Source organism: Cyprinus carpio, chromosome A5 (genome assembly GCF_018340385.1).
Source record: "Cyprinus carpio isolate SPL01 chromosome A5, ASM1834038v1, whole genome shotgun sequence".
Taxonomy (NCBI): Eukaryota; Metazoa; Chordata; class Actinopteri; order Cypriniformes; family Cyprinidae; genus Cyprinus; species Cyprinus carpio.
The window spans coordinates 7,772,573-7,844,661 of NC_056576.1; the positions used below are offsets into that span (position 1 = coordinate 7,772,573).

General features: G+C 34.7%; 4 protein-coding genes across 6 annotated transcripts in view; all 4 read right to left on the reverse strand.

The window, feature by feature from the left end:
• Window positions 1-11,058, reverse strand: part of LOC109103150 (SH2B adapter protein 3-like) — a 41,482-nt gene extending 30,424 nt beyond the window's left edge. Inside the window, exons 1-2 of the mRNA XM_042752653.1 lie at window positions 10,872-11,058; window positions 1-482 (exon numbers count right to left, since the gene is read on the reverse strand). The exon at window positions 1-482 is cut by the window's left edge and continues 508 nt beyond it. Of these exons, the coding sequence (XP_042608587.1) occupies window positions 1-455 (455 nt within the window). The 5' untranslated portion in view covers window positions 456-482; window positions 10,872-11,058. The remainder of the gene's footprint in view (window positions 483-10,871) is intronic.
• A 1,110-nt stretch (window positions 11,059-12,168) lies between these two features.
• On the reverse strand, window positions 12,169-17,239 carry LOC109103151 (sesquipedalian-1-like). Of its 3 annotated transcripts, none has more exons than XM_042752669.1 (3): window positions 17,105-17,239; window positions 16,129-16,224; window positions 12,169-15,653 (listed from the first exon to the last, which is right to left on the reverse strand). In XM_042752669.1, the coding sequence occupies exon 3, from the start codon at window positions 15,631-15,633 to the stop codon at window positions 14,854-14,856; it is 780 nt and encodes a 259-aa protein (XP_042608603.1). In that variant the 5' UTR covers window positions 15,634-15,653; window positions 16,129-16,224; window positions 17,105-17,239; the 3' UTR covers window positions 12,169-14,853. The 3 variants fall into 3 exon arrangements, with proteins under 3 accessions (XP_042608603.1, XP_042608595.1, XP_042608608.1); XM_042752661.1 differs by having other exon boundaries at window positions 16,129-16,229; window positions 17,105-17,237; XM_042752674.1 differs by lacking the exon at window positions 17,105-17,239 and adding an exon at window positions 16,948-17,079 and having other exon boundaries at window positions 16,129-16,229.
• Window positions 17,240-19,126: 1,887 nt separating this feature from the next.
• LOC109103154 (discoidin domain-containing receptor 2-like) lies at window positions 19,127-54,024 on the reverse strand. The gene is made up of 17 exons (XM_042752686.1): window positions 53,843-54,024; window positions 41,177-41,284; window positions 40,978-41,080; window positions 39,651-39,879; window positions 38,734-38,881; window positions 37,911-38,016; window positions 35,841-36,027; window positions 32,199-32,445; window positions 31,299-31,391; window positions 30,824-30,978; window positions 29,583-29,787; window positions 26,337-26,581; window positions 25,241-25,368; window positions 24,462-24,659; window positions 23,254-23,488; window positions 22,669-22,818; window positions 19,127-21,814 (listed from the first exon to the last, which is right to left on the reverse strand). The coding sequence occupies exons 2-17, from the start codon at window positions 41,235-41,237 to the stop codon at window positions 21,677-21,679; spliced, it is 2,628 nt and encodes an 875-aa protein (XP_042608620.1). The 5' UTR covers window positions 41,238-41,284; window positions 53,843-54,024; the 3' UTR covers window positions 19,127-21,676.
• Window positions 54,025-63,236: 9,212 nt separating this feature from the next.
• LOC109061400 lies at window positions 63,237-64,747 on the reverse strand. The gene has a single exon (XM_042752695.1). It carries the CDS (start codon window positions 64,668-64,670, stop codon window positions 64,050-64,052), a length of 621 nt encoding a protein of 206 aa, XP_042608629.1. The 5' UTR covers window positions 64,671-64,747; the 3' UTR covers window positions 63,237-64,049.
• Window positions 64,748-72,089: the final 7,342 nt, after the last annotated feature.

The window sequence follows — 72,089 nt, forward strand, 5'->3', positions numbered from 1 at the left end:
GTTCTGTGTGTAGTGTCTGCAGGAGAGCAGCGCAGCAACTGCTCCTGTTCCCTAGGGATGCCGGCGGCATCTGGTTTGGGTGCCAACACGGCAACTAGTGGAGTCACTCCCGGACGTACGGTCTCCCGGTAGTCCAGCACCCCCGAGAAGGAAGTGATGCGTAAGCGGGCAGTCATGGGCAGTAAGGGAGGTGGTGGCGGTAGCCATGGGGCAGGTTCTGCATCTTTAGCCACCTCGCAGCTAAAGTGGTGCTGGAAGAGGGTGCTGAATTGCTTCGAGAAACTTTCCGGAGGGACCACATCCTGCACCGGCCGCTCTCTGACGAAGCACCGGTAGTGCTGGGCAAGTTCTCGGGCCGTGGTGCTGGCATGCAACTCGCAGAACTCCCTCCATCCACAAGGAGGTGCTACGGAGGGTGCAGTGCTTGTGGTCTGCTGGACAGTGTTACCATTCATTGCAGTAACCAGCACAGCAGGGAATCACTGCGAACAACAAATGAACATCATCAAAAATTGCATCAATAAGCAATAAATTATGAAACTGTGCTATATTGCATCTAGGGTTGCAAAGAGGCAGAAAATTTCTAGTAAGTTCCTGGAAACGTTCCAGGATTTTTTGGAAGTTTTTGAAACATTAGAAAAGTTTCCGGAAATTTAACGCCCCTTTGCAACCCGTTAAGTGTGTCAGCTAAAGTATACTGTGTATTGCTGTGTTCACAATATAGCACTGCCTCAAGTTAATAATAAAATTATCAAGTTCACACTTCATTTAAGCCTTATTTTGAAACTAATTCAGCATGTTCAAGCAAAGATGTCCCTCTAGAAAATGCGCTGAATATGAGTTCTGTGTGAACGGCTTGGTTTCAGTTTTGATGTAAACAAGATCTTCTCCATGTTGATGTTCTCTTTTCCCACAGTATTTGTAATTAACAACGCAGCAGCGCTGCATCTAGTGGCTTAAACTAGATAGGCTAACAAACACATTATAATGCAACAACACTTACATCGTCATCGCATCTTGTGTGCCACCGATAAGGCTGCCTCCTTAACGCACACCTAAAATTCGAATGCAACGTTTTTGCATTTAAATGTGGATTTCTTTTTTTAAATTCGATGAATATACAAAAATTAGTTTTTTTTTTTATTGACAGCCCTATGCAGTAGCAAAACAACCATACGTTATTCATAAATGTTATTCATTGCTTCTATGGAAACTAATAATATGTTTATAATTGGATTGACGGCTAAATAAGATTGAAAAGTCTTCATGCAAACACCACATTCAATTCAATTGAGCTTGATTCGAATGAAATTTTAGCCAAGTTGAGGGGCGTTGAAGAACTTAGGGCCAGATGCTCGCGCCAGCACAAACCCTCTTTTGACGTTAAAAAACTAGCTACTGTCAAGATTTATTAAAAACGTGCAATGAAAAGTTAATTTATGGGAGGAGAGTATTTAAATGAATCACACAGCATAATTTAGTAAGGTTTGCAGTGAACTATTATCATTGGCTCTGCTTGCTTATTTATTGTGAGCATCCTATCCTGTTTTTAATTAGAATAAATTCAATATATTGTGTTACAGAGATTGGTTTTCATATCATATAAAGTTTCATTATTCTAGCGAGTGTGAACAATCTATTTCTTTGTTTACACTGTGCATCTACTGGTGTAGGAATCTGTGTACCGAAACTGTTCAATGAATCCAACTTTCTATGAACGCTAACAAAGCGTATCAGTTTTGCTCATCACACATATTGCTGACGGCATCTCTTGAACCCAAAAGGTACGATACAGATTCTTCACTTTTACTCACTCACTCATTCAGCTCTCCAGTACAGGAAGAGAGTGACTAATATCGCTCATGCTGCTTTATAACACGCCACAGGTCAGAGGCAGAAATATCTGTGAGGACATCTTTGATGTGAAGAGGAAGACTGAGGAAGTTGAAAGTGTCAAAAGCATCTGATACGAGTCACCAATGGGTGGTGCAAACCACCTTCAGAATCAGATCACATACGCCATTTGCAGCCAGGGGAAATTTTTGTTTGAAGCTCAAAAAAAAAAAAAAAAAAATCAGCACATGGGTGCCACGCTTGACAAGAGGTATTGCGACACAACTGGAACCAATCTCCTCATTCTCGTTCCCCACATTCTCATTTACCAGCGCGTGGCCATCTTGGATGCCTGTGAACGTTTAACTCTGCGTGAGAAGTAAATGCATTCTTAAAGTTCTGTTGGAAGCCCTGAAGCATGACAAAATGAAGGTTTAGTACATGAAAAAAGCAACAGATCAGAAAAACCACAACACTTGCATATTCAGAGAGAAAAAAAGAGGAGGGGGCCATTCTATAGACGGCACCACATGCTCTTTGCTCTCTTATTGGGTGACAGGAAGCATTAACCTACACAAAGAGAGGAACACCCATCACACATATAGCTGTTTTCTTTGGTGTGCAACATTCTTTCTTGACAAGACAAGCAAAACTGATCGCAAACATCTTTGAGATGTGTTGCTGGTGTGGTGGTTTGCACACAAGGCTTCCTAACTTGCTTAAAGGAATGGTTTTCTCAAAAATGCAAATTATGGCATCATTTACAACATTATAACACACTACATTATTTTTGATGGAAATCAACCTGAAATGATTTTATATATCAAATCATGTGGTAAAGCCAATTTTGGGGTAATTCATTAAATGAAATACTTCACAAATGAAAATTACAGGTTATTTTCCATTTGAATGCATGAAATTTATGGGCACAAACCGAAAATCAAGATTATTCAGAGCAAATGTGGAGAGTCATTCACACAAAATGTATTTTTTGTATTTAAAAATGCAAGATATAGGGCAGTGTAACGGACAGAAAAAATTCTTAGTAAGATTTCGACATTGTTTATATCCCCTCTTATCATCGCAAAACCAGTTTGGTTTTGGTTTGAGGCATGAAATCAAAATCAAACAAAACCTAAATCAAATGTTTTGAGAAAAAAAACTTCTTTCTTTGGAAGATTTTGGCATAATTTACATATCCTCTTGTCAGTGCAAACCCACTTGGTTTTCTTTGATTTTCGCTTGAGGCGTGAAATCGAAATCAAACAAAACCCTAAATCAATTGGGTTTTTTTTTTGTTTTTTTGAGGAAAAAACACTTTTCTTTGGAAGGTAGTAATCATTTATATACCCTCTTGTCATTGCAATGTGTTTGGAAAATCATGCAATCATGTTCTATTTCATCAACCAGCAAGACTTTCTTGGTCAACCAGCATCAGACTAGCACCTAACCAGCCTCCACCTAACCAAAGTTATATGCTGATGTTTTCAGCAGAATTCATGACATACATGGTGTTTACAGCACGGGACGTCCTGCGGGGCGCACACTCTCACCACGCGCACTCATGCTGTTGTTCAGAGCACATGCCGTGTGAAGCTGTCCCGCCCCCTGCGCTGGCCCCTGGGTGTTCGTTCTATCAGTGATCATCCGGCCCACTAATGACTCAGCAACCTCCAAACAGACTAACATCACTTCCTCTCCGACCGTCTCTCTCCCCCTTCCTCATCCCTCACATGCACGCATGTCAAATTCCCTTTCTTGCAATACTTCCATCATGCTGCTTTCATTTCATCCTCACTGCACTATTTCGCCCATCTTTAAACCTCTACATACTCATGCAGCCACATCATTGTTCTCATATTTTTAACCCATTTCCTGTTTCATGCCATTAGCTTATTCATTTCACTCACTTATCTTTTCCTCTCTCTTAATACTCTGCATTTGTAGTCTTAACTACCCAGGTAATGCTCTTTCTGGGCTTAAATAGACTTAGATAGGATTTAGGCCTAAATTATTTTACATAAATCAACCTCGAATTGTTTTACATATTAAATAATCATGTGATAACGCTAATGTTTTTGACAATCCATTGAATTAAATATTTTTCAAATGAAAATTACAATTCATTTGCCAATTTTCTATTTGTACTTGGAAAAAACGCATGAGTTTTACCTTTTAACTTGAGCAGCGTACTTTTTAGACCGCTTTATCATGCGAAAGACACTGCAAATGGTGCAAGATGTGAGTGCAGCGGTCAAAGACGTCCATGTAGCATGTTTACATAGAAAACAATGGAAAAGCAGTGCAGTGGAATGCAAAAACATATTCTGTATGAACAGTGACTAAGTCTGGCATCAGTACAAATGCATCTTCATGTTATACAAAACTTGCTGTAAAATCATATGACTAAAAACTGCATTAAAAACATTGTAAATAACTAATATTTGCAATTCTCTAACACTTGAATGTGAGTCATCACTGTGATTGGCTGCTGTGGTTGGTTACCATGCCATTGCTATGTGGTTGCTAAGGTGTCCTGATTGTTTTAGTCATTGTTATACATATAGATGTATTAGGGATGCAACAATAAAGGTAGCCCATGGTTAAACACACACACACACACACACAAACATTTTTTTTTTATCACGGTTTTTGGTTCAGTTTGGATGTCTTGGCACATCACAGTGTTTTTTTGTGATTTACAATGCGATTTTTAAAACACACACACACACACACACACACACACACACACACACACACACACACACACACACAAAACCTCTGTACACTGGAGAGAGACACATAGATTATGATATGTCTACTTGAAATTTCTTTTGAGAGAAGTATTCATTTTTTACATTTTTTCCCAAAATAGGATGCATTGGCCATTACTGAGCACTATAAACACAAGTAATGTCATTCATACTGGAAGCCAGAGGGCGCCCTCTCATAGAAACTCCACATATGCATCATAGAAGTAACAGAACTCATGACGCTCCGGGAAATCTGTAATATGGACAAAAGCATCCAGCTATCACTGTAACTGAATAAAAAAATTTGAATTACTAACGACTCATTTAGGTTGTAGAGTTGATACTTTACTTTGGGAGACAATAACTTTATTTATCGTGCACTTTAAGCTTCACAACTTTGCTGATCGTTTAGGCCTACATTCACATACAGCTACATTACACACTGCATGAAAGGCAATATTGGAAATGGCATAATAGGGACACTTTAAATAAAAAATCAATCAGTTTTTTAATCCACTGATTTGTATCGTAAAAAGCGCTATACAAATATAGTTGAATTGAAGTGTATTAATTTAACACACAATGGACAGAAGAAACTGCTACAAATCCACTGTTCTATTAACAGTCTCAAACACACACACACACACACACAGCCCGTTCAGAATCATCATTCAAGCCAAACACTTCTTCAACGTGTACTGGTGTAATTTCCGTACTTTGTATTACAATTCAACTTGGACAATTCCAAGTCCATTACATTTGCAACATCTAATTCCCCGGCTGGGGTCTTTGGAAGCTCGATTCACACAGCGAGTTTCCTGTACTGTAGGGTCGTGATAATACAAGCAGTGCCCAGATGATACAGAGTCTCAGAAACTGATTTCATACACGTAATTTTGCTGAATCAGAGAAAATGCAAACCTCATGCCTGCTTCCTCCTTATGACTTGACACGGAACAACACGGAATGAACACTTCGAACAAGCATGGGAACTTCTTTATAACGTGACACAAAAATAAAGAGTGTGGGAAGCAGACAGGCAGTGGGCTTATTCACAGAAACAGGAAACCCTGCCCTGCCTTAGTGACCACTTTCTTATATACACACACACCATTCACATGCAGATATGAAATTTGACTTCAAGGATTTAGGTGTGACAGGTCTGGTAGTTAAAGCAAAACTTAAATAAGACGTTGAGGTGGGGTCGGTAACACAGGAGCATATCTTTCTTTACATTTAAATTTGAGCTTGAATTGAGTTTCGTGCAATTAATTATTACAAAAAAATAACATTTTTTTTTTTACACAATTAATAGTTCATCCTGATTTCCTCCTGTAGGTAACACCATAATAAACTATATCCCTTACTAATCTCACCATCAGAGCAATTCATGTTTGAAGTTCCGACAACTTTTTAAGAGTGCGCATGGCGCATGCAACTAACCATGCCAAACTTATCAAGCGCAACCATGTTATTGCATATGAAATCAGCTGAATCAAACTGAATGCAACAGAGTGAGACATGTATTTCAAAGTTCACTACTTTTAACCTAACATAACAACTTAAAAAAAGGTGTTCATGGCGTGAGATGCTGAAAAACAGTGAGGCGCAACTCAAAGATGCGCAAACGTGTTAGAGGTCTACTTTGTCCAGACCAACAAACTTGGATAACTGGGGACTGAAAGCCAGTGTTAAAGGTGCTGTATATAATTTTTTGAAAGTACTAAGCATAAAAAATACAATAATACATTTGCAGCCAGTAATTCTACTTTGAAATGTGTGTTCCGTGTCAGAATGTCTGTTTTTGTTTTGGTCTGGGTGATTCCGCCCAATGCCAATTTACCCAAAAGGATTTTTTGGACACACTGGGTCGCCAGTTGGTGGGAAACACAGCGTATCACATCCATGGAAGCCAGCAAACAAACTGTTTCTACCTCACCTAAAACGCCTCAGAATCCATATGACCAGAGGCATATTAAAATGCAGATAAATCAACTTACAGTGTAAAGCTTGTCAACTTCCATTGTCAGTTATGATAGTTCCTGTTGAGTGTCCTCAATCTGGCAACCCCTGTGAGCATCGAGTCTGAGGAGGAGGGAGCAGGAAAAACAACTCTCTCCAATGTTCTGAATTTGGACTGCAGTACCCATTTCAACCACTGGTTGTTAATATTAAATACTCTACCTTTAAGCTCATGTTCAATGATTTGAAATAAAAAATAATACAATGTCCTTAAGACACTTTTTTAAATATCTCTTCAGTGATTTAGTCTTCTTTGCCACAATAATATCCAACTGGAGCTTTTCACATCACAATACTGACATGCAATTAATTGTGATAAATTTGATTAATTCATTAGCATATCATTCAAATAATTCTATTAGTTTAAAAAAATAAATCAAAGCAATCAACATGGGAGGAATGGATTGTAAACAGCCAGAGCAGCAGGATACGAAAAAGAAGGGGCCCTTGGGATTGTTTTTCCCTTTGCCTTCATTGCGTTTGTGTGCGTTCACGTCACATTTCCGGAGACCTAGCTGGCCACACTGTCCAGACATTGTTTATGCCCACCATGTCACCAGCGTGCATTCTCACACACATCACGCTCAGAAACACAGAAAAATATGAATATTTCTTAATTTTTCTTTTTCTTTTTTTAGGGTAGTTTAAAAAGATAAACAAACGTTTTATTTGTAATTATTTATTTATAATTATTTTTAAAGTTTAATTAAATTAAATGTATTTTTAAAAAAATAACACATTTTCAATAAAATACAAGTGACATTTGCCTGTGAGAAAGTCACAGACGCAATGCTAGGTTCTTGCCGTGCAGTTGCTAGGGTGTTCTAAATGTTACTAGGTTGTTCTGAGTGGTTGCTTTCTGCCCTGAATCCAAACAGCCCTAAGTCTCTATGATATTCTGGGGCTGGATTCCTTAAGAATATTACCAAATACTGGATTCAATCTCTTTTTTTTTTTTTTTTTACATTTGTGGTGTTCCCGGGTAAAAATTACCAGCCTACAAAAAATTGCTTATAGATTTCTTGTAATGCTGTATTATTACCAAATACTGGATTCAATCTTTTTTGTTTTATTTCAATAAACACAGGTCTTGTATTTCTTTATGGATCTGACTGATTGTAGGCCTCACTGATCCAAGTTGAAGCAGCTCAGTTTTTAGTGAAAATTGTGAAAATTATCTACAAATTATGCCTTTTTCACTCCAAAACTAAGCTCGGTCAATGATAATATAGAAAAATGAGAGATTCACAAGCAATTTTTAAAAGACTGGTCATTTTTGACCAGAAACACCAAATTACGTAAAGGATTTTCAGCACAATCACAAGGGTTAAGAAGATTTGCGTAAATCCGGCCCCTGGACCCTAAATATGGCTTGGCTTGCATGTAATTTTATCATCCACCACATGAAAATCGCAATTCTGATTCTTAGAATTGATTTAGGGTCTGTAGCACAAACTATCACAGTTTTTGAACACACCCTAATTCTAAATGTGAGCAATAGTACTAGTGATCCTCGCTTTAGCACAGATAACTTATTATACACACTTAGTGGGAGGCATTCAAGTGTGCCTTCAAATGAGCAAAAGCACATTACACCTCTATGGCACTCAACGATGTCTGTGCATCTGCTAGACAAACTTTCAGCGTCTCCAAACACACAATGACAGCATTCTTGACTCGACCGCAAACATGATACAAAGCGACCTTGTAATTTTCTCTCCTGCTGGGACAAGTCCATTCAATATGCGCTCTCTCTCCCTGACACCAGCATGCACGAAAAAAACCCAAACAAAAGGGCAGAAAACGTGCATAAACTGAGGCTTTGCACCCTTTTATGAGGCTGCACAGCCCGAGGAGGTTGATCAAAAGGAAGTGCATGTACACACATGCGTGCACACACACACACACACAAAAGAAACATGCTACCCTGAGCATTTAAGGTTCCTTCGACCATATCACACAGTCACATCGCGACACACTGTTCCCCTATGTAAGGGTGGAAGTTGAGGGGCCAGCGAGTGTGGGAACGGGGGATTCTTACAGCCTGAGACGAACACATGATGCAACAGATTCCCCTGTTCTATAAATGAATATGCACATTTTGGCAACAGCGTTTCTCTGTACTCGGCCGTACATTCAAAAGATGTAAGAAGGTGAAGATCATATCCACACAGTATAGAGACACACACAAAAGTGAAACTGTATCGATGCATGTTATAAATATCCCACACAGGGTCCAAATTTTACACTCGGCAAATGAGTCCAAATGAGAGTATATTTAAATAATAACCATTAGAAAATACAACGCATGGTTTATTTTTTGTTTATCTGCTGCTTGATCTTTTTAAGGAAGCTAAATGGCTCCATTGTCAAAAGGACACAAATAAATGCAAAAGTCAGTTTTGTACATTTTGGACCCTGATCAGACCAATAAAATGTACCAAATATTAAAAAAAGAACACATAAACAGACATTTACATTTTGCACCAAAATTAGTCTGAAAGACCTCGGTCGCACTTTCTCGGCCTATTTTACACAACTTCCGGTGGTAACAGCACACTGGATTTGTTGTCAGGTTTACAAGGTAAAACTAATCAATGTATTTGCCAAATTTTGTTTTGTTTTAATTATTGTGGTATAGTCTAATGCTTCAATAACTCAGATGAACCCACCTCAAACAAAAAGTAGTAGGCCACTTTATACACACTTCCTGTCTAAACAGGCAGTTGCAGATTAAGCTGCAATATGGACCAGACTTACACAGTTTAGTCAAAGCTAATGGTTTGGTTAAGTGAGATTTATTTGTTTATTTAGAGGTGGATTATCTGGTCACGAGTGATAAATACTAGTGATATGAGATTTTTTTGCATTGTTTCCTTGACTGGAACAGTTAATAGAAGTGATAATTCCCGAAATTCTACTAACCTTGTTATCTATCTATCTATCTATCTATATATATATATCTATATATCTATATATATATATATATATATCTATATCTATATCTATATCTATATATACACACACACGCATAGGGCTTTTGAATAAATACAGTGTAAAATAAATGTCCAACAAATTATTATCTTATTTATTATTCAAAAAAACCTCTTTGATACCATTTAACCACTGCAAGAACCTTCATATTTCCTAACAAAAGAAGTCAAATTTAGATTCCCAAGTCAAAGAACATTAACTAAGAAGAGCTAACACTCAATAGATGTTACCTTAGTACTTAACAGTTTACGATATGCATTCCAGCTGTGAGGCTATAACATCTGCCTGAAAGCATGTCTGGTGTGAGCTCATTTGCATACACATGTTCACGAGCCCATTTCACATGTGCATGCAAATAGGCGCATCTCATATCATAAGTAGTAGTAGTAGTAAAATACATTATAAACCAAAGTAAAAGCAGATGCTTGATCCAGACAATAAAAAGCACATCTGACATAAACTTATTTGCATAAACATGTACACAAGCCCATTTCATGTGCATGCAAATAAGCAAAAATAAAATGAAAAATAAGCTCACAATTTTATTATTACTATTAAAAATATTATAAACTTGACAACAAGCAGTGCTTTCAGTCGCCTAATAAATACAGTGAAAAGCATTATTACAATTAATAATAATGATAATGATAGTAATAATAATTATTATGTTATTATGTAACAAAAAAAATTATGTAACCACCGGCCTTAAATCGATCCCAATAAGAAACATCTAAGCGGGCCTGAACGCATGAGCACGTGCAGTTTATTTAAATTTTTTTTTTTATTTTTTTTTTTACATTCTTATAATAATTTTGCCGTGCTTTCTTTAATTGTCCATTTGAAGTGACGCAAATTCTAAGAATACATACGTAATTCACGTATCTTTCGGACCGACCCTGAACGCGCCGCGCGCGCTGTGAAACTGCGTGATCCCTTTAAACCTTCTTCTGCCCCTCGCGAGCGAGAGTCAAGTTCATTTTAACTTGGCAATAAACTTTGGGAGGGAAGATAGCAGCGCATAATAACCTCAACACTCAATATATACGAAACTGTGAATGCACAAGCCAAACTTTCATAATAATTATAGCGGTGTCCGACCCCGCTCTCGACTCAAACTCTCACGTTCCGCGTTATCTGCACTGACCAAGAGACTTCTGGCCCAAAAGAGTCGGGATTATAAGTCACTCACAGTTCATCTTTTGCTGAATCGTTCTTAACACATTCACATGTTGTCAGAGAGAGCTATGATAAATATTAAACATGACTTGCCTGCCAGCCGCGACGTCCGTTACTTTCTCTGTCATGTTGGATGCGCGCAACAACAGCCCTGCGTAAACTTTCAGGAAGGAAAAAAAACACACACAAACTTTCCATGGACACAGCGACAACAAGCGACGAACAATCCTTGATGTGGCGAGACATCTGAGCTTCCGGCAAAATAAAAGCCCTGTTTTGTGTTCGAAGCCATCCATGTAGTTTCTGTAACCTTCTTAATTATTATATCTCTGTATGTTATATACGTAATAATTCAAAACAGAAAAGCTCTGTACTGAGAAATATTCAAGAGGTTCTTTACGTATATATATAATATATATATATATATATATATATAATATATATATATATATATATATAATCATTTGAACTTCTTTATTTTTTTGCATTTATACAACTTTCATTGTACCCACCAACAACATTTCCTATGCAAACTCCACACGAAATGCAATTAAAAATAAATTAATAAAAAAGTATATATACATATATAGAGAGAGAGAGAGCGAGAGAAAGTATATATATATAGTTAGAAAAGCAGTGTGTGTGTGTATTTTAAAGCAGTAAGTGTGTGTAATTGTGTGTGTGTGTATTTTAAAGCAGTAAGTGTGTAAATATTCTTTGAAATATTCAAGAAGTTATAGCAAATTAAGTACAAAATTCTTATCTAGTCTGTCAGTTGATATTTGGTCATACAAATTGCATGCATAATAATTGGAAATTGTAAACAATAAATGTTTAAAATAGTTGAAAGTATAGTAACATCAGGACTATTTGACATGTCAACTCTATTTAATGCGTCGCTTTGGGACTTTTATTTTAAAAACAGCTTCAAGTTCAGCGCTTCTTGTCTTCACGTGATAGATTTTGTAGTTTCCGTTGTCAAATGTGTGATGTCCATTAAAAGCGTGTTACTAACAGTGAGATTATGAAACTGTCAGGTTGTGTTATGATAAATTAATGAAATGTTAAGTGCAGAAAAAATCCTCCACAGTAGTACAATTCACTCAAAACGTAGTATTTACTTTCATTTCCTTGAAAAAGGTCACGAAGGGCATATTTAACTGTGAAAGTATATGTACATTACAACTTAGTAGAGAAATTTGACTACAGTGAATTTTAGAAACCATCCATCAAATAAAAAAATCAATGCATCTCCATGCAATAACAGGATCAGTGAATGAAACCTTCAGTCTTTATGGAAATAAAACCAATACACAGTGATGCTGAGCCATCTTGTGGCCAAATACTGAGTCCACATTTTGATTAAAAACAAACAAACAAACAAACATAGTTTATGAGGATGCTCATCTTTATTTGATTCATTTGAAAACATTAAACTTACATTTTTGTTTTCTTCAAATTAAATGTTAGACCCAATGTAATGATCTGGTTATTGCAATACAACTTTATTCAGCAAAAAGGTAACTTTATTGCAGTTGTTGTAATTTTAATATATTAGTACCTGGTTAATACACAAGCAGTCAATCCACATTCATCTCTTAGCTGCTGGTGTTTTCCTGTTTTTATTCTGAAATCTAACACAGTGTTTTAGATGAAATCTAAAGGCACTGTGGTTGGCCTCCCAAGGATCCCATACAGTGTCTGTCACTGTCGGTTAAATCTCCCCAAGTATGATTATATGATTGCACACCGTTTGTACCATTAAAATGCATTTACAAATAGGCATAAATAAGCTGTATGTATATATTCTATAATGTATTAAATGTTGGTCACAGATGACTAGAATTGGTCAGTTTTAAAAGGCAAGGCAAAGCATTGGCATGATTATTGGCAAGAACGCAAACATATGTTTAAGCAAAGCAAATCTTAGCCTAAAAATGAATAGCATTGTGTATTAAAGCTGCTTAGAAAAAAGATCCATCAACAGAAGATTACATGTTAGCTGGCTAGTTAGGTCCATTGTCTAAGATACTGTTACATACTTTAATATTAGAAATCATTTTGGCAATTATGTTTTTGGCAGGATAGATTGTAGATCACCCAAAATACAGCATAAAATTCACTGTCAAGACAATTGCAGTGAAATCAGGTTAACTCTATTAATCTTGGCATACATCTAACTTTTTGTGCTGTTATGCAATATTTTTCTTTCAACATTATACTGTAAAATGATTACAAATTGCCATAGACCAGCTTTGGCACTGTAATGCTTAAGTTTCAAGAAGTTCAACATGGACCTTGTACCGCAAGACAAACATTGTGAAAAAAAAAAAAGTCTACGTTGTTATGAAAGACCTAAATTAAAAAAAAAAAAAAAAAAATACACATGAGAAGGAAATGGCAAGTCGCTTCTACATGAGGTTCTTGGAAAATCCCAACATGAATTTAAGTGCAAAAAAAAGAAAAAAAGAAACAGCATCATCATTTACTAATTCTCATGTTGTTCCAACCCTGTATCACTTTCTTGCTTCCATGAACACAAAAGTAGTAGTTTGGCTGAACATCCAGAATGCTCTCTCTCTCTCTTTTTTATTTTATTTTTTTTTTACAATGGGGACTGGGAAAGTTAAGCTCTAAACAATGACTTAAAAGCACCATAAATGTAGTCCATGCAACAAACAAGTATTCTGAAGTAATAAATCTCTGTGTGACAAATTTAATTAAAATCTCTAAAATCTTTCATCAAGGTGTATCAAGACACATCATCAAGACACATTAATGGTGCTTTTTTGTCAGTTTTTAAACCTGGACAGACCATGGTCCATTTATTTTTGCATTGAAATGGAAAAGAGCACTGTACACTTAGCAAAATATCTCTTATTTAATTCAACAATGCAACATTATTAACATTGAGATTATTGAAGATTTAATGCAATCTTTCCTTGCCACACAACCTATAAGTATGGAAATGTTAAAATGATTTTAATAGTATCTCTGTATTAAATTTAGTAGCAAATATCGCATAAAGATTTTAACATTCATTTCTGTGCATTAGGTCACACTGTGTGTTCTAATAAATCGATTCAAAACTGATTCAATGATTCATTTAGGTCAACCAACAAGATTCAAGGAAGTGCAACGTTTTTCATCGTATTAAGGGAGCAGTTTGTCTAAACACTGAAAATGTGCCTAAAAACTACTTACCCTCAGGCTATCCAAGATGTAGATGTTTGTTCATGGAAACAGATTTACATCACTTGCTCACCAGTGGATCCTCTGCAGTGAATGGGTGCCGTCAGAATGAGAGTCCAAACAGCTGATAAAAACATCACAATAATCCACAAGTAAAAGTCGTCTTGTCTGAATCAGGAGAGAAATATGCACAGATCAAGCAAAAGCAGTCCAAAACAAATATGTTGGTGGATTTTGATGAGGACAACAATATGACATCCTCATATTTTGTTTCACACAAGCACACATAAGATGTTAACTGATGTACTAGAGTGGTGTGGATTACTTGTAGATTATTGTGATGTTTTTATCAGCTGTTTGGACTCTCATTCTGACGGCACCCATTCACTGCAGAGGATCCATTGGTGAGCAATGCTACATTTCTCCAAAACTTTTCAGATAAGCAACCAAACCCATGTACACCTTAGATGGCCTGAGGATGAGCAGATTTTCAGGAACTTTTCATTTCTGGGTGAACTATTCCTTTAAAATGCTTTAGTAAACATATGTAGGAAAAAACGGCTGTTTATTTTGTCATATTGTAGCATATAATTAAAAAGTCTTTCCCCCTTATATTTCCTTACTGTATTTAAAAACTTCCTTTGATTAAATTTTAACTTGAATTATTAAAGAGGTTTGCAATGACACGAGGGCGAGTAAATGACGACAGAATGTTTCTTTAAAAAATGTCTTGGTCCTGTTTAAGGAAAAAAATAAATCAGTAACAGTGGACAAGCAATTGTCATTCTAATGCTCTCTCTGTTTTTGACCCTTTATGTCTTCAAATGAGATTGCACTAAGCATGTTATGTGTGCGGATGTATATTTGGAGTCTCCACATTCATTCACTGGCTCTGCAGCCATTCTATTCTCAGCTCAGCCACCTCTTTGCCGTACCAGTCGTGTAGCTTGGAGAAGCAGCCTGTGCCGGGTGAGACGGGGCTCTCGAGTGATCCACCGTTGGTCTTCCTTCGCGGAGGTACCGGAGGAGGTCTGACTCCATCCCCTCTCTCACTACAGTCCTCCTGTGTGTCGCTGACACCGTTTGACACACTGAGGGGTTTACTCCAAGACACCCCGTTTTCTCTGCTAGACACCCCTTCCTGCAAAGGCCCCGTGATGGTGGCGTTCTGTAGTGAAATGGTTGCAGGTTGGAAACTTGCTGCTCCTTGCGGTTGCAGCTGGTGCTTCTTCGGCTTGCTTTTCGCTTGTGACGATCTGGCTTCTTCCTGCACCTCCTCCAGCTGCCTCTCCAGCTCCTTCACGACCAGCCGCATGTAGTCGAAACTCGCCCGTGACAGAGCTTTGACCCACGATTCCATAGCGGCCTGGTTCTCCGCGGCCATCTTGTAGACCTTCGCTTTGGCACAGTCGAATTTAACGGCGAAGGCGAACTCCTCGGATTCAGACTCGCAGAGCTCCACCGTACAGCCTTCCAGGACGATGACGCCAATCGGCTCTCGACTTTCCCTCTCCTCGAAATAAAACAGCATGTTGCCCTTCAGAATAAACCAGCGGCGGTGGTACGCCGTGTTCCGTTCCCCTTTCTTAAAGAGGAAGCCCGTCTTGTCTGGAGGAGAGTTGCATGTGGCATAATGCGCCACGCTCCTCTCATTCAACTTCATGATGGCGAGGACACCTGACTCTGAAAGCGAAGTAAAAAATGAGTTTACAGTACATACATTTAAAGTAAATATCAGAGATAGACTGATAATATTCAACTCAAGGTGGTTTAATAATATTGATTCTATCCTAATTTACACATTTCTACAAGCACCTCTAAACCTCCAAATCTTTTATGATGACTAATAGTAAAAATAATACAATAAAAAAATGTGTTGTGCATATCAGTTATTTATAAGCTTATTTATAATAGATATGAATTTAAATATATTTTAAGAATGTAATTTATTCCTGTAATGGCAAAGCTGAATTCCCAGCAACCACAGAGTGCTGCGGCATTTATTTGAAACAGAAATTTTTTGTAATATTGTAACTATGTCGCTTTTGCTCAATTTAATGCATCCTTTTTAAATAAATGTATTAATTTCTTTAAAAAAATTTAAATAAAAATTGAACCAACCCCAAACTCTTGAACAGTAGTGTAGATGTAAATTCACCTTTCTTTCAATGCTTTTCTGTGAACCCTTCACGAGTGGCCTGCTTCCAACTGTCAATCAAAACACCAGCACTTGCTGAACATCTCCATCCCATTTCTGATCTAAAAAATAAAATAGCCACACATGGCTGAGGTGTCATATATACTGGAACATCCTACTTCACACATCTGATCTGGTTTAAAACATGCAAATTCCTCTTTCTGTGGAAGAAACAAGTGTCATAAAAAAGTCTGTGGAAGTGACTAAACTATACAGGAATCAGGCATAGCGTCAAAACATTGTGACAAAAATATTTCATGAAAAGATGCATCACTTTTCCGCGGTATTTTCAGAAGTGCATTGGACATTTACTATGCTACTACCACAATACTCCAGGAAATAATTATCTTTGCATCTAAATGTCATGATACACTAGTAGCATGTCAAAGAACCAGTGTATTATCCTTTGATATCTGATCACTTTTTTTTAAACATCTTTAATATGTACAAAAAAAGGAACCAACAAGCACCATGGAAGTATCAAGTTTTATACATGGTTTGTGGTATTACCAATGGTGTTCTTGGAAAAAGCTTAAGGTTTTATGTATGCAACATGAAACAAAAATTTCAATATTATGGTATACGTCAAAATACCATGATACTGTTACAGTAAAACACAAGTATGGCTTAACAACAACAACGGTGTTAAAAGCTAATTAAACATCATCAAACTCATTTAAACCCGTAAAGTAAGCAAATCATGCACAATAAGCATAACGTGCATGAAAAAGCCAACGTGTCTTAATAATAATAATACAGTCTTTGTCATTCTCGACTCACGGCTCGAGCAGTTGCTTGATTTTAAACCATCAAATGCAGCCCCGTAACTAGCGTAAAACTGTTACAAAGCCCCGTTACAAACATTGAGAAACTCATAAAGGGAAAGGTTTAAGAAATCTAGTACGTCGTTTCGAGATTATATCGATGTTTAACCTGCCTTTTGAGCGTGTTATTGGTCGCCAGCAGACCAAATTTTTTCCTCCCCTTCAGTCTTCCTTTCTTGACGATCACGTGACGCTGCAGGACTCTCTCGCTCGTGTGTGCGTGCTCTCCTCTGTGGTGTTCTCACACAATGGGTTATTATAAAGATCACACGCTCTTCTTACATACTGAAACTTAAGTTTGAGAGTGAGTGCATGATTATATACATTTGTATTTAGATTATATGAATTCCGTTTGGTTATAATTGACAGAATAATGCGGGTACAGTGATGTTATCTCCAGAGCTGTCAGATTAGGCCTACTTGAGATGTAATCCGTTACTGATTCCAAGTTACATTATAAAAATGTAGTTAGTAACGTAATCCGTTACATTCCACAATTTAGGTAATGTAATCAGACTACTTTTTGATTGCTTTTGACCTAACTAGTTTATCATATTGATTTAAATAGGATACCATGTAATCTCGTACCATATACTGATATCAAAATGCAAAAAAATAGAAAAATATTACATTTATTTGTATTAATATAATGAAGCGCATTACGTTGAGGATACTAGGGTTCGTGACTGAACTGCAGGGGATTCACGAGTTTAATGAAAAGTTAATAATTAAATCATAAAAATGTCAAATTGAAATAAATCATAAAATAAAAAAAAGCAATCAACATAAAACACTTACTAAATAAATATATAATTTGTTTACCAGCATGTCATGTGACCATTGTGAGCATGCAAATGCATTGCTTAATTATTAACTTATTACCTTAAAGTTTTAGATGGACTTTTATTATAAATAAATATATTAGGTGAAGAGATTTGTCTGCCAAAAAAAAAAAAAAAAAAAAAAAAAAAAACCTTCCAAAGAAACAACAAACTAATAAATCAAAAAAAAACCAACTAATTCATCACTATTACATGGTTAAATAACCTACTAAGTGATAATTCAAATACAAATGAATGTGTTCATCAGTAGTTGATGCAATGTTGAAAAAACACTTGGTCAATCCCAGTGGTCAAATGCTGTGTGGCCTCTCAATTGACTTTCTGAATGTATAAAATGGTAGGCTATTTAAGAAAAGAACATTTAAAGGCTGAAAAACAGGGATTAGAGAGAACCATTAAATTATGAATAATTTATTGCTATTGTGCAAGTAATATGTAATCATGTAATCAATAAAAAAGTACCTCTGATTACGAGTATTTTAAAATGTAATTTAATCTAATTACAAGTACTTAATTTTTGGAATCTGATTACATAATCCAGATTACATTTAATCAGTTACTATACCCAGCCCTGGGTATCACATGGTAATATTATTTTATGGTATTTATATGGTACTCCATGGTACATATCCAAAGCTACATGTATGAAAACTTTTTTAAGTAGTTTTATAAATTATATTTTATGAAATATAGCCTGCCATGGCATTTACAACAATATTTCACAATACCATGACTGTAGCATAGTACATGTTTAAAGAACCATGAGAGTACCATGGTACATTTTTGCTAGTGGGTATGTGCAATCCTACAAGTCTTGGGGCTCAAATATATATTCAGTTTGGCTTGACATAAGCATAAATTGGGTCATTCTACATTTGCAGTGGGCTGGTGGCAAGTGACATTCCCTAATTTGCAACATTTAAAATAAACTTTAAATATCATTAAATCATAAAGCATGTTGGGATAAATCTATATGCGTAGAAATATAAAAGGTGTTATGAAATATCAAATGTCCTTGCCCAGATTATTGTAGTCCAGGTAACACTGCTCTGCCAAGGTTGTTTAGGGTTTTACATGTACCCTACATACTTTGTAAAAGTTTTTCCTAGACATTTGTAGGGTGTTTAGGCCAAACACATACATTAATACATCAGCTATTCCTTTGGATTTAGTGACTGAGTCCACAGTCAAACCAAAGTCAAACATTCAATGTCATATTAATATTTAATAAAAAATAATATATACTACTCAGATATTTAGAAATATAAAATAAGTAAAGCATTAACACTGCGGTTACAGCAAAATCTGTATTTATTCTGGAAAATAAGAAAGAAGATGAAAGAAAACAAGTCTTTCTTAGTCCCCAATATATTACTATACATACAGTATCTACTCTGTTTATGTGATGTACATGAAGGACACATACAGAGAGTTAAAATGTTTGAACGAAAGACTGTTACTGAATACTAAATGATAAAATAAGGTACATTTAATTTCACTTAAAAAAAACACTCACAGTATCACGCATTCACACAGACATGCACTCTTGGTCTCTAAATATGTAGTGAAAAGCAAACTCTGATCAGTAATAACAGAAATTGCCTCAGGCTCACTTCAGCAAAGGCTTCTGGGAGATTGAGTTTTAGTGGTTGCCCTTCTCCTAAGCTTTCCTACCACCAACATTCAATTGAAATCCCAGTGCTATCGGAGGACTCTCGAAAACGTCCTGCATAGCCGAACCTTTCAGCAGCCAAACAATAAAACTTCTCCTGTACATTTGAAGACAATTTCTGAAATACAGTAAACACAAACTACAGAAAAGGAATGTAGAAACAAGTACAAACTAGTACACACTGATGATAAAAGATGGAAATATCAGATTGGTTACATCGTAGTGCACCAAATGTTATTTTTTTTTTTTTTTTTTTTGGTGCAACACTCATTCATTTGACAAACATTTGCTAAAAACATTAAATGACATTTATAAAACATTAAAGTGGATTAAAAGAAAGAAAAAAATGTGCTTTGAATAATTTTAAACTTACATACGGTACATATTCCCCCATAATCATGTGCCTTCTACAGAGATCGAAGATAAAATGGATCTCTACAATATTGATATTATTAGTCCTGTATGTCCTCAGCCAGACTTAGCTCATTTAGATACAACAACAATGCAGTTGTAGAACTGTATGCCAATAACAAGGAAGTATAGTGTTTTCCTTTGCAACAGAGTTGAAATTCAATTTGTTTGGCTAGGGGTGAAACATTGCAGGTTTTTGCTGGACTTTAAAAGAATAGTTCACACAAAAATGAAAATTTGCTGAAAATGTAGTCACTCTCAAACCATCCAAGATGCATATGAATTTGTTTCTGTATAAGAACAGATTTAGATAAATGTAGCACTACATCACTTGCTCACAAATGGATCCTCTGCAGTGAATGGGTGCCGTAAGAATAGTCCAAACAGCTGATAAAAACATCACAATAATCCAGTCCATCAGTTAATGTCTGAAGTGAAGGAAAAAGCTGTGTATCTGTAACAAACAAATCCATCATTAAGGTGTTTTTAGCTTAAACTGCTGATTCAGGCTAAAATACGAGTCACCTGTCCATAATATTGCTTTCTTTGTTTCTGTGGATTATTGTGATATTTTTATCAGCTGTTTGGACTCTCATTCTGACGGCACCCATTCACTGCAGAGGATCCATTGGTGAGCAAGTGATGTAATGCTACATTTCACCAAATCTGTTCTGATGAAGCGATACACTCATCTACATTTTGGATTCCCTGAGTGTGACTACATGCTCGGCAAATGTTCATTTTTGGGTGAACTATTCCTTTAAAGCCAACATGAAATGGCATTAACAACCCATTTTACTTCTATAATTGGACATCTGCATGTGGAGCCTAAGGGGCCAAATTCATCCCGAGAACATCTTGACATATCACAATGGAAATTCTTCTTGTTTTTTAACATTTATCAAGAACCAAGTTATTATATTTTGATGAAATACTACAAAAACAAACACTGTCTTCATTGGAAACCTGCAGGGATGAATCATTCAAAATAAGACCCGAAACATGGTCTTATTTGGTCCACTGGTCTGTTCTGATTTCATGTTGACTTTAAAATGGCCTGCTGGGGGAAGAAACAGTGCATTTAATTGCACGTCAGTCCATTGTTGGCTCTATAACCCTCTCCTTTCTCCTCTGAAAGGGTTTTTAATCTAACTATTACAGTAGTTCTGCTAGATCCAGGCAGAGCAAGTCTCTGACCCGGCTATATCCAAAGAACCTGTAAAAACATTCATATTTAGAGAGCAAAACAGCAAATGATATCCTAAGACACGGTAACTCCAGTGTGGGGGTAAATAAGGAACAAAAATAGACAAAAATGAAATAAAAACCCAAGACAGCAGTGCTTAACGATACACAACCACAGTTTTGACAAACACAACATTTGTCCAGTTGGTTCTTTCTGCCTAAAATATACAGTAGGCTCAAGAGTCACTGTTCTTCTGGGAAAAAGACACAGAAATAACATGTATGATAAAGAAAAAGGGAAAGAACAACAACAAGTCTAAAAAAAATCTCAAGTGTCTACGGATTGGAAAAAAGCTCTTTGAGTCCCAATGGAGATGAATATGTGAGTGGATGAATGAATGAATGCCTTTTGTGAAATCTCATCATCTCTAGATCTCTCCTCCATTGGATTTCTACCACTCTAATGGCGCTACATTGTGGCTATAAAGTTCCTGCTCTACTTCAGTGACTGGTGAGCAGTCAGAAGACTTGTGTAACGGTTTTCCTCCAGGTTATTTCAGTAGAGCAGGTTTCGGTCATGAGTGGGGCGCAAAAGTTCGCAGGGCCTGATACAATCTGTGAAAAGTGGGCCGGTCTGCGATGTCGCGACTCCAGCAACGCATCATCAGCTCGAACAGAGAGGATGGACAGAGTGGTGGAGCGGAGAGAAAGATCTAAGGAGAAAGAGAGAGAAAAAAACTTAGTTAAGAAATCTTTTTGATGTAACATCCATGTAAATAATATAACCGTTCATGCGAAGGTTTGCATCCCGTGACTGTGGATTCATTCAGTCTCATCAAAATTTGCCAGAAAAAAATAAAATTAACCACTTTATTTTGGATAATTTCTTTTTTAGACCTCACTTTAGTCCAATTCACATTCTTTCAGACTAATTCACTTCTCAAATTAATACCATATGTCCATATAGAACAAATCCATTTACTTAATAATTATATATAGTGATGTCAAACGATTAATCGCATCCAAAATAAAGGTTTTTGTTTACATAATGTATCTATGTGTACTGTGTTTATTTATTATGTATATATAAATACACACACACAGTATATATTTAGAAAATATTTACATGTATTAACATTTAGATGATTATATTTTATATTATATACAAATAATAATGTTTAAAGAAAAAAATCTACAGATTATTGTGCCGATACTAGTAAAATTAGTACACTGAATGTGATAAATAATAGTAGTTGTCTTTTCTTCCTGTGATGGAGCGGCCCAGAGAGAAGCTTCAAGAGTTTACAATTAATTAAATGCAAATATAGTTTATTCTGTATTGCGTAAAAAACTAATACAATCCTGGAAAAACAGAAAAAGAAAAAATATTTAATGCATAATGCGGGACTTTTAATTGTAAACTGTACTAAAATGCTCAGAACGATTCATTTAACTTCAGATTAGTTTACTTTACCAAAGGATTAACGTCACCAAATGAAAAGTCAAATTCACTCACTTCAAATCAAAAGCGAAACCAAAATCAAAGTGAAGTTTTCCAAGTGTGTACCTGTCTCCCCTGGTTTCTGAAGAATTCGCCGGTGTTCTCGATGACCTGTTCATCAGACAGCAGGCTGTAGGGCTGCTCCTTACATAAAGTGAAGATCTCCCACAGAGTTACTCCAAATGCCCACACGTCACTAGCTGTTGTGAACTTTCCCTAAAAACACACACACACACTGCACTGATACAAAGAAAGAAAGTCACTGCAAACAAATGTCTCCAGCTAACAGTTAAATGTCTTTTTTTTTTTTAAAGATGTCTCTTATGCTCACCAAGGCTCCATTTATTTGATTAAAAATACAGTAAAAACTGTTATATTGTGAAACATTTGAATACATTTTAAATGTTATTTATTCCTGTGATGCAAAGCTGTATTTTCAGCATCATTACTCCAGTCTTCAGTGTCATGATCTTCAGAAATCATTCTAATATGCTGATTTGCTGCTCAAGAAACATTTATTATTATTATCAATGCTGAAAACAGTTTTGCTGCTAAATATTTCTGTGGAAACCAAGATACATTTCTTATAAAGGAATCTTAGATGAATAGAAAGTCCAAAAGAACAGCATTTACAGCCTCTTTTTCCCTCACCAGTAAGATGCTCTCCCAGGCCATCCAGCGTATAGGCAGCACTGCGCGCCCCTGTATACGATAGTAATCACTACTGTACAAGTTTCTGCTCATGCCGAAATCAGAGATCTTTATGGTGAGATGACGGTCCAGGAGGCAGTTCCGTGTGGCCAGATCACGATGCACAAAATTCAGAGAAGCCAAGTACTTCATCCCAGAAGAGATTTGCACCGACATGTGCAACATGTCAGCAATGCTGCAGAGACAGAAATAAAAGAGTCTGAGTTCATGAGAATAAAACGGCAAATCCACACAAAAAATATGACCTGGCTTCAAACCTGTATCAAATTCAACTGGCACCACGTCTGAATGTGTGAAAGCACAAAAGACACTCGAAAGCTATAACGGAGATGGAAATCTAAATTTTGATATTTTTTCTCGTATAAAACTATATTTTGGCTTCAGAAGATTTGCGCAAAAGTCATATGGACAATGTTTCCGATACATTTTGGAGCCCCAGAACATTACATTTCAAAGCATGCATAAGAATGGCACAGATATTCAGTCAAAAGTCTTCTGCGTGTATATATATATATGGAAGAAAAAGAAAAAAAATCACACGAAAACCTTAAAAAAAGGAAGTAAGTATAAAGTGCTAAAATTACTAAAACTGAAATAAAAATAAATTAAAGCTAAATAGAAATATTTTTAAAAAAAGTATAACAATGACAGAAACACATGACAAAACTACTAAAACAAACTAAAATAATAATAAATAAGTACATGCAAAATATTAATAAATACTATATTAGTATAAATAATACCAAAATAACACTGTTGTGTAAGGAAGAAAGAAAATTGTACAGGTTTGAAACAACTTGAGGGTGCGTAAATATTTTTTTGTTTTTTTTTTATTTTGTGTTCAGCAATGGAGTGTAACAAATCTGATTGTTGGTACTTCTTTAAAAATGCAGGTTTTTAATTCAGGTTTTCAAAAAAGGACAGACTGAAATTATTTATTGACATTATTATTATTATGATTTGAAGACTTGGCTTCATTTTTACCCTGTAATCTGAAACATTTCCATCATAAATTGAGAGCTGACTTGAAACTGGAAGGTTAAGTTGAAGAATTCAGAGGTTAAGAATGTTAAGCTCGACTCTGACTTGTAGAACAGGGATATTGATGTGTCTGCAGATGTCAGTCTTCTTCATAATGATGGACACACCTGACAGACGGAATGTTGTTGGCATGCGTGAGTGTGCTCTCTATCTCTCTCTGGGACAGGAACATGTTGAGGTCTCCGTTCTCCATGTACTCCGTCACCATGCAGAGCGGGTCGGAGCTCACACACACACACAGCAGCTGAATGATGTTTGGGTTATTCAGACGTGACATGATCTTTATCTCCTTCAGGAAGTCATTTCTAAACAGACACAAAATCCGAAAGGTTATCAAGGGATCAGGAGAAAGGTTAAAGTTCAGCATCCATCAGTAAATACTGACTGACGATAATAAATAAAAAATAAAATCCAGCTGTAAACAGATTAGCACTTTCTGACAGAGAAATTCCAATGATAACTGTGCATTCTAAAACAATTTTAGATATTTTATGAAGGCTTAGGAGTTTATTAGGAGTCAATTTTTCTTCACATAGAAAAAAAAATACTGTATATAAATCACTTTAAAAATCAATGAATATTTTGACATTTTAAATAATTTATTCATAATTTATTTATAAAAATATGAATGATGTATACAACGTCAAAGTGATATATAAAATGAAATTAAACTTAACACATATTTAATAATTTTATATAAAACAAAAATGTTAAACTTGCCAAACTTCTCATTTGCCTATTGTTTGTCTTAATCCATGTGCCAACCAAATAAAACACAACATAATTACATAACCATTTACAAACTTTTAAGCAAGAGCTTCCCAGAAGCCTCACTTTATGATGCAACTTTCCAATCAATTGTTTTTTGTGTGTTCCCGCCCCAAACCTGGCATTGCTGGTGGCATCCGCTCGGAGTTGTTTAACTGCTACCAGCACCGGCCTGCCGTCCTGCTCCGGTAACGGTGCACCCTCTCCCAGAAACTCAGCCAAACCCTCAGCCTCACATAAATGTACCTGGTAACAGCAACAACAGTATGAACATGTGCGAACAAACATACTTAAACAGCGTGGGAACGGAAACACATTTGCATGCAAAAATACCACAACTTACTTAATGTCATGCTCATTTTATTTGGTGTACATACCACAATATTGTGAATAATACCATAGTATCAGCATATATGTTCAGTTTACAGCATATACATTTTTTTTTTTTTAAAGAAATGAACACTTTTATTCAGCAAGGTTGAATTAAATTGATAAAAAGTGATGTTCACATTGTTACAAAAGATTTCTATTGATTATACTTCTATACTGAACTTTCTATTAATCAAATAATCCCCAATGTTTCTTGAGTAGTAAATCAGCATATTAGAATGATTTCTGAAGGATCACGTGACACTGAAGACTGGAGTAATGATGCTGAAAATTCAGCTTTACATCACAGGAATAAATTATATTTTAAAATATGTTAAAGTAGAAAACAGTTACTTTAAATTGTAATAATATCTCACAAAATTACTGTTTTTATGGTATTTTTTATTAAATAAATTAAGCCTGGGTGAGCATTAGAGACTCATACCGTACCAAAAGCTTTGTATATCATAAAGTACTAGTACTATGGCATTACTATCTGGCACCAGGGTGTCGCCATAGTAACAAAATCAGGGTCAACTGAGATAATGAAAAAGAATTAGTAACACTATTGCATAAAATGCTTGGCTCTCACACAAGATTTCCAGTGTTTTCTTTAATAAAGCCATGCATAACGGTCATGTGTGGGCACTAATAACAGGGTTTTCTGGGAAACACCGTAATTTCACTGAACAAATATCAGGCATTACAGGAAAGTTTGTATAAATCAGTGTAAACAGCGTGCAAAAAGATAAATTCAAAAAGACAGTTCAGGTGCGTCCAGAAATGAGCCTAAGGAACAACAGCAGTGGTAAGAAAACCTCCTGCTGTGCTTCATCACGACTCACCTCACCAAACTGGCCTTCTCCCAGTTTCTCCCTGAACAGCAGTCTCTCTCGAGGGAACTCGGCCACCGAGATGTCCTTTCGTGTCAGGGAATCAACGGTGAGGGCTGGAACGGCGTACATGTTGCTGCCGGTGACGCCCTGCAGACTAATGATGTCTGTTTCAGCGTAGTGCGGCACGCTGCTCTGAAAACACTGGTGTGGGGTGCACAGGGTCACGTCAGGTTCGGCGTATCCTCCGCTACATGCTGCACAGGGAAAGAGATGTCAACATGTCAGTAAGCATGACCAATTCTAATTTATATTACTAATTATTTTATATGCAAATTCTTTCCCATTGCATTCTATTTTATTTTCCCCTTCATTTCATGCATCTCTTTATTTGACACCCCATTTATTTTCTATACAGTTCATCCAAAAATACAAATTCTGTCATCATTTATTCACCCTTTTGTTTTTCCAAACCTGTATGACTTTTCTGTGGAACTCAAAAAGACATTTTGAAGAATGCTGGTAATCAAACAGTTTTGGGTCCCACAGTATTTCCATACAAGTCAATGGGACCCAAAATAGTTTGGTTACATTCTTAAATCTTAATTTGTGTTCCACAAAAAACATTATGGAAGTCAAACGGACCCCAAAACTGTTTGGTTAACAACAATCTTAAAATATTTTTTTCATTGACTTCCATAGTATTTTTTTATCCATACTATGGAAGCCAATGGGACCCGAAACAATTTGGTACCAACATTCTTCAAAATATCTTCTTTTGGGTTCCACAAAAATACAATGGAAGTCAATGGGACCACAAAACTGTTCTGTTCCTAATATCTTTGAAATTTCTCCTTTTGTGTTCCACAAAAAATGTTACAGAAATCAATTCACCCTTTGCCAGAAGTTTGATTGACAGGCAATCTGACCAATCATAATGACGAATCTGCCATTTTGCCCAACAGCAACAGTAACTAAGGGAGGTGGGTTTTTGCGAAGGGTCAATTGGACACAAAACCATTTGTTTACCAACAATCTTTAAAATATCTTCTTTTGTGTTTCACAGAAAAAGAGAAACATACAGGTTTGGAACGATATGAGGGTGAGTAAATAAATGTTGACTGAATTTTCATTTTCGGGTGGATTATCCATTTAAAGTACTATACATGCTTTTGAAAAATTTGAAATGCTGACAATCATGTCACTAAATCTTTGCTGATGAAGAGTGAGAGAAAGAGGAAGAAAAAGAGACAGAAAAAGCAGAAGATGACAATAGAGGAACAGGCCAACTTCATTTTATTAACCAAAACCCTGAGGTGTCTGGGTGCAAGATACTGCAGGATGCCAAAAAAGGACCAAAGGAAACTCTTGCATCAAGTCTTACCCTTGCAAAGTCCTTCAGTCTGGTAACAAGGTCAGATGGAGTTCATAGACTGCAAGCAAAGAATAAAGAACGCAAGACTAGAGGAGGAAGAAAGGAAAAAGTGCACTGGCAAGCGGCATGCAAACTGTTGAGGAAACAAATGTCAATGAAATCAAGTTCAATAGGATGAAAAATAGAACTCAAAGAGAATATTTCTTAAAAGACAGTACAAGAGGTTAGTTTCAGAAAGGACATCATGTTCAGATATTCAGTAATGCACTGAAAGTCTTCAGCAGCTCTGGTCCAGAACCTAGTAGGCTATCTAGGCAACAGTAGCCGCGTTTCCATTAACCTTCAAATTGTGCAAATTGAAATTGCGAACTGAAATTACGTCTAATGGAATGCGTCAATTTTGCAAAAAACGTCCATATATTGCAAAAAACATATATAGTAAGTTTTTACACTCGCATGAGGTGGTTTTTCAGGCAATGTGAAAAAGGAATAATTTGCAAAACTGCAATGGAAATGTTTTTTTTTTTTTCCACATTTACAAGTCACATGGCGAATATGATCATTCTTCAGTATACTATAACCTCCAAGAAATACTTCATAAGTGGCTGCGCTCCAGTATAAAGGTGCTTTCCCTACCATTATTGATTAGACAAATTACAATGCACATGTTTGTGGTGCAGTGTGGCTCTGATACGGCCACTGAAGCTGATTGCGGCCACTCAATGCTTGTGTTTATGTTATATGGCTTATTCCAGCCGCACCACACATGTTTCTGAAGCGGCTCTCTTTGCTGCTTCTGTAAAGATACACACATGCGCCTCCTTTGAATAAATATAGCCAAAATCCTTCAAATCCCACCAAAATCTGTTGCCATGACTTATCACGAGAGGCAAATGATTACGTTTTAGTCGCATAACATCGGTTAATGGAAACGCCATCATATCGCAATACTTTTTCATCGACATTTACAAAATATCGCCAAAGTTTTGCGCAAATCTGTAAGGGAAATGTGCCTATTGTTAGGTTCATCAGGTTCATGCACTTACACTAAATTCCCATATGGATTCAAAAAAATAATATCTTAAAAAAACAAAAAAACAAATACATCAACAAAAAAATAAATAAATAAAAAACTTACAAACATTCCAAACATTACAAATAAATAAATACTGTTCTTTTGAACTTCCCATTCATCAAAAAAAAAAAAAAAAAAAATCACAAAAATATTAAGACGTATAAACTAAAATATATTCAAATATAAAAACATTATTTTAAATTAAAATAATATTTTACAATATTACTGTATTTATTGTACTTTCAATTAAATAAATGCAGCCTTGGTGAACATAAGAAAAGTTTCTTTTTTAATCTTTAAAAAAGATCTTACTATATATGTTTGTATTTATTTGATTATAAAAAAATAAATAAAAGAATGCTGGTTTTATACTTATATGCTATGACTTAAAGGGACAGTTCACCCAAAAATGTAAATTCTGTTATCATTTATACACCCTCATGTTGTTTCAAAACCGTATGCTTTTTTTCTGGTGAACATAAAATCAGATATTTTGAAGAATGTTGCAGTTGCTGGTATTTTTATTCTATACTATGGAAGTCAAAGGTCACCAGTTTTTGGTTTTGTTTCCAACATTCTTCAAATGATCTTCTTTAACATTCAACAGAACAAAACAACTCATACAGGTCTGGACCAACTTGAGGGTGAGTAAATGACAGAATTTTCAGTTTTGTGTGAACTATCCTTTAAGGCAATAGTTTTATATTGTGGCATTTTTAATTCATAAGGATTCATGGGATCAGTAGTTCATTCAGCTCACCAGGGTTTGACGCAAAGCTAGTGTGTGTTTGTGTATAATGGATGGTACCAGAAGCCTCTGCGCTTCGTGACAGCTCGGGAAGTTTGTTCCTGAGTGCAGCGGGATCCTGATACTGGGGGTCCAGCAGGAAGATCCTCTCGTAGGGTGGGTCGAGGGAGACGCGCGGGGGCACCGGAGGAGTCTGCAGAATTATAGTGTCACTGCTAGAGGACAAACGTACTGTCACCTTCTCCTCCAAAATACGCCTCGGAGCCTGAGACATAGAGAGAGACTATTTGTATTACTGTTTGCTTTTTTTTTTTTTTAGAAAATAAGATAAATTAAAAAAAAAAAAAACAGATAAATTGCATCTATGTATAAATGTATTGTATGTATAAACAAATGTATAAACAAATTTATTTAGAGCAAAACTGTACGATTTGTGCATGTTTTGCATGCTTAATAATTGCATTATTAAGTTGCTTAAGAATATAAGTTACAGCATGTTTGTTAGCACATAAAAATAAAAAAGTATTTTTCCTGCATTATTTATGCCTTGCAATGCACATAATAATTCAATGTAATAAATCATTATAAATTTTAACCAAATTAATAATGAAAAGATATAATTGTCAATCCACTCCCACACTTTTATAAAGTATAATGCATTATAACACATGACAGACAAACCTTCAAATGTTATAATGCATTTTAACTTTGGTTACAACTATTAATGAAGAGATTTAGTGCATTACGACACACATTATGAATATCTTTCTAATGCATTATACATAAAGGCCTTAAGTAAAGTGTTACTGATTTGTTAGCTTTTTAACTTCCGGTGTCCTGCTTTGATTTATTTATCAGGACAAATCTGCAACTCGAACAAGCTGCTTGATATTGCAAACTGGTATTTCTTATCATATTAATGCCTTGTCATAATCATAAAAAAAAAGTTTTACAGTTTATTGCACTTCTATATTTTTTTTATAGTTATTTACCTATAGTGGCTAATGAAATGGAAATCTCGCTCATTCACTAAAAATAGCTTACTTCTGCACTGCAAATAAAGTGGATATTCCAGAATATTTTTTATTATTTTTTTAGAAGCGGTGCTTTCTTGGGGGATACATTTAGAGACACAACTTCTGAAAGATGTCACATGTCTGTGAAGTCACATCTTTAAATAAAACTATGCTCATCCTTTCAGTAGACCAAGGCACTTTATGCTTTTCAAATATTTCATGTATTGTTGAGAAGCATTATAATTTGTTTCATTAATAACAACATTACAGTACACACATACACACCTTCTCCAGGACTTTGCACGCATATTGGCACCACAGAATCAGAAAGATGATCACCACTAGTAGAAGAATAATAGTCACCAGACAGCCAATCAGAATTGATGTACTGCCCTCTTCAGGAGAGCCTGTTTTTGATGGTTTTGCTGTCGTCTGGTCCTCTGTCAAACACAGACGGGTTATTAAACTTCAATCAAAGTGTGTAGAATGCAAGTTAGTACAGTACTCAGGCATACTCATTTAAAGCCAACAGGAAATGATGTTCACAACCCATTTTACTTCCATAATGTGACACATTTCCTTCATTTGTATTCATCAGAAACAGACTGGATCAGGAAAAGCGTTCTCTATAAGATTTTGGTTAGACAAACATTTAATTTTCTTTGAAATAACATGCATTGCATTAAGAAAGTAAACAGTATCAAATGATTTCATTTTGATTATAAAAATGCTGTGATTTATCAGCACAGTGACTCTTTACCTGTTTTTTGTGTAGTTTTTGGTACTTTGCTGTTAAGCTCATATGAAGGAGGGGTCAAGACTGGGGGCCTCTGGGTAGGAAGCACATTAGTTGCTGCAATGGAAAATAATTAAAAACACTGGAGGTTACTAAACCTTAAATTACACCCACTTAAATATCCATTCATAAATCAAGTTAGTACATTACTACATGCATTTCCAAATGCAAAAAGAAATTAATACTTCTATTCAGTAAGGATGCATTAAACTGATCGGAAGTGACAGAAAATACTTTCAAATAAATGTTGTTTCTGAGCAGCAAATCAGCATATAAAAATTATTTCTGAAGGATCTTGTGACACTGAAGACTGGAGTAATGATGCTGCAAATTCAGCTTTACATCACAGGAATAAATTACATTTTAAAATATATTCAAATTGAAAACAATTCTTTTGAATAGGTTGCTTGCAATCAAGTGATTCTGATTATGTGCGAAATTCAGATGGAGGGCAGGAAGTGAAAAGCAGAATGGATGAGATGGAGGAAAGTCCATACTGTACTGGTTTAGACACTATTACAAGAGAAAGTTATAAACAGAAAATCACAACATATGTTGGACGTGATCCTAATGTTATGAAGAGGAGCGATTTTTCAACTAAACTGAAATACTTGCCTGCCATCGAGGCGCTGGATATAGGCTAAGCAACTAATCCTGATTGCAAACAAGCTATTTCATTTATATGAAGGATATATGAGATACTTCTTTCAAAAACATTTTTTAAATTTCTTCCCTAACCCAAAGTTGAAATTAATAAATTGGGAATAATGATATGAAAAGCATTTCACAGTTCTGGCTGTATTTTAATGAGGGAATACTGAGAATACCAGTGGGAGGGAGAGGCGAGTTGTTCTAATTTCATACCAGACTGAAATGAGATCTCGCTGAACATCATCCAAGTGTCAGCAAAGTAGAAGCGGCAGCGCAGCGCTGTAGCCGATCTGTGCTTTAACGGGACAGTCACATACCGAGCACTTGGGTTCCGGTCGTCTAAAACAGTGTGAAACTCAACTGGTTCTGCTTCCCACTCAGAAATGAGGTGCAACTTAAACACGCAGGACACGGACGCGAAGATCTTCACACCCCGAGAGAACATGTTATTACTGTGAACCTGTTCAAAAGAAGAAAAATAAGCATCATTAACATTTAAAGGCTCATTAAAGGCGCATCTGAGGCCTTTCTGTGTTCAGTATAAATTAAGCCTCATTTTACTATAATCTGCACTAATGAAGTCAACATGAACAACATTTTTAACTATTTTTTTTAAATAAAGTGATCTTTTTTCAAGTGAAACGATATATTAGATAGATTGTCCAATTAGAAAAAAAAGGAGGAACTGTATTCATTGGGAAATGACTGGATTGAATTGTGAAAAGTGGGAATTATGTAGAGTAGTTCAAGGATGCATACATAATGCATTATAATGTTACAAAAGATTTCCATAAAAAAAATGTTTGTTATTTTGAACTTTCTGTTCATCAAAGTGTCTTGAAAAATGTATAACATATAAAAACTGACATATTAATGCAGCATACTTTCAAAAACATACAGAACATTTTTACTGACCCCAAATTTTTAAACAATGCATACAAGTAAATTGTAAGAAATAATATCAACTCTGATTTAATGCTGACTTATAAATAAAGAAAACTAAGTAGGTAAAAGCAACTAAAAGAAAGTGGCCCAACTTCAAGAAACATGTTATTTTCTAATATATGAAATCATTACTTCAGAATTAAGCACCTAATCCACCCACTCCACAGACATGGGCATGATTATATACAGACACAATAAGCATCGTTATTATGAAAAGAAATCCTGCTCCAACATGTAATTATGTGTTATGTGTGAAATATGGTGTATAATTAGTGCTACATTAAAACTGTCACTCGTTCAACACTTCAAAGCACATCAAGTTTAAATTACAAACTACAGATGTAAACCAGAACACATACTGTACACATGGTAAATGAATGCTTTGGGTTCAGTACAAGTTGAGTTCTATTAACAGAGTTAGTGGATGAAATGTCAATTTCACAGAAAACAAATTAATATGGTCATAAAATAATTACAATGTCCCTCAGTTTGAAAAATGAAGTTACCATAAGGTAGTTAAAATTATAGTCCTTCTTAGAGAAAAATGCTATCTGTGAGGATTTCCAGTCAGGAATTAGACCGTATCATAGTACTGAGACTGCTCTCATTAGAGTTACAAATTACCTGCTCTTATCATCTGATCTTGATTGTTTCTCTATAGTAGTGCTACTGGATCTTAGTGCTGCGTTCTACACTATCGATCACAACATTCTTTTAAATAGACTAGAAAACTTTGTTGGCATTAGTGGAACTGCATTAGCATGGTTCAAATTGTACTTATCTGACCGCCATCAATTCATAGCAGTAAATGAAGAGGTATCATATCGATCACAAGTGCAGTATGGAGTACCTCAAGGCTCAGTACTACCTCCGTTACTTTTCACGCTTTACATGTTACCGTTGGGAGACATCATCAGGAAACACGGTGTTAGCTTTTACTTTTATGCTGATGACACTCAGCACTATATTTCTTCACGGCAATTGGAAAAACTAACAGAATGCATAGAAGATATAAAAAACTGGATGACAAGTAATTTCTTACTGCTAAATTTTAAAAAAACAGAGGTGTTAATTATCAGACCTCCGCATGTAATAATCTAGAACACTGTATAAAAATTGATAGCTGCTCTGTCAATTCTTCGTCATCAGTTAGGAACCTAGGTGTGCTATGTGATAGCATTCTTTATTTAGAAAGCCACTTTTCTAGCATTTGTAAAACTGCATTTTTCCATCTCAAAAATATATCTAAATTCATAGTAAACAAACTCCACATGATCAATAAACAAGCACAAATCTATCAAAAAAGCACCAGATCTGCAGGCTTAGTAAACAAACTCCAGTTGATCCAAAATGCAGCAGATAGAGTTCTTACTAGAAACAGGAAGTATGACTATATTAGCCCAGTTCTGACAACACAGCACTGGCTCCCTATTAACCATTGTATATATTTTAAAATCCTGCTAATTACTTATAAATGGAATAATCTACCTGACACTGTTCGGGAGGCAGACACACTCTGTCAGTTTAAAGGGATACTCCACCCCAAAATGAAAATTTTGTCATTAATCACTTAACCTCTATGTTATTCCAAACCCATCTTGGGAACACAATTTAAGATATTTTGGATGAAAACTGGGAGGCTTGTGACTATCCCATTGACTGCCAAGTAACTTACACTGTCAAGGTCCAGAAAAATATGTAAGACATCGTCAGAATAGTCCATCTGCCATCAGTGGTTCAACCGTAATGTTATGAAGCGACAGGAACACTTTTTGTGTTCCGAAGAGGAACGAAGCTTTTATGGGTTTGGAACGACATGGGGATAAGTGATTCATGACAAAATTTTCAGTTTTGGGTGGAGTAACCCTTTAAGTCTAAAGACCCATCTCTTTAACGTGGCTTACACATGACACATTTACACATTTCTATTACTCAAATCCGTTAAAGTTGATAGGCTGCCTTAATCAACCGGAACTGGTAACACTTCCAATAACACACAATGTACTGGTTACATCGTAAAAAGAATGGCATCTACACTAATACTAGTCTGTTTCTTTCTTATTCCAAGGTCACCGTAGCTACCAGATCCAGTGGATCAGCACCTAGAGGTGACCTCTACAGCCCAGAATTTCAGCAGAAATCAGGACAACTAGATGAGCCCCAGAGACAGATCCCCAGTGAAGACCTTGTCTCCTAGACAGCCATCGGGACAAGACCACGGAACCATTTGAGTCCTTTGCACAAACTAACTTTGCTGCAGCATGGATCAACCTGCTGGTTCGTCTGGCTGGAGGAGAACTAGCCCCACCGACTGAGCCTGGTTTCTCCCAAGGTTTTTTCTCTATTCTGTCACTGATGGAGTTTTGGTTTCTTGCCGCCTCTGGCTTGCTTAGTTGGGGACACTTATTTTCCAGCGATATCGTCAACTTGATTGCACAGATACTATAAGAACTGAACTGAGCCGGACAATGACATCACTGAATTCAATGATGAACTGCCTTTAACTGAAAACTGAGACTATACTACTTTCCCATTGAAACAACACACTATTTTCCTATTTTAATACTGTAAAGCCGCTTTATAAATAAAGGTGACTTGACTTGACTTACAATTAAATAAACATTAAAATACACAGTGAATCACCACAATATTTAAATATTCTACTGTTCAAAAGTATGGGGTCAGTATAATAAAAAAGAAAAAGAAAAAAGAAATTAACACTTTTATTCAGCAGGGACATAAATGACATTTTAAAATATATTCAAATAGAAAACAGTTATTTTAAATGGTAAAAATATTTCATTATATTTGTGCTCTTTATCAAAAATACAAGCTTTACATTCTGCTTTCAAATGCTGGTCCTGTTTACTTCCATACCTGCCTCACACACAGCTTGTGCTTCACTCTCACCTTCATAGAAGTGAAGTTTCGTTGACTGTCAAACTGGAACTCCATCTCTACATATCCAGGGCCCAAGCTGTTGTTTCTCCAGCCCACGTAGTCATATCCGGGCCACAACCGGTCCTGTCTTCTCTGTACAAAGTCATCCTGACCGATCACACCATCTGTCAGCTGACCCAGACCCGCAGACAGCTTCCTGTGGGAGCAGAGAGAGACAGGAAGCACTTAGCTTTGGGCAATGAGTGATTAGCATTCATTCTAGAACTTAAATACAATCTTGATTGTTCTGCTATAGAATGACCCTGAAAAGTCCACAATTCCAAAGCTGGCTCGTCCAATATCGGCAAGTCAGGAAAAAGTGGATGATGAATTAATTTGAAGAAAAAGACAGCTAGCAAAGTGATGTGTAAAGGGATATTTATCCAAAATATTATTATTTAATTGCCATTGACTGATATTAGATATCTCATTGTACACACAAAAGTTTAGACTCGATAAGATTTTAAATGTTTTTGAAAGAAGTCTCTTCTGCTCACCAAGGCTGCATTTATTTGATCAAAAATACAGTAAAAACAATAATATTGTGAAATATTATTACAATTTAAAATTCCTGTTTTCTATTTGAACATACATTAAAATGTAATTTATTTCTGTGATGCAAAGCTGAATTTTCCGCATAATTACTCCAGTCTTCAGTGTCACATGATCCTTCAGAAATCATTCTGATATACTGATTTGCTGCTCAGGAAACATTTATTATTATCATTAACAGTTGTAATGCTTACTATTTTTGTGGAAACGGGAATGTTTTTTTTTCAGGATGAATATTTTTTTTTTTGATGAAATAGAAATCGTCTGAATTATTGTAAAAGTCTTTACTGTCATTTTTGATCAATTTGAAAACATCCTTGTTGAATTAAATATAATTTCTTTAAAAAAAACTAAATCTTTAAAAACACTAAAAGTTAAATAACAATGTTAAATGTAATCTTTAGTATATTTCAAAATGAATGTTCATTTTTCATTCTAAATATTATAATGTGATGCTTAAATGTACTTAACAGTCATTTAAAATTATTTTTTTTCAAGTTTTATTTTTAATTATTTAATTAAGCCTGTCCTCCAACAAAAAACGACCATATAGGTCGTTTGTGCAAGCACTTCCTTATTACGACCTATTTTTACGTTTTAACGTTAAGCGGCCTCTAGCGGGCGTAAAATAATGACAGTATCGCGTTGCGTCTGTCGTCATGAAATGACGTATAACGTCATTACCAATCAAAACGCACGTTTATTTAAATGCAATGTGTGGACTTTTTACACCGATCTCACAGTAATTCGTACATATTTTACTAGGAGGCTTATTCATTCGAATGACCACACCTAAACCCCACCCCCTAAACCTAACCCTCACAGAAATCATGCTAAATTATGATTTTTTGAGCATATACATTTTACGTGCACGTCCATTCTCGGGGATCGAACCCATGATAGCATGATTGCATTTCAAGGTATAACGCAATAATCTACCAACTGAGCTACACGAAACGCAATCACGGTGCAAATAAAAGAGTACAAAACATTAATATGAACACGACCTTTTGCCGATAGGGGCGCATTGTAGTATACGCTGGTTACATGCATTCTTCAAAATAGATAGATAGATAGATAGATAGATAGATAAGTTGGAGGACAGGTTGATTTAATTAGACAAAATTATACAGAATTACAACATCAGCTAATTAAAAATGTTTATTTATCAATTAAGTATTTTGCCACCATATTCACAGGAGCAAATTACTTTTAGCACTTTTGAACTTATGTGAATGCATTTCTTATTTAGATCAAATTCTTCATTTTGGTATACAAAGTTTGAAACTAAATATATTTTCAATTTCAAAAATATATTTCATTGAGCTTCACTGTTTACAACATATATTTAAAATACACTTTGGACAGATTTTTAGTTTTTTTTTGGCTATATGCAAAACCATCATCCATAACATGATATCAGTAACTAATAAACAAAGGACAGAATTGTAGCTAAACATATCATTGCGCATTAGATTAGACCTTCACCTGCGCTCCAGGACCCCATCGTACGTGGAGTCGTTGAGAGGTGTAATGGGATAGCCAGGAGCCATCATGGTCTGGCCCTCTGGAGAGCTGTACGCCGTCAGGCCATCTGCACAGCAGGAGAAAGAGAAAACAGAGAGGTCCCAAACCTTAATATTGCGTTAGCTCTAGAATGTAATTACTCATTTCTCTTGGCTCACGTTTAAGGCACTAGAGTAATTGAGGTCAAATGAAACTAAGCAGCAAATCAGTCACTAGGGGGCAAATCTACACAGGTCACAGCTGCTCGGGTGTGAGACGCCAAAACGATCTGTTTCAGTCTGTAGCCCATGTGCAAGTGTGAAACTGAGGCCCTGTTAACACCTGACATTAAGATGCGTTTTGGCCGATCGGATCTTAAGTAGGACTCGGGCCTTGGCCTGAGGCCTGGTACAAATATGACATACAAAAATACATAGGCTATAGGCTGATATGTATTAACGATTAATCATTAAAAGTACTTTGGTTTAATCTGTTTTAATTTGCCTCTTATGTCCACTTTCAATGACTTCAGTCCTGATTTCTTTGAGGGGAGGGTCTATGGGCCAGTATATGTGGGCTTTTTCTGATCTTTCGATCTAATATTGTGAAATAAGCATCGCGCAAATTACTTATGAACACAAAAAAAAAAAAAAAAAAAAACATACAGAGAGCAGCTTTTGTTTCTGCTCTGACAGCCACAAAACTACACCAAAAACTGTGGGTTTATGTTAGAATCAGGACTTTTTTTTAAATAAATATATATATAAAACTGCATAACATTAATTATGTAATTCTCATGACTTACCCTGCCAGGCACATCCGAACAGCTCTACTCTCATGCACACAGTGTGCACAGCATCGGTAACGGGAATCAAACGTAAGAACCGAGTGATGATGGGAGGATGGAGGTCTCTCACCACAGAGTCGTAGGTGTTTATATTGGCCATTAAAATCTGCAGAAGACATTAGATAAACAAATTAGGTACTAGACTGTGCTACATTATGAACATAACAGTAATAAGAGCATGCAGTGGTAATTGCATAATAAAAATAGTATAAACACTTTTATTAGAATGTTACGAAACTAATTCATTTTCTGGAATCCTTCCACTAGAAGATATAGTCCCTGACATGTAAACTAAAGCTAATACGTGATGTCAATCAGTGCTGCATTGACTAATCAGCATCCAGGACTGGTTTGGTTTCACAACACAACATACTGCACTATTCAATAACTAAAATAGAATTGCTATGAATACTGGTTACTAGAATTATACTGTATATACAGGATAATGCACTAATATATACTACCGTTCAAACGTTTGGGTCAGAAAGTAATACTTCTATTCTGCAAGGATGCATTAAATTGATCAAAAGTTCTATAATGTTACAAAGGATTCATAACACAAATAAACAACAAAAACAATAATAATAAAAAAATCCTGATAAAATGTATCATGCTTTTCCCCAAAAAATATTAAGCTGCACATAAGCAGCAAATAAAAATATTAGAATGATTTCTGAAGGATCACGTGCCACTAAAGACTAGAGCTATGATGCTGAAAATACAGAAAACAGTACATGAACAGCACTGTATAGCATAATTGCTTACTGGTATAACTTATGAATTTTGATCATTTTAGTTTACCATCAAAACTTTAGTTCATTCAGGTCATTTATTTAAAAATGGAACATTATTAAATATACTCTGGTTTTTCCTACCTCACTGCCAAAGCGGTTTCTCCAGGAGATCCAGCGGTGTCCATCGCGACTGTACTCCAGACGGTATTTGCGTGCAAACTCGTTGCCGGAGTTGTGTGCGTAGCGACCCTGTGTAGCAACCACGGTGAGGAAGATGAGCTGACGAAGGTCAAGCTGAAGATACTGAACGTCTGAGGGTTGCAGTTGACCAGCAGGACACCAGGCGCCGTCCCCCTCCTCATGGTTTAACCTGATGCAGCAACAGACAGATGCAAATTATGCTCTAAAAGAGGCCTAGAGCTTTACTGAAAGGAGTCAGACCATGACGAATCAAATTTTAGATAGATTTTTTGAGGTAAACAAGCTTGATGCATTGTATAAAAACTCCATAGCTTTATCTACTACACTTAAACACTTAAGCATGAACGTCATATGCTACCCATGGTTATTATTAAAACCATTAAAAAAATGATTTACTTTAACATTAGCTGAAATAAAATAAAATTTGATATTTATTTTATTCCAACATTTCTCATTTTTATTTAGTTTTACTTAAAGTACTAAAATAACTAAAACCAAATATAAACCAAAATGACTAAATTCATAAAAACTATATAGGCATGAAATAAAAATCACAAAAACACAACAAAACTACTAGAACTTTAATGAAAATTATAGCAGAAACAGAAAATGTTCAAATAAAATCTTATTTAAAATCTTAACAAAACTATAAGAGCATATCAAAGTAGAAAACTGTCATTTTAAATTACCTGTGATTTTTTATTAAAAAAATTATTTTTTCTCATTAATGCTTCTCATTTTTGTTTAGTTTAATTTAAAGTGCTAAAATACCTAAAACAAAACTACTAAAACTTTAACTCACATTAAAGTGTAAGCAGAAAATATAATAACATTTGAATTCAAAATATTAACAAAAATTATAATAGCATACTAAAATAGAGAATAATAATATTAAATTATAAAAATATTTTATAATATTTATTTTTTACTTAGTTTTTGATTAAAGAAATGAATCCATGGCGAGAATAAGAAAGAGACTTTTAAAAATCATTTAAAAATTTTTAACTTCATTTCCTGTGAACCAATGTAAATTATTCTATTTAAGCTAGCTGTCAAAGGCAACATTTCTTTTTTTTATTTAACTTGAAGTACTAAAACTAAAACTAAGTTACTAATAAATGTATATACATAAAAAAAAACAAAGACACAAACTATTTAAATCTTCAGCTAAAATTAAAGCTAGAACAGAAAACATAAAATCAAATTCAAAATATTAACAAAAACTATAATAGCATATCATATGATACTAAAATAACACTGATGTTACCTTGCATACTGAGGGCCTGTGGTTTCATACCACTGGCTGGAGGCAGTGATGTCATCGTTTTTGATCCTCCCGTCCTCCATACCGAGAGGATAACGACAGTGAGCTGAGGAGGTCGAGGGAGGACACGGTGAGAAAGTGAATGTTTTTGGCGCTGTCTCCATGAATGCATATGTTTGTGTCGGTCTGCATGTAACATTACCTGGGTCTATCTGGCCATTGACGTTTGTTAGTGTGATGGCCAGCAGCAGATAAAGCAGCATAGTGAGACCTCAGAGTCTGCCAACAGACCAGACTATAGACTACATCTCTGAGGAACAGAAAGAAACATATCAGTACTGTAGCATCTACTCATTTCCAGCCAAAATAAATATATAACAATCAGAAATGGAATCAAAACAGAACGATATCAGAGCCATACAGTACCTACTGTAGACCATGACTAAACTCAGATTCAGAACAAGATCAATCTAGAAACCAGGATGCACATTTTAAAGACGTGAAATAAAGAAAATGTTAAATGAATTTCCACATTAAGGCAACCACTGCATTTTAATCATGATCCAAACAAAGATGCTGCATATATGCAACATGAGCAGATTTAAATCTAAATTAGCGTGTATAATTTCGAAATTTGAAACAAAAACAGAATGATTTGACCTCAGTTTTATGAAACTATACATAAAAAATATCTGCATGAACAGACAAGCTGAACGAGACGCAGATTCACTCTCTGCCAGCAGGTGGCGCTTAACGCGTTTCCTTGGTTTCTGCTGTAAACGAAGCAGCGCTGAACTTATGAACTTTAATATGCATTACAGAGGCTAGAGGAAAAGAAAAAATACCATCTACACTTTTATAAAGACAGTAGTTTCCCCTCAGAAAGACATTCATATAAACACCAACCCTTAACTGAATCGTGATTGTTTAGCATCTCAACCGATTTGAATAGTCACATATTTTAATCGATTTTCAACCGGCTCACGGTTAATTGTTACATCCCTAGAAAACACCCAGTCAAGTGCTCTTTTTATACTGTCAATAAAAAATTAAATACACAATGTAAACTTAAAAAAAAAAATATAATAATAAAATAAAATATAAAATTCAAGACGCTACGATTATTCAAAAAATTGGAGTCTTTTCACTGTAAACTTAAAAAAAATTAAATAAAATATAAAATTCAAGACTCTACGATTATTTAAAAATTTGGAGTCTTTTTTAAAGAAATTAATACTTTTATTCAGTATATATGCATTAACTGGTCAAAAGTGACAGTAAAGACACTAATAACATTACAAAAGATTTCTATTTCTGAAAAAAAAACATGCATCAACAATACACAAAAAATAAAGCAGCACAACTGTTTTCAACATTGATATTAATAATAATAATAATATCAAATGTTTCTTGAGAAGCAAATTAGCATATTAGAATGATTTCTGAAGGATCATGTGACACTGAAGCCTGGAGTAATGATGCTGAATACATTACATTTTAAAATATATTCAAATGGAAAATTGTTATTTTAAATATTAATAATATTTCACATAATATTACTGATTTTACTGTATTTTTAATCAAATAAATGCAGCCTTGGTGAGAATAAGACAGAAACATTTTTCAAAAACATACACAAATCTCACCAACCCCAAACATTTGAATGGTAGTCTATATATTTAATTTTTTCCTGTGCATTTTAAGTATGCTTATGTTTTAACTGGTCCATAATTTGCACTCAATTTCAGCTGTTGAAGAAAACATCTTTAAACGCCATCAGAGAACCGACTGTAAATGCAAGACAAATCGGCACCCTGATGCTTTCATGCGGCGCAGCTGCAGAATCCTCTGGGTTTTCTCAGTCCTGTGGGAACCCACAGCTCACATTTGTATCACAGCTATGCTAACTATGCAAACAATGCCAGAGCAGATGTGGCCGGGAATCACTGAGAATTCTGCCTCATTCAGGTTGGGATTCTCATTAGTCACGAATAGAAGAGGCTCTTTCTTAAAACACACAGTAGCATTGAGATTCTAATTGTAAAAAGTACCACGCCGTTATGTGAGACAGCTCATAAAACTTTACGTGAACAATAATGTTTTAGTGCCAGCAATTACTCATGCGTGCCTTATTATTATTATTATTGTGCATTTTAAAAATAAAAGTTGGTTCGATGAACATAAACTCTGTGACATGAACTCATGATTATCTAATAATTATTTTTTTTAAACCACCAGACTCTCTCTCTCACACAAACAAGCTATAAAATAGCCATTTTATTCTGAGGTTTCCATCCAAAACTTTAAAACTATTTTTCCACATCTCCTGCTCCTCATTATTAATGGTAAAGGACAAGTATCACTATTATTGCTCATAATTAGGCTTATAGACAAACCTCTAACCCTATTATTAGCTGTATTAAATTAACATAGCTTGTCCTGGAGATGAATGATTCCTCGGTTTGTTGAGCAGAGGGTTTTTTCTATTACTTTTCTAAGCATTTGGATGTGTGTTGAAGGCGCATCTTTAGACATATCTACAGAGAAGAATATCCTAGACACTTCAGGCCAGATGTAGGGCTGCATGATCAATCAAAATAAAACTGAAATTGCTAAACATTATTTAGAGATATTATTAAATTGGGTGGCCTATAACACACATCCACAAGCGCAAGATGCAGCAACCATCTTCTTAAACTTATAATGAGAAGTGATTCATATGAATAAAAGTTTAATGTTTTTATAGAAATGAAGACAGCCATAAATATTAGTTTAAATAATTCTGTAATTTTAAAGTTGCACTATAAAACTAAATTCTTCTTATTATTATATTCTTCTTCTTAAATACTTAACTTTTAATTTTACATTGAAATAGAATAATATTTTAAAAATTTTATTTAGTAGTAGTAAAATTCATAATAATAGTATTGATAATGATAAAAATTAGTATTAGGCTATTACAACAATTATTACTGTTGTTGCAGTTCTTCTAATTGCTATTATTAGAATAATAACAATAATAATAATAATAATAACTATTATTATTATTATTTTATTATTTACTGATATTTTTCTTAAATACTGTTGTTAAACAATATTCATAAACAATACATAACATTAGTAGTTATTGTTAATAACATTATATACATACACATATATATATATATATATATATATTATATACACACATTATATATATATATATATATATATATACATATATATATATATATATATATATATATATATATATATAACAAGTAATAACAATAATAGCAAATGTTGTTGTTGTTTTTTTAATAGTCATATTAATATATAATCACAAAATTTCTAGCCAAATTGTGCAACCCAAACAAGCACAACAAACCTGGAGCTTAACACACACACACACACACACACACACACACACAGACAGACACACACGCACAGACACACAGACGCACACACACACACAGACACACACACACACACACAGACACACACACACACACACAGACGCACACACACACACAGACAGACGCACACACACACACACACACAGACGCACACACACACACACAAACCAACACACACACACACACACACACACACACACACACACACACACACACTTACTTAGCTATCTAAATGGAGACATTCCGTAGGCGTTATGGTTTTTATACTGTATAAACTGTATGTGCTATTGTCCTACACCAACCCTACACCTAAACCTACCCCTTACTGGAAACTTTCAGTTTTACAAATGAGGACGTCCTTAAAGGGAGGTTTTTGGAGATTTTGTCAGGTTTAGCTTACTTTTGGGTACAAATTTGTCCCCAAAATATGGTTAAGTAGGTACACACACACACACACACACACACACTCTCTAAATCACCATTGAAATATTTATCAGAATCTATTTTTCCCAAGGTGGAACCACTTTGAAAGCATGCAGAACACTCTAGCAGCTGAATACAATTGTGCTTTCCACCACAGCAACATCCTAGCAAGCATCCTAGCACTGAAGATTCCTCTGGGTGTTCTAGGTGATTGCTAGGATGTTCTTGTTGGTTGTTAGGGTGGTCTGTGATGGAGAATATTTATGTTCCTAGCAGACATTTTCCTAACAAACACACACTTGCAAGAAACTCAACATATCATGACAAATCAGTGTTCTGCAGAACAAAGCCCTAACGAAACTTCACTCAAAAGCCTGAGCCAGACTTCACTGCTCCTCTCCAGAGCCGTGCATATCAGTGCTGGAGAGACTGAGATAAATGTTAGTGATGTTGTTAGGACAGACAGTGTGTGCTTCATGTCTGAGAGTGTGCTGAGTGCAGTGCTATTACTGTGGAGGGTCTCTCTCGTTCCCCAAACCTCAGACCACAGGAATGTGTCTGATTTCATGAGTGCATCAACCCCAGCCATTACCCCAGAGACAATTACTCACAAACCATCAGCAGCCATTACTTATAACTAGGGCTGGGAGATATAGCTAAAAAATGTATCACAATATAATGTTTCATATCATTCGCTATTCATAATTACTGAATTTTTCTACAACCTCTTTTAAACAGAGCAGTAGAAAAAAATATTTAAATTTAACCACTGTATTTTTAAATTACTAAATTTATCGAGTCAAACAACAACTAATTTTAGTTTTAACAGTCAAACACAAAATACAATGGAAATAAATATCTCCTTTCTTATATTTTTATATGCAGATTAAATAAGCGTTAAGGAAACATTTGGCCTGTGTCCTGAGGCCACAGGAGGGCGCAATGAGCAAAATAATGCGCCTCATTAAACTGTTTATTCAATGCAATGAAATAAGGACTGTCTATTAAAAAAAATGCATAACGTCTAAACTAATATTTCTAAATCAAATATGATTTCATAAATTGCATTAACAATTATGAACAAAACAGCATCATGTATTTATGCATCGCTTAAAACAAATAGCCAAAGCGCCGATCACACGATTGCATTTAAAAACATATGAGATGCAGTGGAATGGAATAAAACCCCACAAATATGGGAGACATGTTTTCTAAAAGTTGAACCTCCTTTAACTTCACATGGCTTTCTATTCATCTCTTGTGCGAGTGCAACAGTCATAGTTGTGCGTCTCAAGAATGTGGATGCATTAGTTTTGGTTTAACCTAACCAGTATCTTCTCCTCATTGAGTTTCTATATTTCTCTAATATTTTGAATGGAAAACGCATCTTGTGGGTTCACTGGATAGACTAACAAAAACATTCAAATGGAATAACAACACTTGCATCACCGAATCTTGTGTGCCACTGATGTCTGATGCACACCTAATATTTGAATACACCATTTCGGCATTAAAATGCAAATTTTCATTTTAAATTCGACTAATATTCCTATTTTTTATTATTCACCATCTCCTCATCACAGGCAGGCAAGGCACTCATTTCAGCATGTGTTTTTGTGTTCTGTTGGCTGTCTGCTTGTCACTCATAATGTGCCTTTAAATGAAAAAAGCGTGAAACTATTGTGTGCTATATCAAACATTTTTTCTATTGTTATTGATGATGGTGTAACATCAATAATTATCGATACCGTTTTATTGCCCAGGCCTGCTCACGACTATCACAAGTTCAGTGAGTTTGGCCGTTATGAATCAACAACATAGACAAGCGATCATGGCTGATTATATTGATTATTTGTGCTATTAGATTAGAAGTGACGTGTGGCCAAGTATGGTGACCCATACTCAGAATTTATGCTCTGCATTTATCCCATCCAAGTGCACACATACCGTGAACACACACCTGGAGCAGTGGAAACACTAAAAAACACTTAAAACTGACTGAAGCTGAATAATGAGACTACTGTCTTTTTAGAGCTGCTTTACAGCACAATTTGGATTGGTCTTATATAGCCTAGTATTTGATGAAGTTTACATCACTGTTTTGAAACAATCTCTATCATATAAAGCACTATTTAAATAAAAGTTACTTGACAACCACAAAGCAACACCTTGGCAACCACCCACAAGACCATATAATCTTAACAAGTTATGAACAGGTAAATGCTCACATTTACTCCTGTTAATAATAAACCTGGCTTTGGTATCAGTAAGATTTTTTTATAAAGACATGAATACTTTTATTCAGCAATGACGCACTAAATTGATCAAAAGTAACAGTAAAGACATTTATAATGTTACAAAAGATTTCCATTTCAAATAAATGTTTATGAATTATAAAAAATGTATTACAGTTTCTACAAAAATATTAAGCGGCACAACAAATATTAAGAGCAGCAAATCAGCATATTAGAATGATTTCTGAAGGATCATGTGACACTGAAGACTGAATAAATTACATTTTAAAATATATTTAAAAAGAAAACAGTTATTTTAAATTGTAATAATATTTCACAATTTTACTGTTTTTACTGTATTTTGATTAAATAAATATAGTCTCATATAAGATAATTTATTCAAAAACATACAAAATCTAACACACTTCCAAACATTTGAATGGTAGCATATTGTCCGAAAAGGCTTGTTTTTGATCATTACACATAAACAGGATCATGATTTGTGTGGTTTGTGAGTTTTTCATACAGCGTGTTCTCAGTGTTGATGAGAATACCCCATGGGCCATTACATAATTTGCAAGAATGGCACATATTACACCCCACTTGTTACAGTAAACAAAACCACATGCACGCACCCAAACAAACTAACATTTCTGGAGCGCAAATGAAATGTTTTGAAAGAAAATTGTGTGATACTTTATGGTTATTGCATGATAGGGGGCCGCAGATATAATGCGCTTACTAAAAGAAGAAAAGTGAGAGGCGGAAGAAGAGGATGGAGGTTGCAGATGGTTTATGTAATGTTTGGCTCATGTAAAGGCCTGTCCAGTGCTGGGATTCCATCCTTCTTGCTCATCTTTCTAAGGGGCCTCATCGTGAGACTGACTGGGAAACAGTAAAGCAACAAAACATCAACAGCACTAACAGACTCTTTGCTAACAGGGAGAATCTTAAAAAAACAAACATGAATACTGAATTCTTGTAAATTAAAGGAAGTATGACCAAACTACCATGATGCGGAAATACCGTGCAATTTAAAATATCCCAAAACATCAGTACTAATACCAACATCAGTGAAATTTCACAATTTTCCAAGCCAATTTAATACTACATCAAAATTAATATAATTCTTAAACTTACTGAGCTTTAATAATATTAGTAAATAAACTCTTTGCCCTTCACTGACAGAATTGTGAAAAAGAAGCAGAAATGAGCGATAACATATGTAAGCAGATGTATGTATAAAATAACATGATCATCTAACATTAAAAAGGATGTTACTGAACTGAATGTTACCCAACGTTACTGAATGAAATGTTGACACAGGAAGTGGTATAGGATTGTATAAGTGTGGGATGTTGATGGCAGCAATCTACTCCATCTAAGCTGCATCTCATTTTGGAGGCTACGTCGTCTGGAGGCTGCATATGTCATCAAGGATGTCTTATTTAAGAAAAGTAACGGTAATAAAATTGAATGTTATTGTTGTCATTTCTTTTTTACTTTGCAATTTAACAGTTACTTTTCTTAAATGAGATGACGTATGCAGCCTCCAAAATGAGACACAGGTTATGTTTTGATCATCGTTCTGATTCCAATCCAGACGTAGTCTTTGAAAAAAATTATATTTTTGTACAAAAATGAGCTGGGGAGAAAAAAATCTATTCACCTAACTAACGCAGTTTATTTTCCAGGCTTGTGCACAAAACTGCATTGTAATCATTTTCCAAAATGTCAGTTGTGTAGAAATATTACGAAGTCTGTAAATGGAACGTTAACAGAGAGATGCTGAAAATGGAGCACAGAGACATCAGCAGAAAAATTGCAAAAAATTGGCCTAATGTTGCAAGCAGAGCAGATCACTGTTAGAGATGCGCAAAATATTGGAAGAAAATTCTAAATATTGAATTGGGGAGTTATATTCATGTATCTCTGAGGGGAACTACTGTCTTCAGAAAAGTTTAGATGGTATTTTATTTTCATCTTGAAGCTGTGCTGCTTTGTTTTACAGCGGTAACCAAGGAAACGCTCACTTGGTTGCTGCTGTTCCGTATGCGCCACCTACTGTCCGAGAGTGAATCTGCATTTTCCTCCAGCAGTGTACAGAATCTGTCATATACAGCTATCTTACTGTGGTTCTATGACTTAACATGAGTGTGCATCTTGCTCTGAATGAGACATCGAGTATGCTTAACAGTGCTTCAGTGAAGAAAAAAACAGATCACTCTTTTTGTTAACAATTTTTCTGGACTTTTTGTGGCTGCTTGTTTTATTGAAAACTGAAATAAAACAATGTGATGTCTGGAGTTAAAACAAATATCGCAAACAAACAAATATCATAATACGTAATACTTGTAGAATCGCAATTCTTAAAAATCGCAATACATATCGTATCAGCACCCAAGTATCATGATAGTTTCGAATCGAGAGATTGTGTATCGTCCCAGCCCTATTGCATGTTAATAAAAAAAAAATGCATGGAGCTAGAATAACACGTTTTAAAGCAGAGGCTCTGTTCTTATTTTTGACATATTGCATGTTCAGATACTCATACATGAAAATAATACTGACATCAAAGAAATTTTAAAAAAAACAAAAAAAAATGCTGGCGGTGGTTGGCATCTTTTTTTTTTATGCTGGCGGGGAAAGAGTTAAATACAAGTAATGTGTTACTTTTTTGTTAATTAGTATAAGCTTGAAATAGAATTACATAATTATATAAAATACAGTACCACATCTGAAACAACCCCACTAACAGGTTATGCTCTTCTTTTTACATGGATGAAGCTTTCATTTAAGATTTTAGCTAAAGATGACTATGAAAAGACTATATAAAGATTTTTCAAAGCTGTAAAGAAAACAAAAATGATTCAAAAACTTCAAATAAGTCTGTTACTTGCCATTTCTTTGTAAGTATTTGTGAAATTTACTAACAATTTCTTAAAGAAAATTTTCACCATTTTTTTTATCAGTGTACTGTACATACAGTAAATCATGCTACACTCAAAAAAGTCAAGAAATTGCTAGTAAATTTCATACTGTACATAACATCACTACAAAAACAGTAAGTAACATTGAGAAAAAAAATATTAAATTTTGAAGTAGAACGATGGAAATAGTAATAGGAAATAGTTTATTTAGGCCTATATCTTTTAAACGTAATGTTGTATGTTACATGTTCTGAAAAAGATGCATCTACAAAGCGCTATACAAACAATGAACAGTCTGTTTCATGAAAGAAAGTCTCATCTCATAACCTACAGTACCCAAATTCCTGACTCTTACAACCGGCACGTTCATGCATGCATACAGACAAAACATGCAAACCCCTGCAAGCATGCAGGAACGTGTTTGCCCTACTGAGCTATAATTAAAGGACCAAGAGAAACATGAATCCATTCTGTTCATTCTCATCTGCACAACATGTTTCGCATTCATCATACTCACATTCCTACATCCTGGTGTTAAGGAACTGTAGTACAGTTCACTCAATGACCTCTGTTGAGTCTTACTGCCAAACATCTCAAATTATGCAACACAATATACAATGTGCAGAGCAAAACCAAGAGAGAGTCGCTGACAGCTGAGCTCACCAGAGAGAGACTGCATAAAACCACAGCCAGAACCGACATCAATGCTGTAAATAATCTCATTCAACAGCCAGTTAGTCAGGTTAGATAGAATGTACTTCAAATACACATAGGAGAACAAAACAGGAGAGTAAAACTGAGAAGTCTCAATGTATTCATAACCAAATGCTCTGTTGCCTCAAGGACAAACTTACTGTGGCCACAACTGCAGCTGAAGAAAACTTTAAGCCTTTAATCTATCCAGTTCAAGCTAAGATCTCTTTACTTTTTGAACATGGAAAGAACCCAAAGGAAAGAAAGAAACAACAACTAATATGGCAAGCAAATATAGATTGTAATGTTTAAAAGTCTGCTATTTAGATGTTTCTGAATACATGAACTGATAAATGTATCATTTGAATGCAATGTAAGTTGTTTTGGATACAATTGTCTGTCAAATGCATAAAATAAAATAAAAAAATACCAAAGTCTAGAATCAAAAGTCAGAAATCTCAATATGAATGAATAAAATTGTGTCGAATGAATTTTCAGCATCATTTCTCCAGTCTTCAGTGTCACATATCCTTCAGAAATCATTTTAATATGCTTATTTGCTGCTCAAGAAACATTTCTTATTATTATCATCAATATAAGCGTTACCTAAAATTTTTGTAGAAACTGTGGAACAATTTGTCTTTTATGAATAGAAAGTTCAAAAGAACAGCAATTATTTGTGATAGAACTATTTTATAATGTTATAAATGTATTTACTGTCAGTTCTGATCAACTGAATGCATCATTTCTGTATGAAATTACTAGTTTTTATATATGTTTAAAACAGAAAAGAAAAAAAGACAACAGCAACATTTGTTCTTATTTCTGGGAAATCTAAATTGTAAACAATGCACTTTCTATGTACAGTCTTTGCAAGTCTTCACTGTAATTCATCATCTACTTGATTTCTTCACTGACCTCAAAATGGCTTCAGCAATCGGATTGTTGCCGATACTGTCAAGCGTTACGGTCTGCAGTAACTTTCAGAGATAAACACTGAACAGAGAGCCTGATAATCAGACACAGACAGAAACAAGAGCTGCGAGCATGAGAAAAACTGTGAGAATTTGGGCTCAAGGAATTTTTCATTTGTTAGGCAACATCTGACCTCTGCTCTGGCATACAACACTTTCTTGCATCACAGAAGAAAGAAAAACAGCACACTTAATAAAAAGCACAGAGGAAATCGCTGTTATAACCGGATTCTCAGGTACAAATCACAGATCTTTCACTTTTCAAAGCAGCAACCTATCAATCTATCACCAATTCCTAATAAATAATCAATGAGAGTGATGAATGTTTCTAATACACACCAGTTAGAGTTCACCCTCAATCACACTGACTCCATCATGAAAACGGCAGAGGTTGTACTTCTTGTCAACTGAAAAAGATGACACCGTTTTACTCTGCTTTTATTGAGTTGGTTCTGTGCACTTCTATAACTGTCTGGTTTGGGTCAGTGCACTAGAACATCTAGGCATTTTCTTCCATGCCATCTCCAGCTTAAGCAGTTAACATAGAATTTACCACGTCTTCTGTAATTCATTTCTTAATAACTAATTATTGCCACTCTCTCAAGCATTATGTAAATACAAATTCTTATTCTGATTCTGAAATATAATTTGCTGAAAATGTACTCATCCTCAAGCCATCTAAGATGTAGATGAGTTTGTTTCTTCATTAGAACAGATTTGGAGAGATTTACCATTACATCACTTGCTCACCAATAGATCCTCTGCAGTGAATGGGTGCCGTCAGAATGAGAGTCCAAACAGCTGATAAAAACATCACAATAATCCACCCACCTTAATGATGGATTTGTTTCTTACAAACATGCAGTTTTTTACTTCACAAGATGTTAACTGATGGCCTGAAGTGGTGTGGATTACTTGTGATGTTTTTATCAGCTGTTTGGACTCTCATTCTGATGGCACCCATTCACACACAGATGATCCACTACATTCAAGATTTAGGTGACATTGTTTCTTCAGTAGAACACAAACAAAGATTTTTAACTCAAACCATTGCAGTCTATCACTCATATAATGTAAGTGAATGGGAATCACGCCTTTGAGTGTCAAAAAAACATACACAAACAAAACCAAATTAAACCCTGCGACTCGTGACGATGCATTGATGTGTAAAGACATGAAACGCTCGGTCTGTGCAAGAAACTGAACAGTATTTATATCATTTTTTTTCCTCTGATTCACCTCAATGTCCGAACTGTCCTGAGCGCATTCTCAACAGTCGGGGCGCGACACGTTTTCTTCTTCTTCTTGCTTCTTGGCTGCTCAGGCCAGTTCGGACATTGCAGTGAATCAGAGGTAAAAAACGATATAAATACTGTATAGTTTCTTGCACAGACCGATCGTTTCATGTGTTTACACATCATTGTATCGTCACGAGCTGCAGGGTTTAATTTGGTTTTGTTTGTGTATGTTATTTTGACTCTCAAAGGCGTGATTCCCATCCACTTCCATTATATGACTGATAGACTGCAACGGTTTGAGTTAAAAATCTTTGTTGGTGTTCTACTGAAGAAATAACTTTAACCTACATCTTGGATGCCCTGGGGGGTAAGCAGATAAACATCAACTTTTCATTTTTGGGTGAACTATCCCTTTAAGCGCTAGGACCACTGATAGATCTCGAACGAACCGTTCAGACCGGTTAGTGAACCGACTCAGAAAACGATTCAATCGTGCAAAATCCATAATAAAACATGTAGTTTTTAGCGGTATTCATGGTAACAGCAATCAGTTCTTGTAGTTAATAAAGCCTGATTTACAAAGCTGATCGTCAATGAGACGAATAAAAACACAAAGCAGCAATTTTAACAGACATTAAAGTGAAATAACAGCCACAAAACACTTCATCATTCTACCGATTTAACCCTATAAAACATCAAAAAGCATCATGTGCATGATATTGTCAATCTATTCAAACTTTTTCACACAGTAGATTGTAAATGTAAGATAATAAACCTGCTCTTTTGTCTAACAAAAGCGTCCAAAGTGGACAAATCAAAGTTTCAAACATCTATGAATCACCTCGAGTTCAACAGCAACACACATCTGATCTGTCTGAACGCAAGAGTCTTTCTCAATCGCAACAAAGAGTTGAGAAAAATCATCAACTTCAGTTTGTCTCCAGACACTTCACTTTCATCCGCTTTAAACGGACTAAATACCTGTTTTCGGGATCCTGACAATCCTTTATTCCACCGAAGTCACATCCGAAAGTCAACGCGCCATTACAGATGTCGACGCATTGTGTTCAAGAGTTTATGTTCACGCACTGTTACAATGCATCGCAAGATCCGCTCATTCCGCTGCAAGAGGAAAAAACGCTCCAGTGTGATTTTTACATCACATCCCTCTTCCGGCCGCTTGAAGAAGGGAGCACTGAATGTAACGCTGATCAACTCCAGGAATTCACATAGAATAGAAATATACATGAAAATATTAAATATATTATTTTATTCATATTATTTATAAATGAATAAAATGAAATGTTATTTAAACACACTTATATATTATATTATATTATGAATAAACTGAAAAGCTCAGGATGTCCTCTTTAAAGACAAACTAGCAGCATAAAATCGTGGTGAATTATATGAAATATATTTGTGTGTGTGTGTGTGTGTGTGTGTGTGTGTGTGTACTGCTGAGTCTCTGCGGGATAAATAGCCAAATTTTTTTTTTTTTATGGCATGCATAGATGTTCATGAACGCACATTTAATGTCTCGTATCCCTCCTCTGGTCAGCATGTCAAATCATAATTTTATAAGGACTCCAAAGTGCAAGCTATACAACAACTGTTCAAACAATACTCCTTTAGTAACTAGGCAACTAGTAACTTCTAGTAAAACATTTCTAGTAAAAAACGTCTGTAAAACAAGATATATGGGGCAAGTTGTCACACAGGGTCAGTTACTGTTTTTTAATTTTGTATTAATTAATTACATTTTTTGTATTATTTTATAATATTTATTCTTTTATTTTGAATACCTTAAAATATTTTATTTGCAGGCAGGTCCCGCTGTAGGTGCTCATGTCGTGCATCAGAGGGCAGCACAGACTCATGTTTCTGTCTCTCTGGACAGCAGTTATGCCTCTTGGGGGCAGCAGCTGTTTCGGCACATTCCTGAACAGATCTCTCCAGAACTGTTGCATTTCGTCAGGGGTGATGCAAGACCCAGCAGGGCTTACTGGCAGTCTGTGGAAACACACAGAATTGCTTGGGAAGTATCAACAAGACTCCATTGTCAACAAGACTGTTATTATTATTATTATTATTATTATTATTATTATTATTATTATTATTATTATATTAAAATAGTTTTTCATCCATTATTGCAACCTTATTTCGTGTTTTTTTTTTTTTTTTAATAAATAATTAAAATTTTGTTCAATTAATTTCCACATAAATAACAGTTCTAATAGTTAAGAGAGATAACTTTACTACATCATTCATAATACAACAATTACAAAAAAATCAGCTCATCATTACATAACAAAACAAAACATAACAAAACAAAACAAAACAAAACCAGTATGATAGAAGACAACATATGTTGTACGCATATGTTGTAAAATGAATTATAGTGCTCACACCCTAAGAAGCTGAACATAAATTTCCAGACATTCACTGAGTTTGCACAGTGTGACCGGCAAAATCTGTCAAACATCAATTTAATTAATTTAACGCAACCTTATTCTTGTCTGAATAACCTTATTTAGTTTTTTTTTTTTTGTTTTTTAATTAACTTCCACATAAATAGTTCAATCAGATAATCAGATAACATGGAATATATGGAATATGTGTGTTGCATGTTTCATATTTAAATGATAACATAACATCAGCTGGTCATTATGGCAAAAAAACAAAACAAAACAAAAAATAACAGAATGATACAAGACAAAAAGTTTGTTGTATGCATGTCGTAGGCTGAATTCTACTGCTCACGCCCCCAAAAATGGAAATTTCCAGACATTCATTGAGTTCATTCATGTTTTCACAGCATGACCGGCAAAATCTATCATGCTTACAAAACATTGCAACTGACAGGAAGTGCTTTGTCACTGTGGTGTCTTGACCTCTTCATCCTCAAAGCAACCGGTCATGAGCAGCTTGGATGAATGACCATTATCGTGTAATTAAAGTGAAAATGATGAAGTATTTCGGAAAGGCCTCTATTAAACAACACTTGAGTGACGCAGCATGATTTCCTCTCTTCTGTTGGCCAGTGTGAAGGAGAGAGAGGGAGAGGAAATGAGCACTCGCTGTGACAACACAGGAAATACTGAGAGTGCTGATCTTAGAAAGAGAGTTTGGAAAACACAGGGATTGTTCACTTTTCTGTAATATTTCAGTTGATTCACTATAGAAAATGATTTGTGAGTTTTTCAATGAAATGTGGGACTCTTGCATTTGCAAAGGTGATTTGTGAATAAATGTTTGTATTGACACATACCCTTAGATTTGATCACAAAAAAAAGGTGTTTAACAGTTTAACCATTGTTGACCAGGATGTGGGGCATGTTGTCACATTATATGGGGTAAATTATCTTAATAGGAATTGGCATTAAATAGCACTTATTATTATAAGCTAAACAGTAAAACAAATATGGAACCCAAAAACAATTTAAGACCAAATTTACATTTGTTTATTTATATAGTTAGTTAGTTGTTTATTTAGTTAGTTACCAAAATGTACAAATAAATTGTATTGTTTTTTTTTTAAATACTTGTTCTTTAAAAAAAAAAAAATCCTTTTATGTCCCTCATATATTTGTTTTAACTAATCTAATATTTTCTTACATTTTTACTTCTTACATTTATTTATTTATTATTAAAGCACTTTCAGTTATCATGGTGTATGATACAGTATGTGCTATAAAAATAAACGCCTTGCATTGCCTTTCTCAATCTTAATTAATAAAAAAGATAAGGTTGGAATTCTGTGGATGTGATTTTTTAAAATCCTGTTTTAATTAAACATTTATTATTATTATTATTTGATTGACCATGTGTCAATGAAAAACATTTTATCATGTTTTATCGTCTTTTTAAAATCATATATATTAATAGATCAATTTACTGACATTTTTTGATTTTTTAGATTTTTCTTATATGTTTGTTGGAGTCAAACATTTCACTGATTATCACTATACAATAACTTTGGTCATAACAAACTGTTTCTGTAGTTTATATGAACACATTTTTACTGCCATGGCCCAGGTATGATAGTTATGATTTTTTAAGAGCACTTTTGCAACAGATGGGAGGAGATGCAGGTGTATTCCTCGCAGGTATGAGCAACAAAGTTTCTCTTGCTACGGTTTACACCATTTACTGGTAAACTTCCACTTATCATTCATTCTTCTGAAGAAACGAATAAAACAAGATCACAATCACCCTATATTTATCCTGACATTTTCACTCCGCCACCAGACATCTGGAAATGTTGAAGTGTTCCAGAAGTGTGATCTTTACTCTTTTTTTAGGATCAAGACGAGGTATGGTGATTTTAAAGACTGTTTAAATGTTCAACAAGCTCAAGGTAATGGTCTTTTCTTATATGAAAAACTATGTTTTCAGTGATCTTCTCATCTGATCTGTTTCCACTGTTTTGATAACAGTAGATTTAAGAAACAGTTACATATAGAGAAGGTTCTGGGTTATTCTAGTTTGTGAGTTTGTGACTTAATATTTGTAATTCAACTTTTTTTTTTTTATTGTTCAACTGTCAAAAACTCTGTACATAATATATACATGAAAAGGACTCATTCTGAAAAGTGAAAAGGAGTGGTGATTATTTATGGATTGATGATATTTTATTGTTTGGATGTTTTACTGTTTTAAAAAATATACCATAAATGCAATTATTATTTGAATTATGATATGGGACGTAAAGTCAAAATTGTCAAGTTGGTAAAGACTATGAGAATAAGAATAAGAACAACAACCATTATTATTTAAATAACACATATAAGTGATGAATTATATTATCAATTGTTTAATAAATAATATAATAAATAGTCAAAGTCAATGTGATGTAACACGCAGGCACCCACTGAAAGTAATGTGACAACAAGACCATTATACAGTATCTTACAGGAAATTACATCACATTACTTCAGAATATAGATTTTTTTTTTTTCCTGTGCCATCCTTACTTTTGTTCTTCACCTTTTTTTTTTTTTTGGTTCCATCTGACGAGTGTGACGAATAAAAATCTTTTTGTGATTACTCTGACATTATTATACTATGATCTTTGTTGTGTTGTTAGAGTCCCATAGCAACAGAACTGACAGATCCATGAGCATTATCTGTTATCAGATGTCCAATCTGTATTGAATGACAGTGTTATGTGTGTATAAGGTGAGGAGGTTTCCTCTTTGCCACCCACACCTACATGCCATTCTGTCTTTCAGTAGCTGTCTCTCCAGCACACAGACTCAGATTGGCCGGGGTTCAGGCATGTCCATGCAGACACATTCATGCTTATATAACTCCTGCTGGTTTAAACCAGCCCAGGGAAACATCCCAGTAGGATATACATCTGTCTAACCGGTTTATTCCTGCCCTGCCTCCAGATGATGGAGGAGACTTTCACGTGAGATGTCATAAGTGTGTAATTAGAGAAGAAATCATACTTCACAAGATCAGGCATGATAGTTCTGAATAAACCCAGAAAATCCAAGCTGCCACCTATCAACCATTCCAGAACAAACTACTGTACAGTAGCAACCACCTAGAACATCTTAGCAACCATCCCAGAACACCCTGGCAACTGTAGCATCGTGGCAGTGAATTTTGCACAGCCAAGCAACATTTTCTTCAAGACAGGATCTGTCTTGTACTGCATCTTTTTTCATTTGCTTCTTGTTCTGTTTAAATGTCTTCCTTGTTCTCTCACATTCCTAAAATCATGCCCTTGCTTCTGCTTATTTCCCTGTTGATATTTCCAGAAACAAACCTCTGATATTACACTGAAAAATAAATAAACAAACAAATAAATTAAAATGTAAAAAACCCCAAAACAAACACACAGCAGCTTAAAACCCCCAAAACAAACACACAGCAGCTGTGGTTGCCAGAACTTTACCGTAAAAAACACAGTAGCAACATTTTAGGGTTTTACAGATTTAATTAGAATTTACAGTAAAAACCTATACCCTATATTTATTTTATATTTCATTAACTGATATAACGTTAAAATACCAACCTAGTGAAGTACTAAAAATCTGTTTTGTTCCTTTATAATATACTGACAACTACCAAAAAAACCCTGGTGGCGATGAGAAGGCCACGATAAATCATCACAAGTTGCTGAGGAGGAAAATATTTATATATATATAATTTGCACAGTGTCCTTAATACAAATACTAAACACCATCATGGTAACATGCATGATACTGAAATAATGCAATAAACATTACATTAACAGCATAAGATATAACATAAATATAATGTATTTATAACATAAATGTAAAAACAACAACAACTAAGGAACATAATAATTTAAATGATAAAACATCAAATATAAAGTGTCACAGGGAATTCTAGGAATGTCAGTTTAAGGTTTTTCAGAGTAGATTATAAGATGACTTGTTCCTTTTTTTTTTTTTATTTATTACAGTTTTTAACCATACAGTATGTTGTAAGGGAGTTTACCATTAACCAATTAAAATTCTTTTACTACTGTGTGTGTGGGAGAAAGAGACAGTGGTGAATGAAAGCATGCCAGAAATTCTTACACACACCTTTCACAGATGATTTCAGTCTCTGTGTTACACCTGAAACTCAGGTTGTGGTTACCTTTAGTCTCAGTGGTTTTAAAACTGTAGAAAATAATGACATGAAGAATTATGAAACCTTCCGCAACACAGCATACCTTTGAAAAATCATGATTACATCAGTTTCCTTCCTGTTCTTTGTCTAAACTGATTAAACTGACTTATTCACATGCAATTTTGGAACCCACCCCAAATGTCATAGTTGCCATATATCCGAAATGATTTCACTCATTCAGTTCACAGCTTATACAGATTCTTCTCACCTTCCTTTTTAAACAGAATCTTATCATTTCCTTAAGTTTTCGAATTCTTTACATAGAACAAACATCACAGTCATAAAGTCAGCTCTGTGTTGTTTGTTGTACCAGTTCACACGTTATTTTGACCATTCCATCAGCATGAAGCAACATTTTCATTCTTCTCCTTAATTAGCCGTCTTCAGATCTCAGAGTCTTTCAACAATGGCATACATGCCTCTGAAAATACCACGAGTATATGCATGCAGAAATTACCTTATTCAGATACTTATTCATATTCACGTGCATAATATACTTATTCATATTCACGTGCATATATTCACGTGCATATTTTATTTTTATGTTTTATTATATAGACATAAAATCATTCATATTCACGTGCATATTTTATTTTTTATGTTTTATTATATAGACATAAAATCTAATAAAAACTCCTAAAGTTTGGGGTTGGTCGATTTTTGTAATGTTTTTGAAAGAAGTCTCACTTATGCTCACCAAAGCTGCATTTATTTGATTAAAAACATAGTAAAATAAGTAATATTGTAAAATATAATAGCAATAAAAAATACGTGTTTTCTTGCAGTATATTTTATTCCTGTGATACAGAGCAGAATTTTTTAGCATCAATTTCTCCAAACTTCAGTGTCACATGAACCTTCAGAAAGATCCTTCACATTTCTTATTATTATCAATGTTGAAAACAATTGTGCTGCTTCATATTTTTATGAAATTCTCATATTTTCTGGATTCTTTGGTAAATCAAAAGTTCAAAGGAACAGCATTTATTTAAATTCAAAATATACATCAGTCAATTGAAACCATTCATTTAAATGAAATATTACTTCTTTACATACTTGACTATCTTTCACTTTTTCCATTCCAGCACACTTATAAAAAATATTAGAATTTTAGTTTAGTAAAGCATTTTATATGACAATCCAATAGCAATTTCAAGCATAAACATTCTAAATTATAAGAAAAATACATTCAGGCAGGTGTTTGCAAACTTTTAGATAGTTTTGTACATTGTGTATTCTTTATTTCACTATAAGATTTATATTTACATTTACACATTTAGCAGATACTTTTATCCAAAGCAACACACACTGCATTCAAAGATTCCTTGGGATTCAAACCCACGGCCTTGGTGTCAACAGCAGTATGTGTTACTGTTTGACCTGCGAGAATGCTGCACTCTCAGAAAAAAAGGTACAAAAGTTGTCACTGGGGTGGTGCCTTTTCAAAAGGCACAACTTTGTACCTAAACAGTCCATATTGGTACCTTAAAGGTAAAGAAATGTACCTTTTGAAAAGGTACTGCCCCAGTGACAGCTTTTGTATCTTTTTTTTTTTCTGAGAGTGTGGCATAATCTCTATCTGACAAAATTATATACTCTTACTGTAAATAATGGGGTGTAAATGATCATTATTTTATTGTTATGTTAACAAACACATTCCTGTGTTCATATTCAGGGAACATAACTGGCTAAAACTGTCCTTCTCAAGCAAAACATGTCAAAATAAAGAACTTTCTTAAAAAATAAGGTTATATTTTTAGTTCCCCAAAGAACCTTTCAGTGAACAGTTCTTAAAATAACAATTGTTTTTCCATAGTGTGAAGTTCTAAAAACCTAAAGAACCTTTTAGGAGTATAAGGAGTCTTTTGTGGATTTAAAAGATGCCATGAATGTTAAAGGTTCCTAATGCAACCATTAATGGAAATAAAGAAATGTTATTTTTAAGATTATAACTATAGAAACTTAAATCAAATCAAATATAAAATGAACTATTCTGACATCAAAGCTTGCAAAAATATAATAATGTTTGTGCCACATATTTAATATGATCATAGCGCTCTCATTGAAAAGGGACAAACTTTTGCAAATTAGATTTATGAGATTGTATATTGCTATAAAACGCTTAAACTGCATCATTTATATTGCATGTTTCCAGAGTTTATGCAATCCAAAGTTTCTATACACACACTCAAGCTCGCTCTGAGGTCTGATCTTATAAACTGGAAATGACACTTTGGCACAGAGTTGAGGCAAAACACGTGCAGTTTATTCTAATACAGTCATCTAGCATTTTTAGAAGATCACCTGTGGCCTTCTACAGCATTTCTGTGTGAGCAGACAGGTACGTGTCAAGGTACGGTTTGGAGTTTTTGTACAGTTTGTCTTTGATCAAGCCCCAACAGGCCGAACACACCTTGGCCACAGAAGGAATTCTACTTTTCGCTTCTTTTCTCTCCACAGTATCTTTTTTCATATAGTAGCTCTCGGGTGTCAGGGCAGTAGGCGGGATTCATTCAGAGCCTTTGGTGCCATTTGACTCACTGCTCTGGAATGCCAGCTCACAGATGAAGGCAGGGATGAAGAGACAAAACATGGAAAACCAGGAGGTTTGCGCGCACAGGCAGAGTGTGTGTTTGGTTTGGGGGAGTTCAAATGTAAACCACATCACTTATTTAAATTTGTGGCTGTGGAAAGTAAATGCTTTTTTTATGTGCGCTGAAGAGGAAGTGCATCTGGGAATCTCCCACAAGGCTTCCTTGTGGGCTGCTGGCCACACTTTCCGCCAGGTCATATACACTGGTAAACACAGATATGAACGACGAGAGCCTATATATGTATTTGTGTGTGTCTATTTAGTAAGTTAGAGGAGATTTCTGATAATTGACATTAAGTCGTTCAAAGGGTGAAAGAAACGTAAGGCCCAGGATGTGCTTTTAATGAAACCTTGCTAAACAACCTAAAACATTTTTGTTTTTAAAGCATTCCAAAAACTTATGAAGCAACTTTAAAGCAACATTAAAGACTAAGATTGAAGACACAATACAGTACATGCACTGTCTAATATTTATTAAGAGGGTTGATTAACAAATATTAGGACATATTTTGTAGATTCATGATGTTCATATAACGAATAAAGCTGCAATGATCACAGTAATGTTTTGTGTCACGCTTCACTTTCATTACATGATTGTATTCAAACAAAATGGAATAAGGTATACTTATTAATGGCTATATATATATATTAAAAAAATAAGTAGCAAAGATTGATGATAGAAAATAATAGAATAATGTGTCAACTATAAACTGTTGATCTCATTTTGCATGACTGTTAATGATCTGTTGATTTCCCTAATTTCTTTTTTTTCTCTAATATCCATTTCCAAGTTATGGTATGATGCATTTGAGTGACAAAGCACAGTATTTTCCATTAAAACGCACTCATTATGTCTTTTTTAAGAATGTGTCAGAGAGGTTTGGTTCATGATACGTTCTAAAAATGTCCAGTTGTTACTACTTAAATTAGTTATTTAGGCATGATCTTTTAAAATAACCTTCATTAATGTAACCTAATGAAGTCGGAGTGATTCAGTGAAATTAAATAATAATTAGAACTGGTATATTTAGATCTTGCCACATTTTCAAGTAACCTGGCAAAACATTTTGCAGTGTATGTTCTGAATACAATCATGTAATTAAAGTGAAGAATGACACAAAACATTACTGTGATCATTGCAATTGTATTTATTTTATGAACATCATTGTACCTCACACATTTTCATCTTTATAATGCTCATAATATTCTTTACTGGTGTTAATATCATGCGACTTAAAATTGTAGAGTAGTTAGCAAAGTATTTCTGCTCTAATATTTCAATCAAATCCACAAACACAGTTTTTTCCGCATAAATATTCATGCATTTATAAATGTCATCACATGTCAAATATTTTTCCATTTTTCTTGTTTCAGTATTGTACTTCACTGTATTTTGAACCAAGTTTGTGAGACCACAGCTCATTAGAGCTAATAATATTACAAGAAGACAATGAAAAATAAATAGTATTGAAGATGCAAATGTCAGTTTAATTTCACAAGACAGTAGGAAATAAATAAGCAAATAACAATAAATAAATAACATTAAATAAATAGCTACAACAAATATTTCTTCATTAAACACTCATAAAATCTTCAATGTGAGATTCAAGTATTTCTGCGAGCGGCAGCGTTCAGCGACACCCTCATGAGTTTAGACATACAACAGGTCTACTTGTGAGGCTACATGGTAAATCTGTACACTTCAGGTGAAACATTTTCAAGTACATCTATATGAGCCATTCAAGTTTCATTCCATTATAAAGTTTCTTCGCCATTCAAGTCCATCAGATGTCTCCTCAGCTTGTGTTTGTCATCACTTTGTCCCGCTCTGTGGAGTCTGGGTTCTCCAGGCATGACTTGGGTGCCACAGGAGCCCGTTTTTTTCTTTTTCAAGAAGGTTCAGTGAACTTGATTAGTCCACAGACTTGATTCTGAGTTCATTTAGTTCTCTGTGCCAAGTCTATGGTACACTGGGTAGAGAAGGGCCACCACGTATCCATTCCTCCTGCTCTGCTGGTAGAGAGTGTTGATGTCCTCCTCCCAGCTTGAGCTCGGGCATGTAGTGTTCAGAAGCCAAGAGATCTCCTTCTGCTCCTCGCTGCTAGACTGGAGCTGCTGATGAGACACCAGGCTCATGTCCTCAGGACAGCTGCTCATCATTTGTCTGGTTTGCTCCTCAGCAGACTGGAAGGAGAGAACATTGTATGAAGTCGGTCCTTCACTCTGCGTGGTCTCGACGGATCCCTCCTCCGTGTAGATCTGCATGAAGACCACCAGGCACAGGACGATCAGCCAGCGTTTGGCGGGGCTCTTCTCGGCCGGTGGCAGATATTTGCGCACTTTGGGGGGGTACATGACGCGAGTGTTCCTCTTGCGCGGGCGAACCGCAGCTCCGCGGTGAGGGAACGCCGGCTGCTGCGGCTCCGGGATCCGCTCGAAAGTGAAGATCTCCGGCTCGGTGTTGCGCGGCGGCATCATCGGTCTGAATGCAAACTGCGACTGCGGCTGGAAGAAAGTGTTCGTCGGCAGTGAGAAGACCAGGCTGTCTGATCTGGTGTACATAGCTAGTTCAGGTCAGTGTCAGTATGCGTTAGTTGCTCTGTGCCTCTGCTTCTCAAAAGTGACTTTTCTAACTTCAGCGTGAGGTTTATATATTTTGCGTTTGAGAGACGCCCATAACAAAAGCCACACCTTCGAGGGAGACGGGAAATACACCGTTTTATCCAAAAAGTCCAATGTTTTACACTATAAATGAGCTCAACAAATGTCAATACTCAAGGGAGCGGAGTACGCTTGACTTCAGATAGTTCAGTAGAAAATAATAAAGGTTATATAAAATAATATATATATATATATAGCCTACATTTTTCAAATTATATTTTCAAACCAAAAATCACATAGGATCACTTTAAGGTAGATTTAAATTACTTTAAGTAATTAATTAATTTACGTACTGACTGATTGTTTGATTGATTGACTGATTTTTAAGAAACTGCTCTATTTTTTATTTACTTACTAATTGGTAGATTGATTGATTTTTAAGAAACTCCTCTGTATATTTACATCACGTTACATAATAGCATCCCCCCTTGGTTACCACTCTTGATTTTGGAGGACACAAGGTTTACCAAAAATTTAAATATTTTGAATAATATGAAAAAATTAAATAAAATGAGCAGTACAAAATAAAAAATAAAATACAATATATATATAATAACCCATATGAGACCTTTTAAATAACCTCCGTTTGTGTGTGTGTGTGTGTGTGTGTGTGTGTGTGTGTGTGGAAAATGACACCCACACATTTCTGTCTTTTAGGCTGCATAAAGTAAATAAATCAAAACATGTTCATCACAGAAAAGTTGTATTCAACTAATTTTTACACTGCATTTTAAATGTATTTTGAATAACTTAATAGAGCATCACATCACTGACACATATGCAATCAGTTTAATACGAACAGAACTTAATATGAACAATTTAGATGTCACAATTTTCATATTTCAGTTGATTTATCTAATGTTGCATTAATGTATTTAATTCCACATAAACTGATTTGATTAAACTGATTCATTAGTTTATAAACAGTTGTGGATAAAAATTCTTGTTACTTGTCGTTTCTTTGTAATAATTTGTGAAATTTACTAGCAATTTCTGAGTTTTCAGGGTAGAATCACATCAGTGACTCAAGCATGATTAAGCGCCATCTACACTCATGCTACACCACCACTTGATTCACCACAACGTGGTGATGGGCAGAGCGTTCTCAGAAAAACCTACTGTATTAAAAATAAAATATAAAAGTTTTGTGGGATGTAATCTCAGAACTGAGAGAAAAAAGTTAAAAATAGTTGGTTAGTAAGTGGGTCACTTCCGATGCACCTCACCATCAAATACTGTGAACTTTAAGGATGATTCCTTGTGTAAGGGGTTGTGACCTCATATGGATTGATTCCACTGTGTATCTGTCATTACATTCATGATATGAATGAGCGCTTATTCTTTCCAATCAAATGGCAGCACCATTATGTCTCACCCTCTGCGGTCTCTGGGGAATGTCTGCTCCGGGTGAAACCTCAGGTTTGGAATACCTGCTTCAGGCCTAGCATGTTTACTTTACGAAGGGCCACAAGGCTTTGCGTCACCTTGCTAAAATGAACACTCAAGGAATGAGAGTGAATGTGTTCGTGGGTGTGAGTGCTGAGCTTTATGACTTTCGGTTTCAGTGGTGTGAAGCAATGCAGCTTGGTATGTGGTGACTTTTACATTGTGCTCTTTCAGGCTAAATATATCTGATTTTAAATCATGCATTGGTTATTAGAACAATTGTGTTATCGCTAAACTAAGCCCATTTCCGAGAAGAGAAGAGAGAAATACGTCTGTTAATATGTTAATAGTTAATGGTTTCATAATTTTGACTTTTTTTCCTCACAATTCTACATTTTTATCTCAGAATTAAGACTTTGTTTCTGGAATTTCTGAGAACATATAAACTCAAAATTGTGACATAGAAACTCATTATTGTGAGACAGAAAGTCATATTGCAAGATAGAAACTTGCAATTCTGAGAAAAAAGTCATAAAAATTTGCAATTGACAGATAAAAGAATTATGAGATAAAAAGTTGCAAATTACCTTTTTTATTTCTTATTTCGTAGAAGAAGAAAAAATATAAAAAATTGCCAAATAAATAACCAGTTGTGAGTGTGAGATGTAAAGCCAGCTCAGCTACATTCTGACAACGTTCTCTCAAGGTTCTCTCAAAGTTATGAACAAAGGTTCTTTCAGTAATGTCAATAGAACCTTTTATAATGTTATCAAAACATTAGCACAAAAACGTTATTTATACATTTTTGGAATGTTTTATAAGTATTTCTACTTGTTTCAGAATGTTCAGAGAACATTCAAAAGTAATGTTCCAAAAGGTTTTCAAAATTATAAAATAGAATGTTTCCTTTAACGTTCGTACAACCAAAAACACTTAAAAATCCATTCTAAACAGCATGCATTACGGCTGCAGTCACTGTGAACTAATGCAGACTCATCTGGAGCTCTGAGTTTAATCTGGTGTGACTGTAGGGTCTAGATTCTCAGTAACAGAAAGGGACAGTTCTCATGACCATGTTTGACTGAGCTTGTGTTTTTGTGAAGGCAACAGATGCAACTTGACAGGCAGAACAGTGAGTTTTTGAGTTCTTGGTTTGTTAGCGAGATGTGGGTCATTGTTCGCTTTTAATTCTCATTACAGCGTGTCTTTCATGCCAAGTGTCTACGTGAGGATTATCATGACAGCTGAACGTCATTTATCTGCAGTGTGCTCATTAAAGGAGGGACTGTTTCACATTCACATACAGTAGGGGAGACCCGGGATGATAGTAACACTTTTTGTTTGAGGGTCAGTATCTTAGTGGTTGTTACAGTGGCCATGAAGGGCAAAACAGATTACAATTCTGAAAACAAAATAACAAATTACAAACGCAAATGCAAATCTAAAAAACAAAATAACAATTCAGAAAACATTATAACAAGTCAAAAACACAATGACAAATTTGAAAACAAAATAACGTATTATGGTGGACATGAAGGGCAAAACAGATTACAATTCTGAAAACAAAATAACAAATTACAAACACAAATACAATTCTAAAAAACAAAATAACAATTCAGAAAACACAACAACAATTCAGAAAACATTATAACAAGTCAGAAAACACAATGACAAATCCAAAAACAAAATAACAAGTCAGAAAACACAACAACAAATCAGACAACCCGGAAGAGGTAAGTATAGTTAAAGACAGCACCATTGGTTTGGGAGCACTCACCGCTGACTGGACGAGACATCTGTCAATCAACGTATACAGAAATAACCAGCCAAAAAACAGCAGAGTCGTGGTAGAAAGTTCGGAGATGGTCTTAAAGTAGCTCGGTTTAAATATATAGTATAAATTGCGCTTACTGTGGAATGAAACATATGGAGTGTCTATTTACACTTTGTCCAAAAAACCTGCCTTATTGGCATTGGTATTTTGTCAGCTCCAGTGGCTTAGGTGATAAAGAGGGTGTCCTTGACTTTTTGACGCAATCAACCCGGGTTCGATCCCACCTTTTGCCAAACTTTTTTTTTTTGCATACACACAATGCAGAAATTCTCATCATTCTCATCGACTTGGGCTTTTTGCTTGTTTTCATTGTTTTCTTCTTTTGTCCCTTCCCAGACACCAATCTCTTTTTTGCCCTTTTTCCGGTGTTCCTAACATTTTTAATGAACTGTTACAACTATCCCCACCCCAAGCAGCCATTACATAACTAACTCTTTTAGCATGTGGGTTTGAAGTAAGCATTAATGTATAGCATCAAATTAAACTAGAGAAATGGCTATTTAAGATTATGTAAGTCTATGTAAGTACATAATCTATGTAAGATTATTTAAGTATGTTTTTTTTAAAATCTACTTTACAATGAATGCTAGGCAAAAAATAATCTTGCTGAAAAAAAAATACTTTCTTCCCTGAAAATCACATTTTTGGTGATAAAATTCACAATCTTGCTCACAGACACATGCCACTTCTCCTGTTAGCTCAAAATGGAGATGGGAGTGTATGAAATGGATGACATCACCATAGGTTGTTTCTGATTGGTCAAAATGAGTGTTACCAATAACCCCATGTTACAACACTCAACGGTCTCAGCTACTTGTATTTACAGTGGGCCTCATCTATTTACAGGATATTTCTTAATTCAAACAGACTTAAAGAGAACTCATTTTAGTGTGTTGAATATAGTTTGATTAGAGTTGAATAAAGTTGAAACTCAGAAAAACATGTTCCCTTTCATCCCAAAAGCAAAATAATAATAAAAAAAGATGTATAAGGAATCTAAGCTTATTCTAAAATATTAATATCAGTTTAAGCCATTCATATTTTTTGATGCATAAAATGTCATATATATATATATATATATATATATATATATATATATATATATATATATAATATATATATATATATATATATCTATATATATATATATATAATATATATATATATATATATTCTTGAATTCTTTAGACACATGAGACACATTGCCTTGATCCGTATGATGCCACGTGTATCAGTCATACAGAATTCTCACACCTTCTTTGACATTTAAATTGTTTAGAAATGGTCAGGCATTTTCATTCCACGAGGAAGCATTTCAACCTATAAATAGATACAGGTCTGTAATAAGGAGATCTATTTTAGGACTTTAGACACATTTCACTGTGCTCTCCTTAGTAATTTTTATGCTCTTTAGCACTTGTATGCTAAAATATTATTTCATATTTTAGTTTTTATCATGTAGTATTCTAATTAATGTTTATGTGGTTGAATATCATGAAACCTGTTAAGAAGTCTGTCCTCTAAAAAAATAAATAAATAAGAAATTATATTTACCACAAATATATTTTTATATATATATATATATATATATATATATATATATACTCTATATATATATATATATATATATTGTGTGTGTGTGTGGTGTGTTGTGTGTGTGTGCATGTATATATATATTATATATAGTTTATTATTTCACAGCATCAAAAGTTTTCACACACACACACACACACCACACACACACACACACCACACACACACACACACACACCACACATATATATATATGAATTTGCTAAATATAATTTCTTATTTTTTTTTTTTTTTTAGAGGACAGACTTCTTAACAGGTTTCATGATATTCAACCACATAAACATTAATTAGAATACTACATGATAAAACTAAAATATGAAATAATATTTTAGCATACAAGTGCTAAAGAGCATAAAAATTACTAAGGAGAGCACAGTGAAATGTGTCTAAAGTCCTAAAATAGATCTCCTTATTACAGACCTGTATCTATTTATAGGTTGAAATGCTTCCTCATTGTGGAATGAAAATGCCTGACCATTTCTAAACAATTTAAATGTCAAAGAAGGTGTGAGAATTCTGTGTGACTGATACACGTGGCATCATACGGATCAAGGCAATGTGTCTCATGTGTCTAAAGAATTCAAGAATTCTAAATATTTGACCCCCAATTAACTATCAGCGAGTCTGCAATTTTAGACGAGGGTTATTCATTTTTGTGCTTTGCCTGAGAATTAAAGCTATGATGTTTCTACAGCAGTACTCTTCCAGTTGAGATTTAATATAAAACTGTTACTAAAGCAAAACATTGATCATAATCACTATGAGGATATGTAGTTTGAAAATTGGACTAGATGACTAATGATTGTTGTGCATAAAGCAGTCACTGCAATGAGAGTTTGTTGAATGATTTATCATGAAATCTATGATACGAAAGCAGGTATGCTTGTGAGATGATAAAACTGTGTGGAAAAGCATGAAGTCATTGCTGTTAAAGACTTCCTTTTCTTAGCTGTGGTGTATGCTATAACACACGTACACAGTTAAAATGAGCTAAAGGGGTTTTTGGTCACCTTCAGCAGGTGTTACACCTTTTGTCATTCATTTTAGACAGGTGTTTGGCTCATGCTGTTTTCACAATGATATAATGATGACTGGTGGGTTTCAGGGAGTGTAGTGTGTGACTAGTGAGTGACTAGTGAGGCCTTTTTAAATGAATTGAATAAAAATGTATTTAATTTAAGAATTTAATGTAATAAGTTAAGAAAATAATAGTAATTGTGGTTTGTATTTTTGTTATGTATTTTTTAATATATATTATATTATAATATATATATATATATATAATATATATATATATATAGATGTTATGTATTTTTTAAACACTATTATTTAGAACTATTTTTCATTTTATTTAACTAAAATTTTAATTTTAGTAATTGTGGTTTGTATTTTTGTTATGTATTTTTTAAACACTATTATTTAGAACTATTTTTCATTTTAGTTCAGTTTTAGTTTTTATTTATTTACAGCTACATGTTGTGCTTTAACTAAAATTTATTTCAGTCAGTTGCCCAGACATAATGTATAATTTTTGTTATATGTATAATCTAATATTTTTTTCCATCCTATAGTTTTATTTTATTTCAGCTTTATTTTAATTAACAAAAATGATTAATATTTTTAGTTTTAGTTAATAATAAATATGTAATATATAAATAAATGCTATATATATATATATATATATATATATATATATATATATATAAATATAGATATATATATATCTAAATATCTTATATAGGCGATAAATGTAAATACATTAAAATATATATTTTTTTTTTAGTTTACATATATTTTCTAATTTTTTTGTTTGTACAGTACAGTTGCATTAGCTCAGATGTAGGAGGGGCAGATAGATTTAATGTCATTAAACTTGTCATTAAAATACAAGTGTATCTTTCATGCCTGAGGGAGGTCAGATAATGTGTGTTCACAGAAGATAGAAAGGTCAAATTTGTGTGTGTACATGTTTGGAGTGTCTTTCTGATGAGACTAATGTTTATGTGGCAATTGTATGAAACTAGCTGCTTGTCACAGTGCAGTCGGCCATCAAAGGCTGTGGGTTTGGTTTAAAAAAAAATTATATAAAAATATGCGCACCTTGATTTCAGTGAGATGCTTTGTATAAAAATGTTTGTAAACAACAGAATTGCTGGTAAATAGTCATTCTGACATGTTGTTATAAACGACCCCCCCCCCCCCACACACACACACATTATTTTATTTATTATTGGATTATTTACCTTCCAGAAATGCACAACTAGTTAGCATTTCTTGTTTCATTTGAATATTAATGGATTTTGCTCAAGGAAAAAGTAAAAAAAATAAATAAATAAATAAAAAACTTTAACTGACACGATGCTATATCTAACTGTATTGTATGTACCAAAAACTAAACAGCAAACTGAAAGCCATCATACTTTTATCATTTTCATACTGTTATCCTTTTTATTTTTCTTCTGCACAGTTTTCTGCAGTTTATTTAGAGGAGAATTTATTTACTTTCC

Bases quoted from the DNA above. Each gene is read 5' to 3' on its own strand.
- LOC109103151 (XM_042752669.1), bottom strand. From the start codon at position 15,633: ATGAAGTTGAATGAGAGGAGCGTGGCGCATTATGCCACATGCAACTCT.
- LOC109103154 (XM_042752686.1), bottom strand. From the start codon at position 41,237: ATGCTGCTTTATCTGCTGCTGGCCATCACACTAACAAACGTCAATGGC. The intron at 29,788-30,823 runs GTGTGTATGTGT...TCTATGTCTCAG, and splicing joins CGTGCAAAGTCCTGGAGAAG to GCTCCGAGGCGTATTTTGGA. The intron at 23,489-24,461 runs GTGTGTCCATCA...CTGTCTCTGCAG, and splicing joins AACAACATTCCGTCTGTCAG to CATTGCTGACATGTTGCACA.
- LOC109061400 (XM_042752695.1), bottom strand. From the start codon at position 64,670: ATGTACACCAGATCAGACAGCCTGGTCTTCTCACTGCCGACGAACACT.